The sequence below is a fragment of the Numida meleagris genome, chromosome 1, assembly GCF_002078875.1.
Source record: "Numida meleagris isolate 19003 breed g44 Domestic line chromosome 1, NumMel1.0, whole genome shotgun sequence".
Classification (NCBI taxonomy): domain Eukaryota; kingdom Metazoa; phylum Chordata; class Aves; order Galliformes; family Numididae; genus Numida; species Numida meleagris.
Window position 1 is genome coordinate 186,700,194 of NC_034409.1, and position 72,089 is coordinate 186,772,282.

The 72,089-nt window shown below is 43.0% G+C and overlaps 1 protein-coding gene and 1 long non-coding RNA gene across 2 annotated transcripts in view; one reads left to right on the plus strand and one right to left on the minus strand.

Moving 5' to 3' along the window:
- LOC110390822 lies at window positions 17,645-38,552 on the plus strand. Its single transcript, XR_002433898.1, has 2 exons — window positions 17,645-18,326; window positions 35,901-38,552. It is a non-coding gene; the product is annotated as an uncharacterized LOC110390822 (long non-coding RNA).
- PRSS23 (protease, serine 23) overlaps window positions 66,345-72,089 on the minus strand; it is a 6,544-nt gene continuing 799 nt past the window's right edge. The window contains exon 2 of the mRNA XM_021382342.1: window positions 66,345-69,521. Coding sequence (XP_021238017.1) covers window positions 68,390-69,508 — 1,119 coding nt within the window. The 5' untranslated portion in view covers window positions 69,509-69,521 and the 3' untranslated portion in view covers window positions 66,345-68,389. The remainder of the gene's footprint in view (window positions 69,522-72,089) is intronic.

The following is a 72,089-nucleotide window of genomic DNA, read 5'->3' on the forward strand; positions in this document are numbered from 1 at the left end:
AGTATTTGGGAAGGAATGGTCTTTACACGTGGACGGTGTTCATTCCTTTGATGACAACATAACTCAAACAGCAAAGCCATATGTCTTTAGAGACGAATCACAGAATTGAGAAAGGAGAAGATCCTAACACTAAGTAAACACAATGGAAAGAACAATGTGCAAGTAATATTCTCACTTTATGAAGGGTTGTACTGTGTTTGCAGACAGATCTCTCATTTTAGCATTATGGGTTTTGAACCCCTCTGATATTTGTAGCCTGAAAAATCCTTTACAGACTCCGTTATTCTGAAAATAATGTCTCCTATTTCTTTCCATAGAAACTACAACAGATAATAAAAAGCACATTAACACTATTAGATAGAGCAAATTCTCAGCTGCAAAACACTATTTGTCAGCACAGTCACCACCACTGGTGCATTTTCACCAGTGATGAACAAGAGCCTGCATGTCACACTCATATCTGCACTAGGAGAGGTGACCCACTGTCACTGTCACCGCTGCTGAAACGCAGCACCCATCAGCTCACTGTGCTCACATCCACTGCTTGGTCTCCATAAATGTTCAACAAGTGACAATGAATGTCAGTGGGTACAAATTTTCCTCATGGAGGAATTCAGTGATACACCTTTGCTTCGTACGCACTTCCATGTCTGACACCATTCTGTCAGTCTGCCCCTCTGCTGCCATCTGTCACACAGCAACAAAATGTAATGGAATATTGGTGGGAATGTTCAGCATCTACTGCCGTATCACCAACATCCACCTCTGATTTGGCAGGCCAACATAATAATGTAGGAGGCATTACTTTCGGAGCAGCCCTCATATCACCAAGGAAAAGCAGTACCACATGTTTGAAGGTGTGGGAACCCTCCAGTTCAGGTCAGGAAATCTAACTGGGTAACAGCCTGTACCCTTCCTGGAAATCAGGTGTATGTCTCTGCTGCTAAAATTTAGCTGGTTTAACAGACAGTTCAGAAAATTGGATACAGTTTCCCAATCTGAGGACAGAAGGTGAGAAAAATAAGTACTAATTTAGCCAGCAGCCAAGGACAGAACTCAAACAAGACAACAATTATTCAGTGGCTTTTTATCTGAGGACTGGATAGAGCTGCTTGTGTGAATATTTTTGTATGTGCACATGTGGGATCCAATCCAGAAATATTCTCAGGTTTTTTTAAATAAACTTCTCTAATTCAGCAGAGGACTACTGATCAAAATTGTGTGGGTTTTGATCCATAAGAGCACATGGATCAAACCATCAATTTGGGCTGTGAAGAGTATCTTGAAATTCCCAACCTTGCCCAAGTCAGAAAAAGAATTTGAATCTAAGTTGCTCCTTCCCCACTGAGGAAAGTGCCGTTGTACCGAGGCAATACATTGACTGTTCTGATGGTCTGTCTTACATCTTTCATTACAAACTCTGGAAGATGTCCATTTTAACCTTGATGCAGTACAAAACATTTTAGGTCATCAGAATTTGAGGTTAACTGAGGGGAACAGCAAAGTCCAGAGAATGTTGGTCAGTGGTGCAAAGTCCAGTTGACGATCAGTAAGTAGTGATGTACCCTGGGGGTCAGTACTGGGTCCAGTCCTGTATAAGATGTTTTGGAGTCTCCTCCTTGGAGATCTTCCAAAGCCGCCTGGACATGGCCCTGGGCACCCTGCTCTGGGCATCCCCGCTGGAGCAGGGGTTGGGCCAGATGGACCCAGAGGTCCCTGCCAACCTCAGCCATTCTGTGATTCTGTGATTCTCTATGAATTCATAAGATGGGACTGTAGTTGAGATTCTGTCTCTGAAATTTTAACTACTGAGTTCAAATTTTGGAATATTTGCTGCAAGATGAATTTGCTGGAAGTACACCCTGCAAAACACAACATCCATAGCGCTCATTCACTTCAGCAACCCACACAGAATACTGTTTCACATCCAAAGTGTACATCTGCCAATACCTGTTGGTTACATTTACACACTTCAATATGCAGAAGAAAAGACCATACCATTGGAATTAGATAGATAATACTGGAATTGCTACTGAGAAGAAAAGTTTCTAGGATGACTCTGAGGACTAACCCAATCCAGCACAGATAGTAATTAATTATGGCTGTAAAGTATGGGTCCAGAAGCATACGTTTCCTGTCCGTGGTCCTGTTGCATAATGCAGTGATTTAAGCACAGGAGATTAGCATAATATTTGTCTCAATCCAATTTCTACCCCACATTTTTACAGCAAATAACTAAAATTCATCTAGTTCCCATCCACTAGCGGTAAAAGCAAACATACCAGAGTGCCAAAATACCAGACACGCTAATTGTTGTAACTGACATCAATACACAATTTTACAAGCATAAACACAAAAGCGTAGCCCAAATAAATAATCTCTAGAAGGTATGAATAGCAAAACTGCCTGCAAAAAGTATTCCAAGAGCATTTTGTAAAGCTAAATCCATTTATTTTCGTGAGAGCCTCTTGACACAGGCATACAAACAGATGGAGATTCTGCTGCACAGCCTAATGTAACATGGATTGACCTCACTTGATGTGTGAGAGTTAGAATTAATATTTGAACACACTGAACATCTATTTCCTGTGAGCAAAAACCAGAAAGGCAGATATGCACAAGATGCTTTGTTAGAGCTGCTGAGATGGGACAAACCTTGCCAAGGGAAGAACAAGACCAGAAGGGATCTGCCCGAGGGTGCTGAGGGAGCTGGTGGAGGTGATAGCTAAGCCACTTTCCATCATCTATCAATGTTCCTTGTGTACCGGAGAGGTCCCAGAGGATTGGATGCTTGCCAGTGTGACTGGCTTGTATGATCTATGAAGTTCTTGGAGATTCTCAAGGGAGAATACCCATTTAATGATATATCTGAGGTCGGAGATGAAGGACAAAGTTGGATGAGAGAGAAAGAAAGCAGGAGCAGAGGTTTTAAATCCAACCCCAGTGCTACTAGGTAGTCTTCTCATTACCCAAAGGTCTCAGTTGCCCCATGACAATCATGACCACAGCTGAGGCTAGACAGAAGCTTTCAAACCAAGTTGTTCTGGTAGTGGTGCCAGACAGCTCAGCTGTAATAGAAATGGGGAACTGGAACCTGTGAGATTTTAATTATGTTTTTATTAGTTGAGTTGTATTTACAGCTTATCTGTGGGATTCCTCCCAGTGCTATGGAGAAAATCACACAGACATCACAAGGACCATCAAACTCACCTCCAGATGCGTTGTTCTCAGAGAAAGGCCCCATAATGTCAGCCCCTAGAAATTCATTGCAGAACAGAAGAAGATGCAGTGCTCTCTAAAGCAGGTGGGGGTTTTTTGTTTGTTTGTTTGTTGTTTTTTTTTTTAATCTTTCAACCTTTAAAATAAGCCAGTACTGTTGGAAGAAAGCTGTTAATGTGGAAAAGCATGGGACAAAATTTAAACTCTGATGTAATTTCAAGGGAGTTTCACCTGAGATTTATATGCCCATGGTTTTACTCTGGAAAGAGGAAAACGATTCAGAGAGAACATTTGTATCCAGAGGTCTATTCTTTGTTAAACCAACTGCAACTTCAACTGTGTTTGGAAGAAGATCTGTTTTTATATACAAATGTTTACACATAAATACATTTTTTTCACCATTTATTTTTTAAATAAAAAATTCCCACATACATGGTAACCAGCCTGGAGAGTTCAAGGCTTTCCATGGCAGTTGCTTTTATTTATTTCTGTTTCAGCTTTAGAGGTGTTGGTTTTATCTTGATGAGAAACAAGAATATTGGTGATGCTGTGGAGCTGGATAAACTGTTAGTTGGATAAATCTCTGTTTCACCAGATTTTAAATATAGGTCATGATCCATACACCTACTCATGTTGCCAGTAGCAACGTAAAGAAAGCTCATCTAGGGATGCTCTGAAGTGAGATTTAGATTCAAATTCTGATTTCCACAGAACATCTGCGCTACACCTTGTGGGCAGATACGAGGCCAGCTGTAAGCACAATGCAGTCATCAGTTTCCCCATCTGCTACCCATGTGGAGTGACTGACTGACATGTGTCTTCTTGATATATAACTCATCAGATAGGCTGAAGCATGCTACAGGTGCACAATACATGACTCTGAGGCAGCTTACAAAACTCTCTGGCAGCCTACAAATTGCTGCATAGACATGTAATTTTGGGTAAGTTTTTCAAAATCTGCACCTGTCTGTCACCTACAGAACCAAGACAAAAGAACTTGTTTTCTCCATTTTTGGTTTTTTGTGGCTTGGAGGATTTTTTGATTCAGAGTTCACCCCTAACTGTTGGGTGTATTTGAGGCCAGCCAGGAAACGTTTATCCTGCCCAGTGGAAATACTCTCAGTTCACAAATGTTTCCAATCTTCTATTCAGGCAAAAAAAAAAAAAAAAAAACACCTTTGGAAGCAGAGAGGAACATGGACTGCAACAACAGCCTCAAGGCTCTGCACTGCAGACACAAAACACAGACAAGATCTTCTTAATGGGAAAACTCTTTAGAAGCATTTGCTCTGCTCTTGGAGCATCTAGTAAAACTTGCACTGTTTACTAATGCTTCCTGCTACTCTGCTCCAGAAGAAAACAAACAAATAAATCAATAAAAGAACAACAACAAAGGACCTTCACATTATAAATACTCTGAGCTTTCACTGTTCATATGCCACTTCCCTTCAAACCTTGTAGAAAACTGGTTTCACAGAAAGACTCATGGCTTTTGCTCTATCGTGTTTCATAGGATCATACAATCATTAAGGTTGGAAAAGACCTCTAAGATCATCTAGTCTAGCCATTGACCATCACCACCGTGCCCACTAAACCAAGTCCCTAAATGCCCCATCCAAACATTTCTTGAACACCTCCAGGGATGGTGACTCCACCACCATACCTGGGCAGCCTGTGCCAATGTATTACCACTCCTTCTGAGAAGAAATTTTTCCTATTATCCAATATCAAGTACCTCAAGGGAGAGAGGGGGAAAGGAAGAAAGGGGGAAAGGAAAAAAACAGCAGGAGGTAGAAACAGAAACCACAAGCACAAAGAGCTCAATGCTGCAGCTCTCCTCCCTACGTGTATCTCACAAGAACTTGAGAGTATGATATTCCTTTCTCCTCTTGCCCGGAAGAAATCTCTACACATTAAAAACTAAAAAAGAAACAAGCTTTTTACAGGGCAAAATTCAAGCTAGTCAGCAGAAGAGCAACTACTGCTCCTAGTGATAGGGCTGTCTTGCTGTGTTAGATATTTTTCACTAAATCTCATTTGTAATGTGCTATAACATCTATACTATTTCCAGCTTCAACCTATGGAGCCTTGGCAGAAACAGTGCTTAGGGAAATATTGAAGAAGACAAGGGAGTATGGTATGCTTAACTTCTTTAATCAATTTCTCCATGCAGGATTTTTTGGCCTCTCCAGTACCTGGAATTTACCTGAAATCAAAAATCACATATAGGCATTCCTGATGTTTAGTGAAGCCAGATCCTAATCTGACTGTCAAGTTTTTATCAAATTTCAAAAGCAATGTTTCATCAATATTTAATAATCTTTATTTGACTCTGTCTTTCCTTTGTCCTTCTTCCATTTTGTAGGAATAGCATTCATGATGGAGTTGTGGTGTAATTCTTCTTTTCTGGGGAAAAAAGTATTACCTGCAGCCCAAGTTTCTCATCTGTATTCTATCTGAGCAAAAAGATAAAACTAAGATAGTCCATTTTCAGCCAAAATCAACAATCTTGAAAAATATAGTCGTGTCTTCCTGCTTAGTCATCCTGCACACTGCCCATTTGATTGGGTTTAGAGCAAAACAAAGAAAGAAAAAAATAGTGTGTGTTTCATTAGGATCTGTACCAATGTCAGTAAGAGGAGCCAAAGAAAAAATGACTCATACCGGGAAGAATTCCACCTGTTCCCATCCAAATTTCTTTTCCCCATGTGACTGTAAACAGCTGATGCACTGGTTCCCATGGGAATATTTTCATCTTGAACAATATGCACACTTAAATTCCTGAGTCTGTCTTATTTCCATTTGTTTGCATTAAGTGCTATCGTCCAACCAGAGCAAAGCCCTCCCTCTCCCCCCTGACTTCAGCTCTGCTCTGCTTTGTGAAGGAAATTAAGAATAACTCAGGTTAGAAAGGCATTCCTATCACCAGAGCTGGGAAAGCCATTTAAAAGCCCTTCTGTTAAAGATGCTTCAGTGGGAAGAAGAAACAAGTGGAAAGAAATTAATTTGCCAGAAGAGAAATTACTAAAACCCATGAAAATCAAAACAAAGCCATGCCACATAAAGAAAGGCTCACAAGATGACCATGATAATGGCCTAGAATGCATTACCTAGAGATATTTTACAAGTACTTGTTCCAGTAATTAAGAATCCATTATCAAAACACTAGTTGATAATGCATAAAATAACGCATTGGTAGTTAATAATCACACACCCTGGATCCCAGTGCTCACTACAATCGCCTCCTCTATGCTGCATGGCCACAAAAACAAACAAAAAAAGAACAAAAGACCAACACAGAGATACCAAGATAAGAACTGACCATGGATGGACAGGAAGATTTACAGGTCCTTTTGGAAGTGGCAGAGCTCTTCCTCCAGATGCCTGAGAATCACAGTTCTGAAGATGAGAATCAGCCTTGGACATATGGAGCAAACCAAAATTACGTCATTGCATTCCTTTGCCTTTGGTGTCTGAGGGATGGTGAGGAGTGACACCCATGACTTGTTCTGTGTCATGCTGCCTTGAGGCTGGGATTTATGGCTATGTCTACACAGACATAGAGAGGCAAGTTGTGAGCTTGCCTTTCTCTGTTCTCAGCTAGACAATTATCAACAACATGTATAGTTACGAGGCTACTGTAAGAGTTGCATGCTAATGTGATTTCACTGTACCAGGTCTATATCCATCTGTATGGACTTCCACAATTGTTTCCCAAGGTCTGGTTCTGATGCTGACATTGATTTGTTTGTGACTGCATCATCATTTCTGTATTTCAGGCTATCTTAAAAGATTTTTCAAGAGTGAAGGTGTGTGTGATCTTCTCTCAGCTGGACTCTGTTCTTTCGCAGATGTTTTCAGTTGAGAATTGGGTCCATTCCCAGCACAGCTAGTATTTCTTCTGTTTTCAAGCACGTCTTTTATTCTTCTCTTTGCAAAACAGGAATCAATATTTCATCACTCGCAGCAGAGTTTATAAAGGACATCTTTTAGATGAGATGCTTTTGTGAACTAGATTGCTGTTACAGTGATTGTGAGGAAAGTAAGTACCTACCACGTAAATGGAAAGACCTCCTGCTAGCTTCAGCTTCTATGCTGTTGGTGTTTTTGATGCTATTCCTCTATCATTGCTTATTCAAAACTTCAAGAAAATGAAGAAAATGAGACATGATGCAATGCAATGGGATAATAAAGACTATTTTTGCATTTTCAAATGATGCAGAATAGAGATATATTCTATTACTTTCCCATTTGCTGTTGATCAGCAGAAGGCATTTTACTACCTCAGTCCTAGCAGCTAGAATACCTCAGAATTTTCCTACGTGGTTGTTCTTCAAACAAAAGTTGTCATCCTTAGAAGTGAATCTGATGAACCTTTAGGTTAAGGTCATACAGCATGTTCATAGCATAGATTTGGGCCAGATGTTTTACATTTTTCTTGCTTGAGTCATGAGCTGAGTGTTTGGCTATTGACATATGTTTTGGAGTGAAAATGTCAAGAAATCCTTTGTGGTAACTGTAGTTTCCTGTCAGCTGGAAAAATGCTGGAAACCCGTTCTGATGAACTTCTGTTCCTGGCTGGCCATATTTCCTGTCCAAGAGCTTTCTAAGTGGATTGGCGTGGTGACAGGCTATTTTGTCTATCTAATATGCCATCACTGATTAGAGAAAAAGGCAATGTAAATGATAGCTTAGACAAACTATGGGGAATTTTTTCCTAACTCAATTTTTAAGACAAGAAAGCATGTGGCGAGATAATATAATAACTGTGATTTGTGTATCATTCAGACCAGTGCCCTAGAGTAGTTACCATTCAACATTCAGTACTTCGTTTGTACTTGGCAGCATTTCACATTTCATGTGTACTTCAGCAGATTGGTATTTGCAATGATAAACAAGAAAAAAAAAAAAACATTGTGAGAGCATGTAACAGCCTAGGAATTTGAATATTTATGACCTTAATTAAAATCTACAGAAAGAATGAAGCTAACTTCTATATGAGATGAATCCAGAGTATAAGTGCTGTGTTTAGCACTGTTTTCAATGATGAGGCAATAAAGGACAGAGAGGGGAATTCTGAAGCCAGCAGTTTGTGCTGTATGAAAACTCCTGCTGCATCACATTGGTTGATCATGCTTGGTAAAGAAGTAAATGATCCAATGTGACTTGCTGAGAGGGAATTCCTCTTAGCATATGATATAGTATGATATGATATGTTGAGCTCTTTGAGAAAGGGAGATCTGGAATGAGAAGTTATCCTTCTTTAGATGGGTATCCAAGAAACAACCAAGTCAGAGATCTGCTGGATAGTTGATCATATTTTTTTTTACTTATGTTTTGCGGGAAGGAAGATGGGATTAAAATTATCATTTCCAGGTCTACAGTTATATAGAGTGTTTGCACAGAGAGCTGCATGATGAACCTAGTCACAATACATTTATGATCCCAGATTTATTAACAAATGGATCTGGCTCACTAATGACTGCATTCCACTACATCAGACTCTTCCAACTGAACTATCTTCTTCTCTTTTCTTCTCTTCTCTTTTCTTTCCTTTTCTTTCCTTTTCTTTCCTTTTGTCTTCTTCTCTTATACATATTTTGTTTTCTTACTAGGGCTCTTATCCAAGTAAAATACAGAGTAGACATTAGAAAGACAATGCAGCTGCATACAAATCTTCATGAGTTCTTGACGGACAACATGGTGCTTCCTTTATTCTTAAAACATCCAGTCAGAATTAATAATCCACCCACTTAGAATGATCTTCTTTATCTTTTCCAACTCCCTAGCACTAGATTGATATTCCTTAAGCCTAGTGTCTTCAGAACAATATGATTAGACATATTCTTATAGGAACATACTGTTCGTAGTAATAAGGAACAGTAATGAAGAAATCCTCAGGCTTGATTTCCATATGGCCACCAAGTGGTCTGTAGTGGTGTAGTAATCTTTTGCTTTCTGAAATGTTCAAAAAGGAAAAACAGAGACCATTTTTAAGGGCACTTCTTTGTGCCTAGTCCCAGTGTTGCTGCAGCTTCTTTTCTTTCTGCGTTGCTCTTTGAGCTAGAGAAAATTGATCAGCCTGTTCAGCTGAATTTATTAGTTGCTGATGGAAGGGCAACTGTACAAATTGGACTGTGTATGAAAGATGAAGCATCTCCATGGAGAAAACTAGTAAACGTGAAATGACTGACGCTAGGTGCCAAAAGCCTGTGTGTGACCAGCACAGCAGTTGGCTTGTGCATCCATTCTGTGTCTGAAGGAACATGCAGTAAGAAGCCAGGTTCTTCTACCTCTGTTTTAACTGGAGATGACAAAGATTGAAGTACTGTAAATATGAGGGGATGTGACGTGAATTTTAGTGAGATTAAATTAATTCTTGCGTGACTTAAGAAAGCGAGACGCAAATAAAGTGAGACAAAATGATTAGATATGAAGTGAAGCATCAGGAAAAAAAAAAAGACACCAACAGAGATCATTGCCAATATCAAAATTATGCTGTCTGTGACAGAATAGGATTAAAAAAAAAGAAAAGAAAACCAGTACAGTCTCATGGGAATCTACCAGCACTAGATACAAGGTGCAAAGCAGGCTTGAAAAATTCCAGCCTGTACTCCATATTCCCGTGCATCAATGCAGCTCGTTTACAACTTCTGCAAATGCAAATGATAATGATGTTATTTGTGATAATTTGCCATTGTGATAATTCAGATTGAACTCTCAGACCACATCTGCTTCCTAGTTAACCCAGGCTCCCCACCTTTTGCTATAATTACCTGCCATCCCTCAAACATACAGCACGAAAGCTTAAGGCATAGATATTATGCAGTGTATATTACACGGTGGTGGTTAAAGAGGCACTCAAGGAGCTAATACAAGGAATGAGAAAATGTACCTTCAATTGGCAAGTAGTAAATCAGCCGCCACTTTGGGGCAAAGCTGCTTTTCTTTCGACAAGTAGAAGACATTGTAAAGCATCTTGAACTGGGACAAGTTAGTGGCCAGTCCCTAACTGCTTCTGAATTCACAACCAGGCTGCAAATAATTGGGACAACAAACAGAATATTTTAGTCAGGTATTCTGCTACATTTAGCACAATATCTTACAATTACTTAGGAACAAGAACAGTATTAAAAAAATGAGTATAATGTTGCAAGGAATAAATACATACTCCAGGCACAAAGCAGTAGAAAGTAATTTCTGAGACCCATTTTCTAATCCTTTCATTAGAATAGTAAAAATAGATGGGCAGGGGAAAGATTGAATAGAATAAGGCATAGCTTGCATCATCAAGCAAAAGCAGGCTTACCAAACTGAAAGCACAGGGGATTAATAATTAATTCTGTATTATAGGCCCTTTTCTTAAAAATCTACTAATGAAATGTCTTCCATCATTTTATGTAAAAATAATTCAATGCCTAAATATTCTACAGAGATCTTTTCCTTTGTGAAAAGCTTTTCCCTTCCCTCACCTGAAATTACATTTTTTTTCCACTTTTTAATACAGAGAAACCTTTCTGTAGTGATTGTCTGAGGAAAAGTACTTTCAACTAATATAACCCTGAAATGTAAGCTCGCTTCTTCAGTAAAAGCCTCAGCCCTTGCACTCAGAAGGTAGTATAAGACACAAGATGTCCCCATACTGTTATGTACAATGTGCATTCCTAGAATTTTGTAGATAACAAAGCTGCTTGTCACTTGGAAAATCTTTTCACTTCCATTAGTGGCACATTATTCTGTATAAACAGACTCTCCCTGGGCACGAACAGCTTTCTAGTCAAGTCTCTGTCTAGTCTACTCACTGTCCAGATGTAATGAGAAGCTTTTTCCACAATATGTCTATCCTCTCTCCATCCACTACATCCCAGATTGTTTCTATAACTTTACAGGCATGAATTTCATTATCATACAGAATGCAAGCTCATGTAACAACACTGGCTGTCATTTTGGTAACATTAGCAGATTTGGTTCAGATTTTTTCCAAGCTCCAGAACAAACCAAAGAATACCAAATGGTTTTGTAGGTATAAAGACAAGACATGATGATCAGTGTGAAGAGTTCATGTTAGAAAAGAAAACAAAAGGCTCTGTGATGGCTGGAGCTTGGCCAGCCCTTCACTGGTGCGGAGCCAAAGCTCAGACCCTCCAGCTATTCATTGCCCTGTTGTTTGATTATCACATCTTTTCTAACATTTGTCACCAAAGCAAAAAAAAAAAAAAAAAAATCTGGTAGTAATATGCTTTTCAATGCAAGGAGTATAATTGTGAAGTGAGGATACGGTAGAAATGCGTTAACTGTACATGAAGGAGCAGAGCTGGCAGCAGAGGACATCTAGTGGTGTTAGGCTGTAAACTGTAAGAATTAACAGGAGTATCGGTGCAGTATTCCTTCAGCAATCCTGACTCTTAAAATAATTTTGATGTGTTCAAGTGTTGCAGGAACAGCTGGGTGCCTTCAGAAAGTGCCTGAGTTCCTGCCCTTTGTAACTCAGTAATATATATCTGCACAAAAATGAGATATTCATATCTACATGACAAGATACACAGTCTAGGAGAGCAGTTATAATTTATATGCATATATATATAAATAGAGGAGGAAATTAAATACAAGCTTGTATTTAATGCAGCTATGAGCTAAGCTTATTCAGGTGTGTGAACATAGTCACTTATAGTCTTTATTTGCAACAATACAGTGTTGGGGCATATCAGAGAAAAACAAATATTTTATTATTTTTAAAAAATGCAGATGAAAAAGGAGGCAATGAAAGCCATTCAAAAGTCTGCCTTTTTTGTTTAGCTACGTAGCAACCATACCTTTGTATATCTTTGGTACTGATAGTCTCTGTCTCTGATCCAGCAAAACAGTGAAGTTTGAGGCTGAGGTTAAACACATACATGTTTTGCTAGAGTAGAACCAGAATGATGAGTACTTTGCACAGCCAGATCTCAGGACCATCTGTACAGCAAATAAAATTAACACCAAACAATCTCCAGAAGTTCCAACTGTGTTCTGAGAATTTATTTATTTCTATACTCCTGGAAAATCAACTTGATTGCCTAGCAGAAACCAATAAATAGGATGAAATTAGTGCACAAGGCAGGCTGTTTGGTGTAGTTAGTAGTGTGAGAGGGTGTCTGTAGCTTTACACTGTTGCAGAAAAGACAGGCAATTTGACATTACATGATTGCCCAAATTGACAAAACTCATATCAAAATATTTTTCTTGTAGCCGTTTGTTTTTCATTTCTTTGTTACTTCTGAAAAAAAAAGAAAGGAAAGAAGAGAAAGCCTCTAATCCAAGTTGCATGTGTCACCACTACATATTGAATGTTACAAGCAACACTTTGGTCTGAAATCACAGCATCGAAGAAACATAGACTATCCCAAGTTGAAAGGGACCCACAAGAACCATCAAGTCCTACTCTTGGCTCCAGACAGCACCATCCAAAATTCAAATCCTATGTCTGAGAGCACTGTCCACACACTTCTTGAACTCTTGGTGCCATGACCACATCCCAACAAGAACAAGTGCCAGATTCTGCACCTGGGATGGGGCAACCTTGTCTAAATGTGCAGACTGGAGGATGAGAGGCTGGAGAGCAGCCCCAGGGAATCAGATCCGGGGATTCTGGTTGACAAGAAATCTGGAGACAGATATGTGCTCTGGAGCCAAAAGGGCCCTGGGGTACACCAGGCCCAGCACTGCCACTGGACAAGGGGAGAGGTTATCCCCTCTGCTCTGTGCTGTGCAGTCTCACTACAAACTATTTGAGAGCATTCAAAGGAGGGCTACAAAGATGGGAGAGGGTCTGGAGAGCAAGAGCCTGACAGCGCAGCTAATTTTTATACCATGCATAGTAATCCACCTAGTCTGACCTCAATAGGCCAGCTTGAAAACAAGGATGCTCTAGCAAATTGTGCCTAAAGCCTTGCTAAGGTCAAGGTAGACAGTATCTACCTCTCCTCCTTCATCCACATCCACAGTGTCATTCTAGTAGTTAAAAATGGTTTACCCTTGGCAAATCCACACTGGCTAGAAAATATATATGACCCTACTCTGCTATCTTATTCCAAGTAAACGTTACATCACTTGGAACAACCAAGTACTATTACAACATATTAAGTTAATCTTCTTCTTGTTATGGACATGGTACACAAGGGAAGAACTGAGACAACGTCAGACTTCGGTGTGAGTGAGGCACTCTATATCACTTAGAAGTCCTCCCTGGAGACTTTTAAGCATGGATAGAGTCTCTTCAGCTGAACATTTTTGTCTCATCAGAGCTGCTACACCTGATACTGTGTGATATGAGACAGTAAACCACAATTACCTTTCTTTTCTAGTTATTGAAAATAAAGAAGACAAATGGATTCATTGGGGGGAAACAGAAATCAATTTTTACAAAATGGGGCAATGATCTTTATGTTTTTCAAAAGAGAGTATTACATTTTTGTTGGTGGTGGTTGTTTTCTAATATCTGCATAGTAAGATGGAATTTAGACATAGAAAGCCACACTGCTTTTTGAAACATCTCCCTGCCAGTCACACACTCTCCCTAGAGAATAACTCACCATGACATAGATAAGAGTAGTTAGTTTTACTTTGCTAGCATCCATGACCAACTTGGAAAAGCAAACAACAACAACAACAAACCCACAACAAAACAAACACAACTTCATTACCATCACATCCCATACACCAAACACTTACTATTCCTGTCTGCCTGTCCTATACACCATGGGAAGTTTTTGCTGCTTCATTTGGAGCACAGGCTTACAAGCTATAAATCTGTAATAAATGAGTTGAAACTTCTGTCCTAGGGCAAGGTGGGTATGAGCAATAGAGGACTGGGACAGGAGTTGTTAAATATGGATATACTTCTGACTGGAAAAGAGATTTCCTCAAGACACGAGCTACACTCGGATTTCTTTCATCCCACCTTTTCAGTCTGACATCCTCAACAGAGTTAGATACTCATTAAGAGAAAGGATGGATGACTGGACTGGCTGCGCTCTGAGTTGACAAACAAAAACAACAACAAAAAAAAGACAAAACATATTGAAATGGAAAACATAGGAATATATAGAGAAAAATAATAATGATTAAAAAAAAAAAAAGTAAAGGTGAACTACTTCATGTTTGTGAATAAGGGGTGAGTTGGATCAGGGCTTCAGCACCCTGGCCAGCACCCGCGCCCTGCGGACGGGCGTGAGGCAGTGCCACACGTGGGTTTGGGGCTCCTGCCGAGAATGGGGCTTCCAGGGGCCACACACATGTCTTCTCCGCAGGCCTCGTGGGAGAGAGCAAGGGTGCGTGCCCCTCAGCACAAGGCAAACACTTCTTCAGTCTCTTCCACAAAATCCACAAAGGCCTTGGTCTTCAGATAAGACTAGGAAGGGGATTTAGACACGTCTATTCATGGGCCTGGGGTATGCTTTTTGTTGTGGGGTGGAAATGTTCTTCATCTTTTTCGGCATTAATACTTGACCCAGCTATAAAGAGAGCTGTTTATGAGGCTCTAGCCTCAGTGATTTCTTGGCCTTTGTTAAAAGTGCCTGAAAAATTCTTAGGAAATGTCAGGTAATCTTAAGAAATGTCAGGCTACTTTGCTGTGATATTTCTTTTTCCTTCACTTCAGTTGACAGCGGCTTATTATTGCTTGAAATGCAATTTCAAGTGGAAAAAAATATCCACAAGCAAAACAGTGGTGAACATCTTACCACGTGGTTATAAATGCATGTCAGGGATTAATGATCACCCACCACATTGCATGCAATTAAATGGGAGAGAATGAAAGAAGATAAATGTCTGCAACATGAGAGACATCACAGAACCACAGAATGGTGGGGGTTGGAAAAGACCTCTAGATCCATCAGATCCTGTTCAAGCAGGAACACTCAGATCAGAGTGCTCAGGAAAGGTTGAGACCATGTTAAGATCCTGAAAATTTAGGTCAATAAACATGACAGTCAGCCTCACCTCCGTCTCTGGAAAGGTGATGGAACGGCTTGTTCTGGATGCCATCCCCAGGCAATTGGAAGAGAAGGTTATCAGGAGTAGTCAGAATGGGTTCACCAGGGGGAGGTCCTGCTCGACCAACATGGTAGCCTTCTATGATGTCATAACTGGCTGGGTGGATGGGGGGGAGAGCAGTGGGTGTAGTCTACCTCGATTTCAGCAAGGCATTTGACACTGTCTCCCACAACATCCTTATACCAAAGCTGAGGAAGTGTGGAATAGATGAGTGGATAGTGAGGTGGGTTGAGAACTGGTTGACTGGCAGAGTTCAGAGGGTTGTGACTGGCAGTGCAAAGTTCACCTGGAGGCCTGTATCCAACGGTGTTCCTCAGGGGTCGGTGCTGGGTCCAGTCTTGTTCAACATCTTCATCAATGACCTTGATGAGGGGATAGTGTCCACCCTCAGCAAGTTTGCTGGTGATACAAAGCTAGGAGGAATGTCTGACACTCCAGAAGTCCGTGCTGCCATTCAGCAAGACCTGACAGGTTGGCCATGAGCCAGCAGTCTGCCCTGGTGGCCAAGAAGGCCAGTGGCATCCTGGGGTGCATTAAAAAGAGTGTAGCCAGCAGGTCTAGGGAGGTGATCCTCCCCCTCTACTCTGCCCTGGTCAGGGCTCACCTGGAGTATTGTGTCCAGTTCTGGGCTCCCTGGTACAAAAAAAGACAGGGATCTCCTGGAAAGGGTCCAGTGGAGGGCCAAAAAGATGATAAAGGCGTGGAGCACCTCTCTTAGGAGGAAAGGTTGAGAGACCTGGATCTGTTCAGCCTTAAGAAGAGAAGACTCAGAGAGGATCTGATTAATATTTATAAATGTCTAAGGTGCAGGAGGCAAAAGGACATGGCCAAACTCTTTTCAGCAGTCTGTGGGGACAGGACAAGGGGAAATGGCCACAAACTGAAGCATAGGAAGTTCCGCACAAATGTGTGTAATAACTTCTTCACAGTGAGGGTGACGGAGCACTGGAACAGGCTGCCCAGAGAGGTCGTGGAGTCTCCTTCTCTGGGGACATTCAAGACCCGCCTGGATGCCTACCTGTGCAACCTGGTCTAGGGAGCCTGCTTTGGCAGGGGGGCTGGACTCAATGATCTCTAGAGGTCCCTTCTAACCCCTGCAATTCTGTGATTCTGTGATTCTGCGACTCTATGAAGTATACAGTTGTCTCTGATTGTTTCGCATCTGGTGGAGGCCGTTAGGTCTCAGATACATATGCCCATTGGCTCCTTCAGTCCCTTCAAATGCTTCTTTCTTTCATTCATTTTCTAAATTCTTTGTCTTTATGCTACACTGAGAGTAGGTCAATTCTAGCCCCAACACCTGCATGCACACCTTGGTGTCCTGCTGTCCTCCTTAAACAGTCTGAAAACCAACAGTTGTTTGTGCCATGGGCTGACACATCCACCTGTCTCCCTGCCGTGGGATGCTGTCCTTCCCCAGTTGATCCTTCCTGGACTTCCCACAGGCTGCATCTCTCCAAGCACTGCTCCAACTTGGCTCCATCTCGCAGGGCCCACCCTTCAGGAACTGCTCCAGCACAGCCCCATGTGCGGCAGCTCCCCAGTTCCTCCTGCCCCACTGTGGGCTCCTCTCCACAGGCTGCAGCGCCGGCCCAGGGCTGTTCCTGTGGGGGTATCCATGGGCTTCACCTCCTCCAGGCCTCATCCACTGCTGCTCTGTGGGCTCCTCCATGGCTGCATGTGGAGATCTGCTCCACATGACACCCATGGACTGCAGTGGGACAGCCTGGTCCACTGTAGGCCTCTCCTGAGCTGCAGCGAACTGCTGCTACATACCTGGAGCACCTCCTGCCCTACTCTTGCACTGATTCTGGGGGCTGCAGGGCTGCTTCTCTCTCATTTCTCAAGGATGGCAACAAAGCTGTGAAGGGTCTGGAACACAGTCATAATATCACTGAATCATAGAACCATTACATTTGGGAAAAACCTCTAAGATCATCTAGTCCAGCCATTTACCTACCACCAATATTGCCCACTAAACCATGCCCCTGAGTACTACATCTACCCTTTCCTTAAACACAAATTATTGTGAGCAGCTGAAAGAATGGGAATTGTTCAGTCTGGAGAAGAAGAGGCTCAGGGAGAGACCTTATTGCTCTCTACAACTCCCTGAAAGGAGGTTATAGCAAGGTGAGTGTTGGCCTCTTCTCCCAGGTAACAGCAATAGGATGAGAGGGAATGGCTTTAAGTTGCACCCAGAAGGTTCAGGTTGAATATTAGGAAAAAATTTATTCTCCAAAAGAGTGGTGACTCATTGGCACAGGCTGCCCAGGAAGGGCGTGGTGGAGTCACTGTCCCTGGAGGTGTTCAAGAACCGTGGAGATGTGGCACTGACGGACATGGTTAGTGGGCATGGTGGGGTTGGGTTGATAGTTGGACTAGATGAGCTTAGAGGTCCTTTCCCACCTTAAAGATTCTGCAGTTCTATGATTTCTCACCCCCCCCTCTCCCAGCTGCGGTTGCACAGCACTGTTTCTCTCCCTTCAATCCTTTCTCCCAGAGGCACACCCAGCATCACTCATGGCTCACCTCTGCCCAACAGCTGGTCCCTGTGGGAGCAGCTGGAGCAGCTCTGCTCTGACACGGGGCAGTGCTCACAGTGGGCACCCTCCACCTCCTGCTACAAAAGCTTTGCCGTGTAAATCCAATAAATAGGAAAACATCACCTGCTCCTCTCTGGGGACAGGACGGAGGTGAGGACGTCCAGCAGTGTGGCACGGAGCTGGTGAGCGCAACCAACCCATCGTGCTCTGCATGCGGGGTAGGGGTGGGGACACCCCTCCTGCACCGCCCGTGGGCCAGCAGCGCCGCGTACACCCCACATCTGTACCCGCGGTGGGCACGTCCCCCTCCCTCGCTACCAGGGAGGGGACACAACACCCCAGGGGGAGCACGCAGCTCCCGCCTACCCCGAGGGGACGCGGCAGCGCTCCCCGCAGCTCCTCCGCCGCCGCCGGTCCCGGTCCCGCTGCTGCCACCGGGCGCCCACCCCATGGCTGCAGGACGGGCCGGGGCCGTGCCCCCACCCCCTCTGCTGCTGCTGCTGCTGGCGCTGCCCGGCCCGGGGCCGGCGGGTGAGTGCGGGGGGATGCGGGTGGGGATGGCGGTGGGGGGAGTCCCGGGGTGGCGGGAGGAGAGCGGGGAACAGCCCCGGGTGGAGCCCGAGCCCCCGTCCCGGTGCGGGGCTGAGCTGAATGCCCCTGCGGGGGAGTGGATGTTCAAGGGGGTGGTTGGAATAGGGTGAAAAATAGTCATCGGTAGAATAACTGATGATTCTTTTTCTTTTTTCTTTTTTTTAGAAATTATTATTAGTAGTAGTAAAAAAACAAAGCCTTTTCTTCTGCAGTAGTGTGAGAGAGGAACTTGGATGGGAACGAACTGGGTTTTATTTGCTTGTTTTGTTTGGAAACAGGAGTGTGTCTTTTGGCAAGAGCTAGGTGCCATGAATTGATTTCTCTTTTTGCTCTTTGAGCTTTTTCATGCTTATATTGACATAAATGCTGCATTACTGCAAGGGAGTAAGAGCAGTCACTCTCAGGTGGCCTTTGCTGTCCTTGACCCCATGCATTCATGGAATCATAGGGTCATCCAGCTTGGAAAAGACCTTTATGAGCATCAAGTCCAACCACCAACCTGGTCTTTTGGGCAATATTTGCGGTAGGTGGATGGTTGGACTAGATGATCTTGGAGATCTTTTCCAACCTTATTGATTCCATGATTCTATGACCCTCTGAGTCCCACCATTAAACCAATACCATGTCCCTTAGTGCCATGTCCATGCATCTCTTATACCTCCAGGAATTAGGACTTCACTACTGTCCTGGGGAGACCGTTCCAGTGCCTGACTACCCCCTCCATAAAGAAATTCTTCCTAAAGTTACCACATGATGAGTATGGGCAGCTGCTCAAAGCTGATGAGAAAATTACCAGAGTGGGTAAACCTGCTCTGCTCCCCTGAAGAGACTTACGAGGAAATTCTTTACTCAGTGGCCCTGGCACAGGCTGCCCAGAGAAGCTGTGAATTCCACATCCTTGGAGGTGCTCAAGGCCAGGTTGGCTGGGCCCCTGGGCAGCCTGGTCTAGTTGACAACCCTGGCATATGGCAGTGGTGTTGGAACTAGACGTTCTTTAAGGTCCCTTCCAACCCAAGCCATTCTGTGATTCTATGAACATGCCCCAAACACCCTGTAAAGCAGCTTTGAGACTCTCTGATCACCATCACCATCCTCCTCCTCGGCTGTTTAATTACAACACTGCAGCTGTAGTTTTATCTAGAGAGATGCATCTGGGGGCTCTGATATTTTTCTCCCTCATTCATCATTAACTTCTTTGTTCTCATCTCCTCTTCTGTCCTGTGAGCCATTTACAAAATATGGAAACACTGCTATAACCATGTATGTTCTGCTTCAAGGGCAGGGGAGCAATGTCATGGATCTTCATAGTCCCCATTCCTTCTCCTTCTGATGTCCCACAGCTGCAGGTACATACCTCAAACAAACAAGATCTCTCAGACAGGCATTTATGTTAGTTTAGAGTTAGATCTCTCTCTCCTATGAGTTTGTTTTTCTTCCTCTGTAGAAGCAGAAAATCTTATGTGATCCTTGGTGAAATGTGTGGTTCTCATACATAGTGCCTAGAAAGAGCCATGAATAAAACAGCATAATTGTAAAATATAGCTGTGGTGGTTGGAAACATTCTTACTCATAATCTAGGAAACATATAGAAAGATAAGACCCATATATTTACTTCCAGGACTAATATTTCTGTAGGCTGAAAGTGAAATGTCTTCCTAGTGCATTTAGTTGTGGGCTCTGGGGTCAAGTCATTACAGCTTCTATTCCAACTGGAAAAGAGTCCAAAATAAATACAACAGCACTGTTAAAAAGGAATGATCAGACTTACACTGAAGCCTAACAAAAAGTTTAATGTTGATGGAAAGAAGAGAACTAATTGGAAAGAAATAATAATTTTTTGTCCATTCTGATATCTGATAAGCTATAGCTTTGGTTTAAAAGTTCTTCTGAATGACATAGCTGGGGTAACACCATGAGAAACCAGAACGATGGAAGCACTGGCACAGGTTGCCCAGAGAGGTGGTGGATGCCCCATCCCCAAAGACTCTCAAGGTCAGGCTGGACGGGGCTGTGAGAACCTGATGGAGCTGTAGGTGTCCCTGTTTATTGCAGGGGAGTTGGACTAGATGGACTTAAAGCGTCCCTTCCAACTCAAATGATTCTATGATTCTATGACATACTAGAATATAGCAAAAAACAACCAACAAAACAAAATAACAATAATGACAGAAAACCAGCAAAAAGAGTAATTACATTCCCATGAAACACATTGCCATGGAGATCTCTCATGCTTTAAAATAACAATTCAATTTTGAGTATGCTTGTAGACTTACTTCCTGTTGATCGTATCTCAAATTAATGTTCCTCTGCCAACAACTTGAATGAGATAAATGCTCCATTAGCAGCTGTTCTAAGTATTGTGAACACATTAGTAGTATCTGTTTTATACAGTTATCAGCCTGTCAAGTTGTATTGTAACCAATCATAGATCCTCTGGACAATAACAATTCACCTAATAAACTGAGTGTAACAGAATGTCAGTTGAGCTCTTTCCTGTTCTCTCTGCTGCCTGCTGTAAAAAGTATTTTGCATTTTTTCTCTCAACAGGCCAGTCAGAGCATTGTGATTTGGGCAGGAAGAAGTCATCTGTCATGTAAAAGGATTTTGAATGTTTTTTAGAGACTGGTTGGTTTCTAAAAAGAGCAGGAAGATAATGCTTTATATGCTGCAAAATTAGTGAATGTTGTTCATTCACATCATGACTGTTTACTGATATCTTAAAAACCATCTCCATGACATCTAGTAGTTATCTGTTAGAATCACGGAATTGTTAAGGTTGGAAAAGATCATCTAGTCCAACCCCAACCTACCACCATGCAAACTGACCACGTCCCTCTGTGCCACATCTCCACAGCTCTTGAACACCTCCAGAGATGTGACTCCACCCGCTCCCTGGCAGCCTGTGCCAATGCCTCACCACTCTGTCTGAGAAGGAACTTTTCCTAAAATCCAACCTGAACCTCTCCAGAAAGGGAATGTCCTCTGCTGAAGGACATCTGTGAGACAAGAATCTTTCAATCTTTCATTACTTTTTAACCCAATTTTGAGGTCTCCAGGATTTTTTTTAAACTTGTTGTACCTCGAGTCAATCTTTAGTTGCTCTGGCTCACGCAAATCATTGGAGATAATCTGTGCTCTCTCTTACATGTGCAAGCTAAGACTGTAGTCAACTTTTGCTCCAATGCACAGCCCATCTCAGTTCTCAAAATGCTCTGTGGAGGAAGACTTTCATTCCTATTTAAGAGTAGGAGTCTTGGTACCTCAGTTTTCCCCATGATTTGTCCAGGCTCATGTTAGAAATCTGTGGCATGTGAGTGCTCACCAGCACTCCTAAATAAAAGAGAACCAAGAACTGGGCTCAAGCTTTGGTTTTTGGTCACCCACCCTGCTCAGCTGGCAGTTCGGGCCTTGGCTCTGCTTCAGGCAGCTCCAAGTAGGGCTCTTCCAGGCATCTTTGGGATAGGGGCAGCCAGTCCTAATCACCCTGCATAGGAGCCAAAATTTTGGTCTGGTCCTACAGCCATGGCTCTGTCTCTGGCACTTCATTCTTTGCCTTTGTCATGGTTCAGCCTGACTCAAAGTTTGATCTCCCAAGCATTAAGATAGTGACTAAGCCATAATCTCTCTTTATTTACATGGATTTATTTTTAGAACTTTCCAAGTATGAAATAATTTATCTTCTGAACAGTGCTCCAGAATTACCACTTACGTGCATTGTGACCCTGCGTACTAGGAAAACGCCAGTGCACTGGGATATGGTGTCATATCTTCATTTTTATTATTAAAAACACATATTAACATTATAGCTGCTTATAAGTGTGTGTCTAGATGATCATTTCACAGTGTCTCATTTCTAATGATACTTAACACAGAAGCCTATGTTTCTGGGTTTTGTGATGCCCTTGCACCATCGCTCATACAAGACAATACATTCGAGGCACCACATTATATTTCCTTGTACCTAATAAACTTCTGCATCTGATCCATTTGCTTAATATGTGGAGGACTAGTTAAATGTTCCCCCAAAACCCCTTCTTTGCCTTTCAAGTATGTCTCCTATCCTGCTGATTATTATGAAAAAGAGTCAGGAGGATGGCTTGATTTTACCACAGAGACATTGTTGATGTTACTTGGAGAACTGCTGTAGATTCAGAAGTAAATTCAGTATTTTTAAAACTGATGAAAATATAGCTGATGGTTTCATTATATCCTGAGGATTGATTGCATGGAGTTATCCGTTAAGTTCCAAGAATCTTGTAAGAAAGAAAATTACTCAGACTCAGCCAGAGGCACATGCCCTTCTTGAGTTTGTTTACAGGGGAGTTGGGAAAAATCTGATTTTGGATGAAGCTATTAAATAAACTAAATACTGGGCAAGGCTAAAAAAAATAAACAAAAATCTAAGTAAATTTAAAAAGCCCACAAGTACTAGCAGATGATTTACTTGGCTGGGAAGAAACCTAATGAGTGACACAGCACTAGAGATCTCCGTGGAACAAAACAAATTACAGTCCAACTTTACACAAACTAACTTCAGATAGCTGCAAAGTCTCTGAGCATCCTCAGCTTGCTTTACTGTCAGTTCATTATTTACAGTTTCCAAGAAGTAGCTACTGGGTACCTCTGCTGGTCCATCACAGTCAACTGATGAACCAGTCATCTCCGCATCTGAGAATCTTGCAGGTTCCACACTGCTCTTTTATGAATACCAGTTCTCCATGATGTGAGACCCAAGGATCAGCTTGTCTCCTATTACAGCCAGCTTGGGGACATAGAATCATGGAATAGTTGGGATTGGAAGGGACCTCTGGGTCCACCTGGCCCAACCCCTGCTCCAGCAGGGACGCCCAGAGCAGGGTGCCCAGCACCATGTCCAGGTGGCTTTGTCATAGGACTCTGGATGTGGCCTCTGCAGTATTGAGCAGAGGGGAAGGATCACCTCTCTTGACCTGCTGGTGATACTTTTCTTCATGCATCCCAGGATATCAATAGCCTTCTAAGCAGTAAGGGCATGTTGCCTTCTCCTGTTCAATTTGGTGTCCACCAGGACTCACGCCCATTTCTGCAGAGCTGCTTTCCAGCTGGCTGCCCCCAGCACATGCTGGTGCCTGGGGTTGTTACCCCCAGGGGCAGGACTCCGTGCTTCTCTTTGATGATCCATGGGCCATTCAAGAACAAGGAGAAGAAGGAATCTGGCTGCACTCAGCCTGATCAAAGGAGGCAATTTCCCTGCACTGGAGCAGACTGAAATCTAGGTCTTAATCTGAAGTTACAAGTGCAGACATGCCCCATGTTATATGAGCAGGGTCAAGGGATCAGATGCACCAAAGAACCCCTGTGCTGTGCTCCATGGTGGTTCCATCTCTTCCCATTTCCTTTCCCAGTGCAGCTAATGTTGGATACACCCCTGTGCAATCTGTGAAATCAGGATGGAGGATTCCAGCTTCATCTTTTCCCACGTCTACTTTGAAATGCCAAATAATACCTTTTGAGATATCTCGATGTTTCTTGCCTTATCTGGAAAGTAGACATAAATAAGTAGTTTCACAAGCAGCAGAAGTGATGGAGCCTGCTTTCCTGTGACCTTTTTTTCCTGTTTGGATTATTCTGCATCCATGAATGTAAGCGTTGTTCCAAGCTATTTCTCCTGCCATAGATGAACCATTCAGATGCAAAGAGGTGAGACAAATAGACTAGTATGAGCTCCAGCAAATGGAGAATCACACTCACAGTTATCATGAAATGAGCAACAAAGCAGCTGGTGTTCATAGAAGTGCAACCTGTGATAAGAAAACTGTTCAGATATTTTGCTTCAATGGATTCCATGCAGGAGAAAAGGAAAATTTGCTTCATCTAGGCCGTGGCACAGGCTGCCCAGAGAAGCTGTGGTGCCCCATCCCTGGAGGTGCTCAAGGCCAGGTTGGATGGGGCCCTGGGCAGCCTGAGCTGGTGGGTGGCAACCAGCCCATGGCAGGGGGTTGGAACTCAGTGGGCTTAAAGGTCCCTTCCAACCCAAACCATTTTGTGATTCTATGATTTTTATTTCCTTCATTGGTATGGATGCCTCTGGAATTACACTGGACATGCCACAACTTTAATCCCGTTTGGCTAATTTAACTTTTCTACCTGGTGCTGGACCTGGAAAGAATTGTTTAGAAGAAGTATGTTGAAGGAAATATTTAGAAACAGAGATTACTGGAAAAAGTGTGTCTTTGTTTAGGATTTAGTAAATATGGGTGACAGATGTTAAGAATGACATATTAAAGCAGATGTTTTCTGTATGTAAGGAATATGAAGCATCAGGGTTACAGCACAGTGAATGTATTTGTTAACCTTTCTGGCAGGTGCTGAAAGGAGGGCATATACATGAAGATGTAATTTCCATAAATACTGGAGTATATGAGGAAGATTAATCACCCTGCATCTTGGGTCAGATCCTCAGCTGACGTGAGCTGATGTAATTCCACTGGACTCAGTGCAATTATGCTGATTTATACCAGCTAAGGACATCATACCCATCCCTGTACTTACTATGATTTTCTAATTAAAATTGAGACCAGAACATTAGTTGCGTTCAGCACTCCTTCAGGAGTTATTCCCTCATTTTAATTAAAGAAAGAATAAAATACCATAACCCTCATATCTTAAAATGAAGGTTACAGTATGTAGCTGTACACAGAACGCAAAGGGAGGAAGAATTATTCCTGAGAGTCTCAGTTTGCAAGTTTTACTCACCGTAATTTGGGAATTAAAATCAATTATTGACATCTCGATGGATTCCCAGTCAATATAAGCCAAGAAACAGTTTGAAGTAGGGTTCATAGGATCACTGTAATAAGAACCTCCTGCAGGTTTTGGAAAAATTAAAAGTTAGAAATAACTTATAATCAGGTGTAAGTCTCTAAACAAAATCCACTCCCTTTAAATTTCTACAATGTACCTTAGTGATCTCGTAAACTTGCAAATAATTTTAAGAGCGGTTTCATGGGCATTTGACACTTTCAAATCTGCACATGAAATACACAGAGAAGAAGAAAACATTTCAAAGCACTCCAGTGACTTCATCTTCCAAATTACATCCTCAAAATTGCTCCCATGCATCCACTCTTCACTGGAAAGTGTCTTTTTTATCATTCCCTCTGGCAGTATCTCCATTTGATAACTGGCCACTTCGTAGTCTTGCATACCTGAGAAGATAAACTGGAAAGCATTCTTCTCACTTGGAAACGCTGTGTTTACTCTCCTGGATGATAGCAATGATTATTCCTACCCGAAATTACTGGAAACTGCAAAGTTAGGTTTGAAGCATAGCGTTTTCTTCATCTGTTCTCTAATGGTTTGCTTGCCCCAAGATAATTTTGCTCGCTGCAAGTCTGATTTAATGATACTCTCATCTACTCTTTATCTTTGCAGTAAGGATTACACCCCAAAGATACGTGGGAACTGAAAAGACATATAGAAAATAAAATCTTTATTCTAAGCTGCATTTAAAAGTCCTACAAGCAACTCCGTGCTTCTTTTGGCATCCAGCTACCTTAGAAGGTCTGCTCTCAGCCTGTATGTCCATACTGGCTCATGGAAAGCTGGGTTGATTAAAATGTGCTCTTAGATATCTACTGTAATCCACAGAGGAAGCTGAGGGACTGGTCTCAAATATCTGCTGGCTAGAATATCTGAGAGATTGTTTTCAGGTGACAAATACATTGGGATTTTCCTACTTCCTTTGGGAATCCATGAGTCTGAACTACCTCAGTGAAACTAATTATTTTTTTTCCTGTAATTCATCCTAATTTTTCCTTTGCATAACTTCATCCTATTACTCATAGTCTTACCTCATGGCTTATCGTCCCTCTGAAATTTAAACTTACATATGCCTGTATGGTAGCTACATTGTACGTCCCCTAACTCTGTCATTAAATTATGATATACTTGGCTAGATTTTGAAAATATTTATTTTATTGAACATAATTTTTGTTGTGTTACTAATATGTAATTAATTGCTGATTTATTCCAAATCTCTGCCAGTCCCTTAACATCTTTCCATTGCTTTGTTGCCACCCACCTGAACAATGTATTAACATTGACTGCTACATCAATGTTGCAACAAAGCTGCGTTATAAATCTCTTCAAATCTAATTAAACAAACATACAGGTAGTGTTATAAAGTGTTTAGAAGGGGCAAATCAACTCATTCCTCTTCCTAGACTCTATTTGCTTCAGTGCTCTAGCATGATCTCTCTGTCTTCTCTTTTACATGGCATTTCTTTGTGACTGTACCAAATGTGAAATAGAAGCGGAGTTTTCATTGAAAGAGAGTAAATAACCTCTGTAGATTTTTACACTTAATGAAATGGTAGAAAACATCTGTCTTTAAAAGTCTTTACGCTTGATATTGAGAGGTTCTCTAACACAGAGAGAACAGAATATCTTTTTCAGTTACAAGGGCAGAGGAGATAATACACAGGAAAAAAGGTACCCTGAGTCATTCTGCAGATGGGACAGGTAGGCAAGCAGGAAAGCTAATTTTGTCTTGGTTATTTTTCATGTGGCTGACACTCTTGATAAAACACATCAGGAATGATTCACCCACCTCTGGAGCTCTAATTAAGCCACTAATGTCCTGAAGCAAAAGCACTGCATTTCCTTCCCTCTGCCCTCCACCTGAAGCATCTTGCCCAGCGGGTGACACTTCTGTAATGGCAGGATACGGAAGCCACTGCTGCATCTCTTCCTTCAGTAGGCTTCAGGGCTCTGCAGGGATCACAGTAAACATGAGACAGCTTGTGTCACTAGCTCAGTGGGACTGTGGTGTGGCACAAAGGAACGTGCTGGGAGAGGAGCTGCTGTAGCTGTGTTTTCCTGCAAGAAAAAGCTACCCAACACCATTAGGGGTGGCTTATCCTGAATTGAAACCATTGCATTTTTCTATTTGCCTGCTGTTTTTTGCACCTTTGTTACCTCTCAGTTTGTATTTCCAAGCCTTTTTTCAGAGCCAGGATCATTTACAACCTGGGCAGTGGCAATTACCATGTTCCAAAATTACCAGCAGCAGCATGCAGAGAGCAGCCCTAGAGCCTGGCTCAGCACAGCAGCCAGGAAACATGCTCTGCGGGTTGTGGTGGCATCAATCTCAGGACTATCAACTTTGTTAAGAACCAAAGCTGGTGTTTACCGACTAAGCCACTTATTTTCTTAAATATGCAATAATAGGAGCAAGCGATTCTGTTTCTTGGTCTCTGGAGGCTCTTGGCTCCTGGGACATTTGTGGTGGCTGTCCAAGAAAGTACAAGTAGAGATGTGTCTTGGGGCTCTTGGCATTTTGACTGCTGCTAAGTGTTATAAATAAATCCTCCAACTATTGCTTTGTATTTTAATCCAGGATGAACTCTTCACCAGCGACTTGGAAGGAGTATTGCAACTTGTTTTACAAAAAGAGATAGCAATGGAGATGTTAAATCAGGTGGAATTATTGTATTTATTGGAATTATTAGAAGTTCCGTTACATTATATTTTTTATCAACATATTTTCAGATCAACATATTTTCATATCAACATACATCATATTTTTTATCAACCACTTTATATTCCAGTGGATTACAGAATTTGTTAACCATGAAAAATAAGCAGAGTAAACTTACAGAGATCTGTAAACACATGGGACATCCCCAGGATCAAAGATGCTGCTTTAAAATATGTTTTCTTATTGGCGTTCTTGAATAACTGGGGTGACTACATCTCAAAGAAATGTGAAGAGCTGGACTGCATTTAGAAGTTCGTAGTCCAGTCAATAAAATCCATTCACATAGTGGAGGCTTCATAGAATAAATTTCCTGAGGGATGTCATCATTTTCAACTGCACTCATTTTGTAAAATTAGACAACCTACAATAATTCCTACAGTTCTGTGGGGCAAATAAACCAGACCCAAAGCACAGTCTTCTGTCCATTTTGTGTCTGACCCAGATCCAAAGCTCTGGGGGTCTGAAACCTTACTTACAACAAGATTTCACTCTGGATCCAAACTCCGTAACATGGGCAAGATAAAGCCAGGTGCAAGTCTCATCAGTATTCATCAGTAATATTATGTTGAATTATAGGGTTTCAACTAAACACTGAGGAAGGAACAAATAAAAATGTTACTAGAGAGCTTATCTATTTTTTACTTCAGGATTTAAGCAGGCTGTTTAAACAACCTGTTTTCATAAAATGCAAACACATCAATACTTTCTGCTCAGATGGCAACCATGAGAAATAAGACTCTCCAGGCACTTACTGTTTGCTTTGCAGCAAAACAAAAATGTAAGGCAAGAGTCAGGGAAGGATGGCAGTGAGATTTGCTGTTGTGTCTCAGATTTGCTCAAGTGTCTTGCAAAACACAGAGCCTTTCTGAAACATCAAGTGTTGGAGCAATCGGTCTTCATGACAGCCTGAGTTGGAAGGGACCTTTAAATGCCATCTAGTCCAATTCCCCTGCAGTGAACACCTACAGCTATATCAGGTTCCTCAGAGCCCTATCCAGCCTGACCTTGAGTGTCTCCAGAGATGGGGCTTCCGCCACATCTCTGGGCAACCTGTGCCAGTGCCTCATCACCCCTATCGTAAACAACTTTTCCTCATATCCAGTCTAAATCTTCTCTCATGGAGGGCTTCTATTTTTCCCGTTATTTCTTTAATAGCTGTGGAGTTTCATTCTTATATAATATCACTCATAAAGCAACATGTTATCCAGCTCCACCATAAAATGCTTCATACGTTTTCTAGCACAATAGAAGCACTAAGAAAAATAAGAAATTAAGAGAAGATGTTCAATATTTTTCACAAAAGCTTTGGATTCCACTCTCCTGAGTAAAAGGCAAAAGATTTGTAGACAGGATGGGGTGAGGGGGCTCTGCAGACTGTGTTTCAGTGCTAATTGTAGTTATGAACCCGTGTTCTACCTCTACAGAAGCATGCTTAGATACCAATCACTACTTACAGCATAGTATAGCAAAATCTTTTTGTCTTTTCTTACTATTAGCACCAATAGCACAATGGCACATGGATCGAAAGCTTATATGTCTTCTAAAAAATATCCTTGATAGTCTATCTCATGTATCTAGGGAATTTTCTACCCCTTTTTTATTTCCACTCGATCATATCTCCTGTCTTCTGACCTATTGTGTTAATTCTCCCACATCCAGCTGATTTACATATAGGACAGGAACATTTGTTTTTTTGTCCTTATGTCTGCAAAACATGTCACGCTTAATAGTGCTGTCCAGAGAGCCTCCTGCTAGCTGGATGCCCTGAGTTTTGGGCATTCTAATACCTGAAGTCATTGTACTTTTCTCACCTCGTACATTCTTACACATCACAGGCTTTATGAAATGATTGCTGTGAATTGGAGGTGGCAGATAGCAAGTGACTTGCTGAGGATAGTTATCTCCATAAGACAAGAAGTAGCTTCATACTGTTATGCAGCATTTGATGAACCGTTGGCTGAGTTTGGCTCTGATGAGTCACAGGGTGAATTACAGGTTTGGAGAGGGAAAATGGCAGATGGAGACCTTTGTGAACAGCTGGAGACTTTACTGCTAATCTCATCTCTGTTGAGATGTTCTTGGCATAGAACTTTGTGACAGAAGGAATTACAGTGTCTGGTGACTGGCTAGAAAATCTGAGCATCAACTCTATCTTGTGCAAGGAGATGGGAGAACTGCAGACCCTCTGTGTAGAAAAGAGTTTAGTGTGAATACAGAATTGTTTTGCAAAGAGCCACATGATCTCAGTGAGCACTCTCCAGGGTCTTGTGGACATTCAAGAGGGAAGTAATCCCTGGTCTTCCCATCAACACATCTAAGTAAAAGACATGCTGTAGCCTGTGTGTTTCTTCTTAGTACCTGAGGAATTTTGAGAGGATTTTGTGTATCCTTAGAAGTCTCCTGAAGGTAGTATATGTGAATGTAAGTCTTCACTTGACATCTCATTCCATGGGGCATGCAAACCCTGCACTACAAGTCCACTACTGCACTATAGCAAGATCTTGCACACATTTACCATCTCCCAGGGTGTCCTTTCTTCTCTTCCTCCTAGTCCCAGGAAGAGCAGAGAACTCCAAAACCCACCTCTTCAGTCAGGAGGAAACACTGGAGCGTTGGTCACTGCTTATGGAATTGCTCATGAAGGTGCTGCTCCAAGTCTGAAAACATCTGCCCATCATCAAAATTGACCCCTGAGTCTAACACAGTATGCAGTTGGGTCCTTAGCACTCATGCCACTCCAGAGCTCTAGTCTGTGCCAGCACCATAAGAATATCAGCATCTGGAAGGGGTTACGCATGAGAAAGACTTGCTTTTTGGGATTTGCTTTGTAGTCTTGCAAGCTCAGTGGATCAAGAAAGCAGAGTGGAAGGGAGCAGCAATGAACATGGTCATGATGTGCAGCTGGAAGCCAGACTTCTCTTGGGCTAAGTAATAGGTTTTTTTTAAATGAATTCTATTAATTATCTCCAATTTGAACAATTGCCAGTAAATTGTCTTTATTTCTGCTTCTACAATGCAGAAGGACTTTGTGTATATTTTCGGCATGTAGAAAGATTTCCAGACAAGGAAATGTTCAACTCATATGGAAAACAATCAAGAAAATCTACAGCCCTGGGCTAAGCATGTAGATCAAAATATATCCAAATATCTTTACAAATACATTCAGTTCATCAGTTATTTGAGTTGCCATTCTTCTCAAGTTATCTCAGTCATGTGAAATGATTCCTGTCTGAAAGGAATTAGTCCGGTGTGCTTTCCAGATCTGTGCTTTCACAGTCTTAAGTCCCATTCCTCCTTGTCTTAACTCTTCCTCTTTTAATGAGTTAAATAACTATGAGAACTGTTGAATCAGTTAAATTCTAAACTAGTGGAAATCACTGAATTTCATTACAAACTCCTACAGAAATTTGCTAATTTATTGTCTACATTTCTTTTGATCTAATAAATAAGGACCATTTGGCATTTCTGTCGTGTAGGATTGGTATTGTATTTTACACTTCAGCATTAATTTGCACAATCTTTTCCTGGAGTCTATCTCCTTTACCCACTGTCTGCTGTGAACAGAAAGAGAAATTAGCTGGGCTGATGAATTTTGGACCATGTCAAAATTTTATATTTTACTCTTCATCATTACTGATTGCTGTTTCATGAGTCACACCAATATTAACTGGATCCCAGAGAAAACATACGTTAGTAGAGTCACTAACTCAGAACTGAAGTACAGATTCACCACTGGTTTATCTCCAAGATAACATCCCAGAGACTTTCCCCAGTGCTGGTTTCAAGCTCTGTGTTGGTTACCACATGGCTATTTCATTGAAGTGCCAATGTTAAGACCCAGCATCAGTTCTCCCAAAGCCAACATGCAGGCTTTGCCTTCAGGAGAGGTTTGCATTCAGGAAGATCTAAATATCAGGTGTAACTGGTACTGTAATCCACGAGAGAGGAGAAATATCCATAGAAGCCCAGATCTATACATGCTACCTTTGCTCCACCAACATGTCTCTGTGCAGTGATGGCAGCGCAGGTCATTCCCATTTTGCCACAAGCTAAGTACAGAACTTCGGGTTATTCAAGAAAATTTGTTCTGACAAAAAAGATATTCTTTAAGAGGACAATCACTTAACCTCAGCCTGAGTTCAACTCTACTTCTCTCAGACATCTTGATCCCAATCATTGCACACAGTGCACACAGTGAAGGAAGGAGTTATAAAAAATGACTTCAAATGCTCATCCCAAATTCTTTCCAAATCACTTAACATGCTCATAGGGAATGTCAGTTTTAGTGCATTGATTTACATCAAAGAAAGAAAGAATGACAAAAATCGCATATGCAGTTCTGCAAATGTGCCTTTCTATGACCAAGGGCTTTATCTACAATTCAGTAACACATTAAATATACTAAGGCAGTTTTGTCCTGCAAATTTTTAGTGTGAGAAGGCAAACAGCAGAATTTGAGTAGGTGAGAAGACAGACAAAGCACACACAGTTCTACTTATGTGAACAGCCTGGTTTTATGGCCTCTTCAATTTTAAATGCTATAAGTAGAGCAGAACTGCACTCCACCCAGCATGTGCTGGCTGATTTCAAAAGGAGAAAGGATTAGGTCTTCAAGAGGTATTTCATAGGCTGTAACCTTAACGTTGAGCTCAGAGTTGCAAAGTGTAAATAGGAACATGGGAATATATAAACAAATATTAAAAAATAAGCTGTGTTCCCCAGGGTTCGGTGTAAGCCCAGTTGTGTTATTTATCTACAATATTGATAAAGGGATTGAGTGCACCCTCAGTAAGTCTGCAGATGATGCAAGTTGGGCAGGAATGCTGAACTGCTTGAGAGTGGGGAGGCTCTGCAGAGGGATCTGGATAAGCCAGATCAATAGGCTGCATCCATCTGTATGGCATTCAACACGGCTGAATGCCAGGTGCTGCACATGGCTGCAGCAAGCCCTTGTAGCGGTAAAGGCTTGGGGAAGGTAGGCTGATGGTTGGACTTGATGATCTTCAGGGTCTTTTCCAACCAAAATGATTCTATGATTCTACGAAGATGAGATAAAATTACTGGGAACAACTTGATAAAGACAAAAGCTGGTCAGCGGAGATGTGTAAGTCCTTGGGTGTGAGGGCATATAACCTGGGGACGGTGCAACAAAGAAGTAAAACCTGAGGTCAGCCTCTTCTCTCCCATGCAGTCTTTTCCCCCATCCTTGTCTGTAAGGATGGCACTTGCTGTTTTCCCTTCCTCAGTGGAACTTCTTCTTGACAAAGAACAGCAAAGTCTGCACCGTGGGTAGCTAAGCTGGCAATCAATCTGTTATTAAATCAAGGGGCAGAGAAACTTAATAGGAAAAGTCAACAGTGGAGAGAAAGAACAAGCCTGAACAGCCCTCTGTGCTCTCCCTGGGCAGGATGAATGGCTCTGCCACTTCTTGCATCTATGCAGGGAGGCTGAGCATGCAATTAGCATATCATTTATTCACTGAAAGAGAGGGCTTGTATGCCAACAGCAGCTTCAATAAGCATGATCCCAGGCAGTTGCATTCCCTCTTTCTGTGGTGTTGCCATGCATACATTTCTACAGTCACTGAGATGCAGAAGTAAACGAGTTAGGTGAAAAACGAACCTGGACTTGGAGCAGCTGAGAACAGTACAAAGTAAAATGAAGGGCTGTTTTGTCATTTACAGATGACAGGCCTCCTTGTGTCACTATCCAAATTCTTTAGCAGTGCTTCACATTTTGCACCAACTTTGCTTTCTCCATTGGTTCAACGCAAGGGCTGCTCTCGTTGTGTGCTTCTGTTCCAGGAGCAAGAAGTCACCCCACGCTCACAGATCCACCTTCCCCTTTTGGAAGCACTGGGAATCCATTTAATGAGCCCTTGAATAACATGGCTTGAAGTTTGTATGTGGGGTAACACAAAGAGCAGGAAAAAGAAAACGAGTGAAAAGGAGAAAGTAACAGTGACATCCCAATAAATTTAGCCAGTTACGACCATACTGGATGTAGGCAGAATCAAGCCACAGACCCACATCCTGGCTCTGCTGGGGAGTGTTTTGTCTGGCGTCAAAACAGAGATGAGTGTTTAATTAGTGTGATCCTGAGATCCGTGGGATGTCGGCACAGTAGGAGCAGTGGCTGCACTTCAGGGCCTCCCATTTAAAGTAGCTGGAGAGCTGGAGAAAGAAGTCGTAGATGAGAAATACCAATATAAGCCACCAAATATTCCAGACTTCAATCTAATCAGAATCCCTGTTCTGCTCACAAGATGAGGCACGGAAAAATCTGGCCCCTATTAAAGAAAAGCTCTTGATTAAAATGGTGATTTTAGCAAAGCTTCCAAAGGAAAATCCTATTTAAAGCTCCTGTTTCCTCATTTTGATAGATTCCCCTGGGAAACGTACATAAGGATAACTCCTTTAGAAAACACAGCATGATGTCCTTTGAACTTAGATGAAATTGCACATGGAAAATCTAACAGCTTGGTCTTCTTTCTGCTAACAGCATAGAGGTATGGGAATGCAGAATGCACAGCATATATATAGAAAAATAAATCATCTGGGCCAAAGGAAAGAAAATAAGCTCAGGGTTAAAGTAGAAGACCAAAAAATGGAGTGAGTTTTGTTTCTGCTCTTGAATTTGAGAACAGGATTCTGCATGGTCAGATCCTGCAAAAATCATTCTACCTTTGCTAAGGAAGTATGAGTCTCTGTGCAGAAATTAGACTTACAGCTGGCTGTGCAGAGGGGTAAGAGTGATGCCTTGAGAATCTGCTCTCTTTGTGACAGTGATCAAATAGCTTCAAAAATAATACCAGCGTGACATGTTCTCTATGACCTATAGACAGGAATGTCTATGCCATAAAGTACAGAATTATACAGGAATGTTGATAAGCCAAGAACTGGAAAGGAAAACAAAAAGTAGGCTTAGACACAGATTTTAGAACAGTGTGATCACATTCTTAACCCAAGCACAGGATTTAGAGTAAGCACATATGTGCTTTACACCAAGGATCATACAGAAACATTATTGCAGAGCTCTGAATTGATACCTAGCATTGGTTTGGACATAGAATAGCAACTCAATGGACAAGAAGGATGTGGTCTGAACTGCAGGACAATTGGTTTGTTTGTTTATTATTATTATTATTATTTGGTTTGGGTTTTGTTTGGGGGTTTTTCAATTTTTTTTAGCAGTATTTTGGAGAAAAGGTGGTAGGTATATTGTTGGTTAAAAAAAATAGCCAAAAATATTACTGCATGTCAGCAGTGTATTGTCCAAGTGTGTCAGATCCTGGGTGTCCATAGTTCCAGAGGTTAACAGAGGTCTCACATGCCTGTAACCCCAGGGTAAGGGCCAGTGTCCAGGATAGTCCAAATGAACTGATGAAGCTAAATCAAGGTCAAAGCATGTCAAACATCTTACCTTTCAATAACAGGAAATACTCCAGCAATATTTCCAGGTACAACAGCAGCCTATCCTCATACTCACCACATTGATTTTGTTTTCAATTCCCATGCCACCCATAAGGATATCTCCCCAGAGCCAGGTTTAATAATGGTTTCATATTTTCTTATCCCAAGAATGAAAAGCATCATGTGTGGGATTCGTTTGACCAAATATAGCCATCTGTTTCCAGGCTGGTCAGCCTCCAGCTTCCTTTAGAATCTCCACAGAGAAAAAGCACTCTGAGGGAGAGATTTGTCTCATGATAAAGACAGCTACAGTTAGGCATATTGACTGTGCCCTCAAAGAGCCTGTTTCTTGCTTTTCATTACAAGGAAGCTGAGAGAAACCAGCTCAGATGTTTATGTGAGAACTTCTGAACTTGACTGAGTGAGCTGAATGCCAGTGTTCCCACTTCATGGGCCTTTTAAAATTTTTCTAAGTATTTTCATGAAGTAGTAACTTTGCTTCAGTAACCTTTGTGGAAGGCTAAAGGCTTTTGTTCACTTCCTGATGCAGTTTCTGATTTGTCACTACTCTGTAATTACCAGGTGAGAACACGGAGTTGCCACCCTTCTCTGCAACAGGAGGACAGCACTCCGTCCCAGAGGATACGGTGTCACCAGTTCTCAGCGCTACAGTCATAATCATTGTCACCGTTGTCATATCTGGGAGTGCTTACCTGTGTTTCCTGAAATACATCTGTTCTGGATGCTGCAAAGCTACCCAGGTGGTACCTACCAGAAGGCTCGATCCTAGCAGGTCTGAAGAACAAGTCTAGCCTCACCATGGCATCTTATCAGGTGATTATTGAGCTGTGGGAAGGCACTGCTGTAACTATGAAATATCAGCAAGCAAAGGAGACTGTTATTCAATGAGTAACAACCAACACGCCCCTATGCTTTCATTGAGTGTGTTATTATTTGGCTGGAATAACTTTTTAATAGTTACTCTTGAAATTTGCTATTTTTAAGTTAGTTGTCTGATTCTGTTTTTAAAAGAGAGGTAGGAGGGAATAAAGTAGTACTTAGTTCTGCTGTGCTGAATGTAGTGACAAGACTGCATTTTCCTAGGATGACACAGTACTCAACCTAGAATACATAAGATGAAATGTTCAGAATTCCTTGTGGATGATGGCAGCACTGAGGGATGTGGTCTAGTGGGCACAGTGGTGATGGGATGATGGTTGGACTTCATCATCTTAGAGGTCTTTTCCAACCTTAATGATCCTATGCTTGGCTTATTCTGTTCTGTGTTTGTTCTACTTAATATGAGGGATTTGCCATGTTATTTCCTTTGTACATGTAACTGGTTCTTCTTAGGTATAAGAAATCTTCAGAAGTTTTCTGGTGAATTGCTAATATAGGTCACATTTTCCACTACTATTTAGCACTCTTTGAAAATGTCTTCCATTCTCTTATAATATCTGGTTTAATGCATTTTTCTTGATACTCCTCTGCTTTCGTATTTGATAATGAACAGAGTTCCAGAGATCTGCCATTGCTACCAAACATTCTCTATAGGTGTGATAAGAGAGAAAGAGAACAGGGCTGGATACCTTGAGAATGCTTGAATTTGACAATACAAGCTTGGACAAACTTTTGGAGCTCCAAAGCCCAGAGTTCGGTCTCCATATATAGGTATCTGAACAACACACGACAGCTTGCATTACGTCAGAGGGCAAAATAGATGATCTAGTGATCCTCTGACTTTAAATATGTGCCAGCAAGTACCCACGTTTCTGGCAGCAATAGATCTTTAAAAATCCACATGTTGCTTTTTCCATGCTGTTGAAACATTTCTTATTGCCTTGTAACCAAGCTGCTCTTGGGCATTCATCAGCACCTTAACTATATTGAACACTTCATAAAGTTCTCAGCTGATAACATTATGGCCACACAAGTGCTATTCCTCCAATTACATGTCGTATCCAGTAAGTGAAACATGCTTGAAATACATTAGCTGGAGTGGGGGTGGAAGGATGAAATAAAAAATGAACCTGAAGTTTTCTGACAGCAAACATGTTGACTCTTTCCTGGGATCAGATGAGAAAATGGTGTTTAGAAAAACAGAACTGCGGAATGGCTCTTCTTGAGGTGTGTCAGCTACAGTTGAGCAGGGAAGCACTGAAAACCTTTTTTGGAAGAAAAAGAAAATGGTGGGGTTTGCCATGCAGCTCCAAAAGGGAAAGAACTACAGATATATAAAAGTGAACATTTGGAGATAGCCTGTTTGTGAACCACTGGCATCAAGTCATTGAAATGTGTGCTGTTTACCATTAGCACAATCTCTTCCCAATTAAAACAAAAGCTAAACACACTTGCGGCCTTTGTTTTTACAGTAAGAAGCTAAAAAAAATAAGGGATATTTGAAATACCCATGAGGAAAATCTGAAAGAGAAACTAGCTCTCAGTTTTACAAATCTGCATGTGTGGGATGAGCCATTTCATAGTTTTTGAAGAGCTGGATTGCCAACAATAGATGCCAGGCAGGTTTTGGACCTAATCTACATCCTATGGGCATCCAGCACTCCTAATTCCAACTGTGAAGATGAAATACAAGAGCCAGAACCAATGTTTTTGTGGGAGAGAGCCAACAAAAAACAATGCAGGCCTGCATTCAGATGTGGATATCATTGCATGGATAAAAATTGTTATTTTTATTCAGATTTTACCTACTATTTATCAGCAGTATTTACATTCAAATAAATGGTCGTTTATTGTGCCAAGTCAACACTGCATATTGTGGTTTGCCTCTGAAATCTCCACGTATCTCCATAGCTCCGTGTAGCTGTCACTAATAGTAAGAGCTGTTTTGTACCAGATGAAGACTGACCTTGAGAAATCTACTTCACAGCTGTGCATATTGGTGAAGAAAACAAAATAAATCTTCATTTCTCTTTCTTTGTGTAAAATGACCGTTGTGTTTTTGTCTGTAAGAATTTCCATGGCTCTTTACTTCCTTCCAGATGGCTATTGGTGAATATCATCCAGCAAGCCTCAGTGGTCCAAGAAAAGACCATGAGTTCTGCTGGCAGCTATGAATGTATGCTGGTGGTGGACAATCTTTTGACAGCTATATTGACAACACAGTATTTAGTCTTTTGATTGGACTGTTTTCATTAAAACCTTGTCACACATCCTGAACATTTCTGACTGATACCCCTAAATAAAGACATCACATGCATAACTGATTCTGCTTGACTATTGGCATGTTTGGGTTTTTTTTATTCCACGTCCCTGTTCTGCTTGCACATAAAGTGTTTACACTGCCCCGGTTCGTTTTGACAAGTGATCATCCTGCTGCTGATGCACTTCTGGAGTGGAACAATGATGTCCTCCTTTGTTGGGTGGGCTTGAGAAGCCTGGAATTCTTGCTTTTCCACTGATCTTCTAGGTGAATATTTTAGAGTAGGTCAGGTTGCCCAGAGAAATTGTGGAGTCTTCTTCTCTGGAGATATTCAAGACCCAGCTGGACACTTTCCTGTGTGACCTACTATAGGGAAACTGCTTTGGCAGAGGTGTTGGACTTGATGATTTCCAGAGGACCCTTCCAACCCCTACAGTTCTGTGGTTCTGTGACCCCTGCCAACATTTCCCATCACCCCACCACCCAGCTAAAGATGCAGCTGCAATTTCCTTCTCCTCCTCCACTGGGACCTGCTCCACTCAGCAAGTAACTTAATTTGAGTTAACCAGAGAAGAAAGAGAAGTAGCTCAGAGGCTGGGGAGTGCCCCAGGAGGCATGGGCATGGCTCCCATTCCCTGGGATTTGCTTCTAGATTTGCTATCCATCTGTAGACAAGAACACACAACCAGTGCTTGAGCAGACCAATGCTCTCCCAGCTCAGCTGCCAGGTTGAGCCAGAAAAATAGGGTCCTGGTTCACTGTTAGACCACTGACACCAGTAGTAAGTCAGTACCAGTAGTAGTACTACTGACCAGTAGTCAGGAGTACCAAGCAACAAAAAGTCTGGAAGGAGTCTGCAAGAAGTCAGCAAAAGCGGATCTGGGGATTAGATCTGAGGAGCTAAGGAAATCTTGCCCCTTACTCCTCATTTTTAAGCCCATTTTGCAGAACTCTTCTTCACTCACAAGTCTTTACAAAACAAGTCCAGGTGTGGAATCTTAGTACTGGAGAGACACGGACCTGATGGAGCACATCCAGAGGAGGGCCACAGAAATGATCCAAGGGATGGAACACCTCTCCTACCAGGACAGGCTGAGAGAGCTGGGGCTGTTCAGCCTGGAGAAGAGAAGGCTGCAAGGAGATCTGAGAGCGGCCTGTCAGTATCTAAAGGGGAGCTGTGAGAAAGAAGGGGACAGACTCTTTAGCAGGGTCTGTTGTGATAGGACAAGGGGAAATGGTTTCAAACCAAAAGAGGGGAGATTTAGATTGGATACAAGGAAGAAGTTTTTTACCGTAATTGAGGTGAGGCAGTGGCACAGGTTGCCCAGAGATGTGATGGATGCCCCATCCCTGGAGACACTCAAGGTCAGACTGGACGGGGCTCAGCACACCTGATGGAGCTACAGGTTCGTTGCAGGGGGGTTGGAGTAGATGACCTCTGAAGACCCCTTCCAACTCAGACGACCCTGGGATTCCTCTCTATGAAAATCCAGCCCAGCGCGGGGCTCCGACCCCAGGACGATGTGGAGGCGGCCGCCAGGGGGAGGTGCACGAACGCGACAAGCTGGAGGTGACACAGGGGCAGGCAGGAGGGGCAGCGGAGGAAGCTCCGAGAGCAAACCTGGCTCAGGCTGCGGACTGCTGCCCTCCTAAAGAGAAAAACGATGAAATGATGGAGTGACACCTCCCTGCCCGAGGGGTAGGAGACACCTCTCGTTCAACATGAAGTCTACCTCTGACGTTCATCCATCTTTAAGCCTAAGCACCCTTTTTGTCCAGTTCACGTTCATACTATTTTCAGCGGAGAGGAATGCTGCGTCTCATTCCTTTTCTATAAATCAGCCAACCCTTCCTGCCCCCCTCGTCCCCACAATGAAGGCAAAGGATCACAGTGCTAGCAAGCCATCAAGGAAATATCCCAGATTCAAAATACTGTATTAGAGCTTTTATATTTTTAATCCGTCTCCTGGGTCTTGAACAATCTTAAAAAATAGTAATAATAATAAAAAGAAAACACAGAAATGTTCTTACTCCACCCTGCTGCCCATCTCAGTCCAAATTCTGCTTTCTATTAGAATAGAGAAGCACAAGGGGTTAGTCCCATTTATGTGCTTTCCCATAACTCCTGTCTCGAGGCTAGCAGAGGCTGGGATAAGACGTTAAATGACAGTGATATTCCTGCCTTGATGCGACTATTTTCTAATTAGAAAAGGAGCAGGCTGGTTTTTTTTCTGTGTCTGCAGGAACTGTCAGAGGAACAGGAGATGCTTGCAGAGCTTGGACATTCCTGAGCCCCAGTTCCAGCCCCGAAAGCAATGGCCCCAAGCCCCCGAGCACAGCTCTTTGTCCCCTCCCCTCGCCTGCGAACCCAGCCTCTCCACTCCCCCACTTCTCTCAGGAATGCTAACTAAAATGCCTTGAAGATGAAGTGCCTGTGTGGCTGTCACGCTGCCAGTTCCCCTGCCCTGTGAGGATTCATAACAGCAGCCAAGGTCAAGGAAGCATTAGTCAGCCTGGATTTGGCAAACAGGGGTGCCGGTGTCTGATGTCCCTCCTGGCAGATTAGACTGGTGTGAAATGCCCTGGCCTGGGTCACCCCTGACATCCCTTCAGCTGCTGCAGGAGACCGCTGCGAGTTGCACCAGTGAGCTGGAAGCAGGGCAACTACCTCCAGTTTGCCTTTGCTTTGCCTTCGTGACTTAGTGTTGGTTGAAACCAATGTGATTTAAATATAAGCATCCCCAGTCTCTTTCATGGAGTGTAGCCTGTTCACATTTAAACTGATATCTCTTTCCTCCCTTTTCTCTTTCCATATTTTTTCAACCATATCTGAAAGATATGCTGATAGGCCATTTTCAGCAAGGTTTCCCTTTCAGGCTGTAGGTTTTGATACAACTAAGTACTGCAGAGAGACCATAATGTTAAGTTTCACTGAGCCCATACTAGCTCAGCAAGCAGCACATCCACATTATCACAATTTCTTACCTAACAAGCCCTGCCATAGACAATGCTGATGGAACGGTGGGCAACGCCCAGTGCCTGTTGCTCCCAGTTTTGGAGGCTGCCAGCTGTGTCCCAGCCATCACACTCCAAGGGAATGCAGTGGGTCCTGCCTTATCTGCTGCGTTGGGAGAACATTGGGATGGCAGCAGGCAACTCGAGTCTCGTGACAAGAGACAAGCAGGTCAGGTCTCTGAGGCTTGTTTTGATCATACTAAGAATGTCCTTTGCAAATCTAACATTTATTTTTAACATATTTCCATGATAGAAAGTCAAATATGAAGGGTGAAAAAGAGAATGCCAAGTGGATTCTCAGTGCTGTTTGCCAGGCACCTTTAGTTTGCTGTCACTTGTCTAGGGGAAAGGCGAGTCCTTTGAAGCACCACTAATATTATTAGAAATCTAAATATTTGCACTGCCTCTCCGTATCTCCGTGAGTCTCTCACAAGACACTAACGTCTCTGTTAGCAGCTGGGCAGGGTAAAGTCCCAGCACCAGCTGTGCTGTGCTCACCAAGAGGTGGGGAGGCAATATGCATCCTCTGCTTTTGTGCCACTTTACAAAAAGTATTGCATTGAAATGGATACTCAAGCTGCAGTGGTGAAAGTAGGGCCTGTTCTGGCAGTGGCTCCACTCCCTGTGAGGAGCTGCAGCCGCCATGAGGCCCCCCCTCAGCCTGCTCTGCTCTGGGCAGAACAAACCCAGGGACCTTGAACTTCCCCTCACACCCCTTGCCCTCCAGGCCCCTCCCCATCTTGGTAGCCCTCCTTTGGACACTCTTTAGTAGTTTTATGTCCTTCTTATATCATGGCACCCAAACCTGCACGCAGTGCTCAAGGTGAGGCCGCACAGCGCAGAGCAGAGGGGACAATCCTTCTACCTATGTGGGAGTCAAAGCTCCTCCCAGTTTAGTGTCATGGGACACTATATATCCTTATGGGAGTTCCTACTACTCTCATAGAGTAACAGAATCATAGAATCAGGAAGGTTGGACAGACCAATAACATCATCCAGTCCAAACATCAGCCCATGCCTGTGACTGCTCTAGACCATGTCCCTCAGTGCCACATCTCCACAGTTCTTGAACACCTCCAGGGACAATGACTCCAACACCTCCCTGGGCAGCCTGCACCAATGCATCATCACTCTTTCTGAGAAGAATTTTTTCCCAATATCCAACCTGACATTCTCAAAAGAGTGTGAAACAATCATTCCAGAGAGGAGATACCTCCCAGCCCCACAGTCATTCTTCTGGAGGTTCGTTGTGCTCTCTACAGGCAAATCAGCTTCCAAAAAGCAACGTATTTCTGGAGGAAAAATACTAACAAAATCAAAGCGTGTGCGAGAACAATCCAAGCTGAGGCCAGGAAAGCATTCAGCTGTCGATAAACACTCCCCTCCCTTTATTCCCTTCTGCTCCCTCATCCCCATTTCTCTGGCACAGGGAAAATGTGATGGAGACAAAAAAGGGACAAAGGACATTTAATTATTGCAGTGAAACCAACGTGAAATGGCACTGATAAAGCCACATAAACTGGAGATAAGTTGGAGCAGTTTATGTAGAAGCGTCCCAGGACAGCCATGATGCTGCTGAAGTCTGCAATGGAAGCAGGGCCAGGAGTCACACGGAGATGAGTCCTTGCAAAGAGTCAGTCCTAATACAATCAAAGTCCAAACACAGTCCAAAATGAGACTGCTGTAAAAAAATGGAAATTTTATTAGTTCCAGATGGCTTCATAACAGTAAGCTTTAGAGAAATCAAAGCCAATATCTTGAAGAAAATAAACACCCCTTTTGGCCCACTTAAGAGATTGAGATATTGGCATAAAACAGATTCTCTGAATATGGAGATGGTTATTTACAAAATAATAATCATAAATAAAACAAGAGAAGGGTCTTCCTTCCTCTATTCTTCACGTTTCTTTTACACTTTGGTCTCTAGACACCTCACCAGTTGAGACTATGGGAATCCTTTATTTTCTTCATAATGAGTTTTGGTTATTTCAGACCTGAGTAAACCATAAATTTCAGCCTGAAAAGTCAGCTGTGCTGTGCACTGCTATTAGCAGGAAGTAGAAATCAGGGTTATCTGTGCCTTTGTTATCTGTGATGCATGAGGACGAAGTTAATGAGAAAATCAAAGGTGGCTCCAGTGAACCAAACAGTATGCACTCAGTCAGCTACGGTGGGTTCAGCATTTCACCCCAGACATTCCTCCTGCAGTGTCTGAACTGCACCTCAATCCAAATCTGAAGTCAACTTTGGCTGTTTATTACTTTTCCATCACCAATAATCTGTTTGGAATGGTGTAAACGATAGTGTTTATAATCCATAAACCATAAACCCATTTTAATGCTGTGAACTGTGTTGTCTGTGCAGAGCTCACAAGGAGAAGCAGCAGTACAAGTTTATTTTAGCCAACCAAGTCCATTGGTAAGGTCCTGTGTGTATGCAGGAATTCCGCCTGCTGCAGAAGCCAAGGCCAGACATGTTTACATGTTTCCATAGTCACTTCATAGCCACCATGTACAAAATCCCCTATTTCTGCATGCTTTCCGATGGACGAAATCCCACCTGGATCTTAGACTTCATCCTGTTCCTGTTAAGCCTTCCCTAGGTTTAGCTGATATTTTGAGGTTCAACCAAATGGTTATTTATACTTCATCTACCCAAATACGCAATGCTAAATTTGTGCTCAGTTCTGGCTGCTTGTCTGGCTGGCTCAGTTTCCATCTGTACCTCAAATTCTCATAAAAGTTTTAAGATAGCCTGTCCACATTTCAAAAGTGACGGGTTCCCCTTTGCCCTTCCTCTGCCTATGTGCGGCAAATTCCCATTTACAAGCCACCACGGGGCTTTTTCTTTTCTCTCCATAGCTGGGACCACAGTGTCTCTTCCAGGACAACAACAACAACAAAAAACCCTTAAAACATCTTTACCAGTAGATACAGTTTCTATTTTTTAAAAAATTTCTTTGCTGTGTGAGGATGTCGTCAACTTCTCAAAGAATGATGGTAGCAAAACTAACTGAGAACAAGTAATACTTCACCAGGAAAAAAAAAAAAAAGGACTGCTCTAATGCCATGACAAATGCTTTTTTTTTTTTTTTTTATGGCTGTGTCCTCTGCTGAGACTTGCATGCCCTTTCTCCAGGGCTCAGCTTGAAAAGCACCTTATTTCATCTCCAGCAAGATAAGAGATCTCTTTTCCTCATAGAGGAGGCCTTAGTGACCCATGTCTTCATCACCTCTCATTTGAAATGCTGTGTCAAATGATCCCCAATTTGAAGACAACAGAACTGATACTGCTTTCTCCATGCTTTGGGTCTCCATGAGCACAGGGCTCTCCACCAGCTACCAGGCAGCTTCTGGTACCAGCAGAATTGTACCAGCTTCTGGTACCAGCCCATTGTACCTCAGGAACCATGGTGCTACCTCAGGAATAAGGAAAAGCTAGGATTGAGCTCACGATGAAACAAAGAGGCATTTTAATTAATTTTTTCTCACTGGAGTCTAGCTATCAGAGGAAATCAAACAAATTTAGCTCCTGAGCACCTTTAGGAAATTAGGTAAACCCTTCCTGCCTGGATCAGCTCTGCCAAAATGTGACTCAGTCTCTGTCAGTGCAAGCAATTGTTGTTGCTGTCTCACCTACAAGGTCATTTCCGCATGAAAACATTTGCTTTTGAGCAATATTCACCATTTGAAGGCAAGTGATGAAGGCATTCAATCTTCCTCTGAAGCTCTTCATCTTTTACACAGGTCTAACCAGCCCTCCCTCCTTCCTTTACTTATGTAAAGCTGAATTTCCTAAATAAAACACACTACCAGGAACAAAATGAATTTTCCTAAACACTAAGAAGTGAGGGAAATACCATTACAAGGACATTATTTTTTCCAAAGTTTTGTATTATAATTGTCAGTCTTAGAACAACACCTACATAAAGCAATAAAGATAAGAACACCTTTGAGATAAGCATTGTGCAAAGTACTTACAGTAAGAGGCAATTCTCATAATTGCAAGGAAATTAATGTTAAAGAGACTAAAGTATTTCATAGCTGAATGTCCTGTCAGGGAAGCTGAATAATAAGCCTTCTTTTCACACGCCATTTGCCTTTATTGAAGAAGGATATATGAACCTGCATAGTGCAGCACATTAATGACTTCCAGCATTCAGGTGAGGTCACTCTGGATAGATCTGCTTGGGAAACCAACTTTGCTTCCCAGTGCTCAGGGCAGGTGGAATTGAAGTGAGTTCTGATCTACCGCTGCATGACCGCATTCGCATGGTGCCGAGGCAGTGTTCTTCCTCCTTGCTGGTGCAGCTGAAGGACAGAGCAAAGAGCAGGGAGAAAGGATAACCCTATTGATACCAATAGTTGAAGAAGAAGACCCGATCACGAGTGGTGTTCCCCAGGGGTCGGTGATGGGGCCTGTCCTTTTCAATATCTTTATTGATGACCTGGATGAGGGCATTGAGAGCACCCTCAGTAAGTTTGCAGACGACACCAAGCTGGCGGGGTAGAGAGGGCCTACAGAGAGATCTGGACAGGCTGGATCTCTGGGCTGAAGCCAATGGGATGAGGTTCAACAAGACCAAGTGCCGGGTCCTGCACTTTGGCCACAACAACCCCAGGCAATGCTACAGGCTCAGGGCAGAGTGGCTGGAAGAACGTGCAAAGGAAATGGACCTGGGGGTGTTGGTCGATGCTGGGCTGAGCATGAGCCAGCAGTGTGCCCAGGTGGCCAAGAAGGCCAATGGCATCCTGGCTTGTATCACAAATAGTGTTGCCAGTAGGAGTAGGGAAGTCTCATTGCAACCTTCCAGTACTTGAAGGGAGCTTATAAGCAGGAAGGGGAACAACTTTTTACAATCTGATAGTGATAGGACAAGGGGGAATGGTTTTGAACTAAAAGAGGGGAAATTTAAGTTAGATGTTAGGAGAAAATTCTTTATTCAGAGGGCAGTGAGGGCCTGACACAGGCTGCCCAGAGAAGCTGTGGGTGCCCCATCCCTGGAGGTGCTCAAGGCCAGGCTGGATGGGGCCCTGGGCAGCCTGAGCTGGTGGGGGGCAACCAGCCCATGGCAGGGGGTTGGAACTGGATGGGCTTTAAGTCCCTTCCAACCCAAACCATTCTATGATTCTATGAAGCAAGTGTGCAAATGGTTTGCCTATGTTCACACAGATCTTGTGAGGCCACGGTTGGGACTACAACAGGGCACACTCATGAAGAGCAGAAAGAAGACCCCGCATGTTCCAACCAGGATTTGGAAAATGCATGATGTGCTCAAGGCATTCATCTTTTCTTCCTTACTGTACTGGCTGCAGCTTTACCAAGCTCATATTTTTTATCATAAATTTCTTTACGATTTTCCCTATTTCTCTGCAGGAGCCTGGCGTGAAGTGTTGGATAGCAGCGGGGATGTTGAGTGCACGTAGGAGGAATGCAAGTGCTGGAGGGAGTTGGGCAGCCAGACAGCATCTGCGTCTGCTGCTGAAGGCTACGTTGGTGCTGACACACTGGGTTATTTCTGCTGTGATATTACCCGGGTGTCTAATTAAAGATAAGTTTAAAGACACAGCCTGAGATTTAATGTTGTGAATTCTTAAGAGAGATTTCACATTTCACTTTAGTGTTTAAAAGGTCAGAAGCTTTATAGCTCCTTATAATGACCACTGAGATGCATCCCAAACAGTCTCTCAGGAGCACAAGCCAAGTTTTAGTACATAGGGGCAGCAAGGAAGTATTCCCCTGCCGTGGCTAATGAGAAAATATTTCACTAATGGGAAAGTTACTTAGATTTGTTTGACTTAAAAATGGCTGGTAAAAGCCTTTTCCTTAAAGTAGGGTATTAAACCATTTTGTTATTGTAACAAAGTTAGTGTATTTTTAATGCACAATGTGCAGAGATAAATAATATTTTTCCATTAGGCTTTATTTGGAAATAAAATTACAAAACTGTATTTTAAATCTAGTTACTCATCCATGCCAAAGAGCATGAGTCACACATGATGGTATTCATGGAGAAGCCAGCAGAGCTTGGAGAAATATCTTGGTATTAGGTTTCTGTTCCACATCCAGAACCAGACAAACTGAGCTGTCTAGAGGGTGAAATCCAAGAATAACAACAGTGGCCAAGATTTTGAAACTCAGGTGCCCAAGAGATATATCCATGTTGGTGGACTTTGATGAAAGATAATGTTATTGCTTGAAATTTTGACTTCTATAAAATATCTGAACAGGCACCAAAGGTGTGCACCGCAAGAAAAACTGGTGTGGGACTCAGGTACATATTTGTAGGTGTCTGCATGTGAACTAAGAACTAAACTTTCATTGTAAGGATGGAGTCTCCACTAATGTAGTCAATGGAGTATGGAAATGAGTTGGTTGAGTACAGGGCGACTCCTTCAGGGTGAACCAAATTCTGTGGTCTGTGTTGGCTGGATCTCCACGGACTATAATGGGAGCATAGACAATCAGTCCTCGTGTACTTCGTTGTTTATTGTTTAACTGAATCCCACACCAGATGACAAAATATGAGCCATTTGTGTAATTGTAGTCAACGCGTCTCGAGTTACGTCTAGCCAGTGGTATGTCCCAAGTGCATCCACTCCATACAGAGATTGCTCCATGGTGCACACCACTCTTTTCCTTCTGCACATGTTTCCTCACAGCAAGAAAACAGGTTCTCAAAGTACCCTTGAGTTAAACCCCAGAGATGAATACCATGGCTCAAAGCAAAGTGCCAGGATAGTTTCTAAACATTGTCCACATGGAAAATACCACCTAGTCTCAAACCACAAGAAATGCCTCACCGTGCCCTGCATCTACAGGTAACAGGGTTTCCTCACTTAAAACCCGAGCCTGAAGTTTGGATTCTGATCATGAGGAAATGGAGCCAGCACAAGCAGGGACTGCCTGGGCTATCTACCTCGGACTGTGCTATAAAAAAAGATATTGAGATTTCGGACCAAAATCACTTTCTGTCATGATGTTTCCATGAAAAGTCAGTCTTAGAAACCAAATATACACAAACACTGTCCTACCAGCCCTTGCAATCTCCCTTTACACATCTGAGAAGTGGCTCGAGCTTCCAAGTATTTTTAAGAACTATTCAGAGGGTTTGCTTTCTTTTTTTTTTTTTTGGCTTTTTTTTAATCCTTTATTTCCATGGGCAAATTATAGCTGAAGCCTGACTGTTGGCTCCCGCTGCATGGACGTACAAATTTCTGCAGGCTGACACTGGAAATCAAGGGTTTCATAAAGTTCCCCTTCAATATCTAATCTATACAACAAAGGCCAGGAAGGGATGGGAAAATCAGCCCCAAGGTCCTTAGAGTTAAAGGCCCAAGAGGATGAGGAATGCTGCACAGGGTGAGCACGCAGCCCAGCCAGATCCGATGCTGCAAGCACTGGAGCAAGGCTGATAATCAGAAACACCCAAAGCACTCAGCTTCGCCTTTGCTGTGAATGACATCATAGAGCTCAGAAGTGTAAAAAATGATGATCACTCAGCTTTTTGCTCAGCTGCTGCTGGGGTTCAGCCTCCTAAAGAATCACTGAGCACCAAGTGGTGCTTGCCCCTTTGCGCAGCCCCATGGACCCCATGTGATCCCACAGGGCTGATAGGAGAACGCACAGATGAAAGTCTGGAAATGTTTCCTTGAAAAGGGCTGGGCCTCACCAAATATCCTTTATATTTTTATAACCCTGCTCTTCAAACCAAGATTAAGAAAACAACAAACAAGCCGATTGCAAAGGGTCACAATGCCAAGTAAGGCAGTTGAAGCCAATGATATAAATACACTTTGAACAAGACATCTTTATCGAGAGAGGAAGTATTAAGGGCTACAGTGGCCAGGCAACACGGGAGAAGGGAGGATAAAGAGGGGCTGAGATAAGGCTAATGAAGAATGACAAATACAGACAAGGGTTTTTTTCCTGTTAAAAAAAAACAGCCCCCTGCCCTCAACCAGCTCAAGGGCAGAGAGGGGACTTTCCTCAGCCAAGGCTCTGCACAGAGTGAGCCCCAGTAGCCAAGGGACTGGGACAGTGCTGCTCTTACCCTCCCTGGAGCCAGGAAAAGACAAACGCAACCAGGCACAGGTTCAGCCCTATGAAAACATGATGCCACAGGCCACATTTGTCATTTTGTCATTCCTGAAAAGTTCCAAGAGGGATAATTTGACTAAATTGACTGAAATCAGAGCAGTGCCTTCTGGCTACCAGATGCTATTGCACTTGCAATAAAAAACTGTTTGCGTCTCTCCATGGTGTGGTTTTAATTTCTAATAACTGAGCTCCCTACAGTCATTAGTGACCAGACAGCTCTAGCTGACACCCAGCCTAGACCTCTCTCCTTGATGATGCCGTCCTCGTGGATAGAAAATGCAGCACACTTGGCAGCAGAGCTGGGAGACAGGGAAGAGCCCATCTCAGGAGCTGGCTAGCTCAGAAAAGACTGAAGCCAGTGGTAAGAATCTAAATTAATTGCAAGGGTTCTGGCTCTAGGCTTTTGAGATGTGAGGCCAACATAACAAGGCTAGATGGCACAGCAGCAGAGCAGGTAAAGGCCAGACAGAGATTTATTTGATCACACCCATTGCCTGTTGCAGAGTCCTGCAGTGCAGGGCCCACCTGCCATCACACTGCCTTGCTCGTGAGTGATCTTTGGCAAACCAGTGTCAGGACCCTGAGGACAACCACAAGCCTTGATTATTGCACAGATTACCCTGCACCCATGCTGTAAGCAAATTTGTCTCCAGTCTTGCCTCTGTCCCCATGTCCACCTGCTCCTCGTCCCCAGGCCTGGCCTAGTCTAATGGTTGGCAGATGGTCAACACAGGTGGTCCCTGCTCTTGGCCCACCTGTGTCAGTGCCCTGTCCATGCCAAGGTCACTCTCCACTCCCAGCTTGGACTCATGGAGCAGCCTCACTTCTGCTGCTCCTGGATATACCCAGTGCACATGTGGGGACCCCATGAGTAATGGTGGCTGTTGCAGGCATCTCAAAGTTTGTTTCATATACTACATCAAGCTTTCTAGCTTGTGCCTTCCTGCTAGCAATGCAGCTAGGCACAGGTCTCCCCGCTGCAAATTGAATTGAGACAGCTGACTTTCAGGAGCTCCTTGAAGATGTCTGCATGTTCTCCAGATAAGAGGGATTCTGTTTCCAGGTCAGCCAACTCAATTCTGCATCTAATTTTAGCTTCTGGAGGAAAGGGTTAAGTGAAAGCTCATGTTTGAATGCAGATATAATCAGGTTAAAGATACAGAGCTACGTCATGGTAAGTTGTATGTCATATCCAAAGTAACAAAAAACCTGAATAGCTTCATACATCTATGCACTTTCATGGCTGCTTCTAGCTCAGCTCAGACAAAAAGACCTGGACATTCTTAACAGTCTTTCTCCAAATCAGATTTGGGAGTCATAGAATCATAGAATCACAGAATCACGGAATGGTTTGGGTTGGAAGGGACCTCAAAGACCATATAGCTCCAGGCCCTTGCTGCAGGCAGGATTGCCAGCCTTTGGCTATGCCATTTATAGCCTAATATACCTAGCAGTAGGGTGAGGATGAAATGGCCCTTATCATTTCACAGAACTGCTCTCAGTCTTAACACATTACTGTTTTCAAAGGATGTGTTCAGCAGAGATAGATGCTCTCTTCAAATGACATGCAGGTAGGTATGGAAAGAATAAATGAATTATTAATTATTTAATTAATCAATTAAAAATTATTCCAATAACTCTTTCACTATTCTTGTTTAATTTTGTCCTTCAATAAAAAAGTTGGATGTAGGCTTCAAGAGAACAACTCCTGCATGAAGCACCCTCTGAACTCCACAAAATCATGTTCTAATAGCATTCTCTTGCATATCACCTTAAAAGATTCTCAGAGGTACAGATGTTATCTGGCTACCACCATTTTTCTGGCAGCTGTTTCACAGACCTTTTCTGCACAAATAAGCTATCATCAAAAAATGACAACACAAGAAAAATGGGCAAAAATTTGGTAAAAGTACCATCCGCACATTTAAAAGCAACTAGAGTTTAATAACCCATGGTAACTCTTGTTTTTCAATAAATTTACTGTCCTAAAATATTTGCAGAACAAAGGTCTCAGAAGTCCCAGGAGAGAGGAAAGAGCCATGCTTCAAGAGAAAAGGCAGAACTGAACAGCTCACTGACAAGCTCAGCTCAGTAATGCCATTTGCTCAATTGTGGCAAGCACAGTTGCTGTTTAGAGCTGCCCCACTGCTCAGCAAACCTCCTCCTTCGTCCTTTTCATCTTTCTCAGTGAGAAGAAGAGGAATTAGCTCAAAATCCATGTAAAAAAAAATAATTGAAAATACCAACTTGTCTCACATCGTGCTGTGCAAGCATTTCACTGCAGAGAGCACAGGGACCAGACAGATCTGAACATGTGGAAGTGCTTCTCTATTGACCTGAAGGTTTTATGGAAGCTAAACAAGGATTATTACTGAATTTCTTTTTGTATGCTGTAAATTACTAAAGAGAGGTCCCAGATTTCAAAATCTGGCCTGGATTTCAACCTCCCAGAGTGCTGGGTTGATTGATTCCATGGTTATAGTTCAACTGCTGTCAGGCAGCCAGTTGCAAAACTGGCATGTGATTCCAGCCTCAGATTTTGATTATATTTGGACTAAGTGTAGTGTGCATCTGGAGCTGGGATTTTATATTATGTCTCTATTAAGTAACATTTTGCAAACGATCAGACCAGAAGGAGAGAGTACATTCCAAGGGGCACAAACTGTTTTAAGAGAAAATTGTTTTTTAAGCCTTGAGTTCCCATCCTCTGCACCAGAGCAGTACTCATAGCCACCTGAAGCACACATATTGACAAAGAAAGTTATAGCCCTGAAGGCCAAATCCAGCTCTAAGCACATGTAATTTGCCAGTTCCTAGTACAGCAAGGGCTCCATAACAATATATTGGAGCTCCAGGCACGCCTGCTTGAGCATAGCCCTTGGTGGAGCAGTCATAGACCCCATTCAAATCCCCTTCCAACCTGCAAACTGGATCGATCACCACCAAAGTAAGCATGGGTCTCCCAAGGATTATAGTCATAGAATAGCTTGAGTTGGATCCAGTTCTACGTGCAGATAGAGGGCATTGAGAGCACCCTCAGTAAGTTTGCAGACAACACCAAGCTGGCGGGAAGTGTCGATCTGCCTGGGGGTAGGGTAGCAAGGTCCTACAGAGAGATCTGGACAGGCTGGATCTCTGGGCTGAAGCCAATGGGATGAGGTTCAACAAGACCAAGTGCCGGGTCCTGCACTTTGGCCACAACAACCCCAGGCAATGCTACAGGCTCAGGGCAGAGTGGCTGGAAGAACATGCAAAGGAAATGGACCTGGGGGTGTTGGTCGATGCTGGGCTGAGCATGAGCCAGCAGTGTGCCCAGGTGGCCAAGAAGGCCAATGGCATCCTGCCTAATGTCAGAAATAATGCAGCCAGCAGGAGCAGGGGGGTGATCATCCCTCTGTACTCAGCTCTGGTGAGGCTGCACCTCGTGTATTGTGTTCAGTTCTGGGCTCCTCACTGCAAGAGAGACACTGAGGCCCTAGAGTGTGTCCAGAGAAGGGCAGCGAAGCTGTGAGGCGTCTGGAGCACAAAGCTTATGAGGAGCAGCTGAGGGAGCTGGGATTGTTCAGTCTGGAGAAGAGGAGGCTCAGGGGTGACCTTGTTGCTCTCTATAACTGCCTGAAAGGAGGTTGTGGTAAGGTGAGTGTTGGGAATCAGCCTCTTCTCTCACTTAACTAGTGATAGGACTAGAAGGAATGGCCTCAAGTTGCTCCAGGGGAGATTCAGATTGGATATTAGGAAATATTTATTTTCTGAAAATGTGGTCAGGCACTGGAACAGGCTGCCCAGGGAGATGGCTGAGTCTCCAACCCTGGAGGTGTTCAAGAGACTTTTAGATGTTGTACTGAGGGAATTGGTTTAGTGGGGAAATATTGGTGGTAGGTGGGTGGTTGGACTGGATGACCTTGGAGGTCTTTTCCATCCAATCTTGGTGATTCTGTGATAAAACCCTCTGTGCAAAGCTAAATCTGCAGCAAAGGGTGCTGGGGGCAAGTGATGGAAAGAAGGAAAGTGAGAAATCTGGTGATCTTCCAGGTTTGGTGCATTTTTGACTGAATTGCATGCAATTGTTAAGTGAGAGGAATAACAGACCTTCGGGTTTAAATTAAACAATAAGGAAACTATTCTTTGATCAAAGCAATGGGAAAGGCTCCATGTGGTATTTATTTATCTCTAGATTAATCCATTTTTAGGATGTGAAAAATATGTTGCATCTGCAGTAATTTTTACCATTTCTAGCTGTGTGAGTTTTGTCACTACTGATGTCCAAAACTCTGGAAAACACATTCAGAAGCCATGAGCTAATACTCACACCAGCCCAGTCATGAGTGTGGGTGAGAATCCTATAAAACATTTCCTGAGCTCTTTGAGAGTAGGTGATACCTGGACAGAGCTCTGAGGAATACGATCTAGCTGTAGGTGTCCCTGATCATTGCAAAGGAGTCAGACTAGATGGCCTTTAAACTTCCATTCCAACTCAAACAATACTATGATTCTGTGATATCACAGGACAGAGTGAGTGGAAGGGACCCATAAGGATCACTGAGTCCAAATCAAGCCTGACCTGAAAGAACTGTGATGCATTTCTTACCAAAACTGACCATTAGAGTTCAGCACCCTATTGAAAATGCAGTTCCTTGAAATACCGGTACATAAAATGCTACTCAGTAAAGATCGTTCTTCTAAAATAACTACCTGTATTAATTACAGCATAATTTCCTTATCTTCCCCTCCTGGCTTCTCTAAAGTGCTAACAGAGCTATAAGAAAGGGAGGTGATTTTTAATTCTGGATTGCAAACCATCAACACAGCTGCAAATTCATTTCCAGAGGAGGATTCTTTCTGGTTAATGAAGTTAAAGCCAGAAGAAATCCAGTTTGGCTTTGATGTTCTAAACAGTTTATGGGCCTGACTGTTGGAAGGGGGGAAAAAATAACCTTTTATTTGTACTTTGGGCAAATTAATTTTTGAAATGGCTGAAAGGCAGACAGTGAGCCTTGCGCTATCATGCTTGCAGGGCTGCTTTTGAGATTGAAGCTAAGCATTAAAACTTCTTGGATGGAAGCCTGAAGTACTCCCCGGGGAATAACTGCGCAACAGCAGAGGGATGAACTAGATAATGAAATAAATCTTTTTTGCCATTACTGTCTGTGATGCTAAACTTATTAGAGTGCTACTGAGGGCATAACAGTAGAAGAGACTTTAAAGACTCTTGTCAGACTTGCAAGAAAAAAAAGCAGAAAAAAACCAGCAGCTGTAAAAGCTGAAGGAACTGCCAGGCCTGCTGGTACCCTGTGCAGGCAGAATTGTAGTGAATTTTTAGAATTCCCCAAAACTGCTGGAAAAGAAAAAGACAGAAAACTGACAGTCTGCAAAATGTTGAAGAACCTGAAGCAATGGAGATAGTGGAAAGCCAATCACCTGCCTCCAGTACAAAACCACCCAACGCGCTTGTGTTCATGCTCTATTGAATTTGCATCCAAAAGCCCTTTTGGTGGGCTTGTTACAGGAAAACATGTTCGGACAGCTCTGAAGCCCTTTGTTCTAGCCCTGTCTGCTTTCAGATCCCTATTCAGCCTGTCCCAGAGCATCTTGTGTCATCTTCCTTCCTTGTAGGCAAGGAGGCCAACAAGATGGGAGATGTCTTAGTGTTTCAGAGGTGAGAAGAGGTGAATTATAGGCAGTAGTATAAAAAGGAGAAGGAAGTTTGCAGGGAAGAAAGTTACAGCAAAGGGAGATTTTGCTTAAGTCAAAAAAGAGCTACTGAGAGAGCACGTGGAGTTATGCTCAGAGCTGGAGAGGAGAAAACCCGTATAAATCAGTGAAAAACAGCTAAGTGAATTCCAAGAGTCTTGCATGGGAAGGTGGTTCATGTGAAAGTGAATAGGTTACTATTGCCCATATTTCTGGGATGTCACCCAGACCTCAAAGGTTTGATTTTCTACACATGAAAACCCTCAAGCCTGTTAAGAGCTGCAAAAAAAATTGCTCAATATTTTTCCAAAATAGTCTTGCCACCCTATGAAGAACACCATGACCAATCTTTCATACGATTTGGCTTTTTTGAAGTTTGGGGGTTACATTTCTCCACCACAAGGCTTGGTGGTCCAGCACATCCCTGCACCAGGTCTTCAATGTGGGTATTTCACAGCACATTAAAACAGCTCATGGCATCAGCTCTGGAGAACAACAGCATATGTATGAACTTTGTAAGGAGAAGGTAAGAAGATGAGAAGCAGTCGTGGTTGGAAATGGTGCTGGGAGCTGCCTGGAAAAAGCAGAACATACAGTTGCTTGGAGATTCATGCTATCATATCTTGCATGGCTTAGGAAAGCTCACACTTGAAGGAAAAAAGGGGTTAGCAGCTAAATGCTGCAGAAAGCGGCTGGGAGGAAACAAGGCAGGATGTGATGGAGCCTTTCTTGTAAAATCCCAGGGATTTGGGATAGAGGCAAGCACCTAAAAATGGTGTCACAAAAACAGGAAAACGTCTCTGAAGGTCAAAGCAATTTTCCTGTTCCTGAACCAATACAGAAAGGATTTGGTGGAAGGAGGCATGCCTTTTGGTGAATGTGGTTGTTTCAGCTTGCGTTTGATGTGGACAGAGGATAAGAACAACACCAAATGTGGAATTAGATAGGAAACACCATTTTCCTGACTTCAAGGTGGTTTCCAGAGCGGGCGCTGTGACACAGGGCCACGCACGCAGTGCCACAGCCACATGAAACGAGTGTGCCTTGCAGAGAGTGGGAAGGAAAGTGCACTTACAGAGTTCAATGGAATGATGCAAATTATGTAAACTATGCAGAGCTAAGAACTAAGCCGGTCAGGGACAATTTCCTTTTTTTTTTTTTTCTTTACTGTTTTTTTGTCATAGTTTCCTTAATTTGGGGACCTGTAACACAGTCCTGTGGCAAAAGAAAGGAGAGACTGTGCTGGGACCCATCCCAGGCCTGCCTGGTGATGAGGGAGTGCTACAGCTTGCATTTCCCTCTGACTTCCCATCTTCCCTCATATTGATTACTTTCACTGCATCCCAGAAAATAGGAACAAAGGTGGGCAGAACCCCTAAATTAGGGTACACATCTGGCTCAAAGTCCTCTGCAATTTAAGAGGAAAAGAATGTTGCAGTCTGACTCATTAAATCTATCTATAGTACATTGATGTTGGTAGACCAGTGTCTGAGTATCTTCCAAATTTAAGTTTTAGCTGTCGGCTACCTTTCCAAAACAGGAAAGTTTTGCTCTCCTGTAACTGAGCTGGGAGCCCTCGGCTCCTTTGAGTGACAATAGAGAGAAAAAATTTTATGCAGTGACTCATCTGATCCATTTTAAATGTCAACTTCAAGGAAACTTGGATCCTGACCTACAAGATGGCTTCTTCTCTCCATTGACTGCAAAGGAGTGTTTATCACATCGTAGACATCTGTATTTACTCCATTCAAATTGCATCCAGAGAAACTAAAGCCCAGTTCTAATTTTCTTTATTTCACTGGAGACTGACATTTAAACATCTTCCAAATCTGTGAATGGTTACACAGATGGGAAAAATAAATCCAGGTCTGAATTCCAGGTTAACCTCTGATCACTGGATTATTCTTACATTCTTGTATTAAGTCAGAAACAGTTTGTTTTCAGCCTCTCTTTCAGTTACAACTAAATTTTCCAGACAGGCCACAATGGTTTGAGTTCTTCTGTTCAACAGAGCATAAACATCTCCAGAAGGCCAAATCTTAGTATTTCTTCCATGTTAGAACTCTTACTTAGCATTAAATTACTTGTCTGATCATAGAAAACCTCAACTCTAATTTGTCTCAATTTTGAACCAGACCAACTCTGTTTAAAATGACATCTACCCAGATCCCAGATTACTTCGCTTCGAAGAATTTATGTTTGAATCCTGTCAAAAATCCCTAAGGATGTTTGAGTTGTCATTCTCTGCTGTCAGTTAGATGAAGTTGTACAATAGGGTGATAATAGTTTACAGGATTTCTTTGTGATTGTATCACCCAGTTAATTAATTTTGTGGTAAATTTATCTCTTTTTTAATATTAACAATAAATTTCCCAAAGATTGAGTTATTTTGCCTTTCTCTTCCTTTTACTGATGTTTCTATGACTGTACGTCATTTTTTTCTTCTTCTGGTAGAGCAGCTCTTCCCCTTCATTCAGGGAATGGAAGGGGTTTTTATCTGCTTCTAATTAGCTGGAAGGTAGTGATGTTCTGCTGTTTAACTTTTTGCAGACATATTCTTAGATACATCACCCATTCCTGGATCAAAATAAGGGTTTGAAAGGGATTGTTGCAAAGGCTAAAAACACTAGTTACATCTTGGATAAAAAAGGCTGCTCTACTGCTGCTGGATTTAGAAGAGAAGCTTATGTTTAGCAGACCAGGGATTTGCAGTTGTATTTCTCTTCTTGTTTTTTATGTCTGCCCAAAAGCTAACTAATTTCTAGGCTTTCAGAAAAGAAAATAATATATATATATATATATATACATGTACATATATGCTTTACAGACATTTCTTCTTTACAAATAACCACAGTCTTTGAAGAGTTCATCCCTACTGTGCATGCATTGTATTGACTGTTCTCTAAGGAACTTGTAGCTTTGACTAATTGTTTTACATAGACAGGGGAGGAATATTTCCCACTGATATACTGCAGGGATGGAGAAGGGTTCAGGGTAGCTCATTCAAAGCAAACTTGTGTACCATGACCTCAAGATTTTTATCTGTAACGCTGTCCATTTTTTGACGGGACAGGTTTTTAAATGGTTTATAGATCACTTGCTCACTGTGAAAGCCAAGCTGCCTCCTGGCAGAGGCCCACTCTTCCCAACCTCCTGATTCAGCACTTTCATAGACATCTTGTAACTTTGACCTTTCTGGAAAGATCTCTCGGTGTTAGCACATGTAGCAGTGAAAGGAAAGGGCTTTGAAATCACCTTGTGATTGGATGTAGTCTTGCAGTTGGACCCCACTAGACATAAAATCCATTCACATTAGGCATAAAACCCATAAAATTTTGGAGATAAAGGTCTTGTTTTCAGCGTGCTGGTACCCAGACCTCACAGCATCTGGTGAATATTTCCATTATTTGGTATAAAGATAGTCCTTAGACTTGACACAAGGATGAAAAACTATGATTTTGTTTCTTGCCTTCCTGAGAACGTATTACATCCACACATGTCCTCATCGTCCTTGCCTTCCAAGGCTGGGCTCATTCATGCCCACTGGCCTTTGAGAAGTTGTTCAACATTCCAGAGAAAAAGGAGCCAGCTTTCTTTCCAAGCTCCTACTATTCATCTTATTTATCTCTTAGCTAAAAGTTTTCATGGATCTGTTTTGTTAGACCATTTGAGGTTGGAGGGCATGAAGAACTTCAGAGGTGTTTAATAGCAGCTTTATCAGTGATTCTGTGAAAAGACCGTATTGTTGGATTAAAAATAAAATCCATTCACAACACTGCATGGAACTTTGCTGATTTATTATTACTGCATCACAAATAAAGCTGAGAAGAGGGGAAAATCCCACTGACCAAACAGGATGTGTGGGAAGGATGGAGCATGACTCCATCCTGTATTACCCAGGTACTCATTAACTCTCTGATAACCAGTTAGACAACACAAAGTGGAACAATTCCAGCACCAGATGGTAATGATGAAGAAGAAAGAGGAGTGGAACAGACAAGATAAAACTTGGCAGGATAATATGGAGAGGAATTTCTGTTCATTAAGGCAGAGATTGGAATCTGAGGGTCCTAAGTTTAACCATTCCTTTGTTGTCAGGAAGTGTTCCTAATTCAAGGTTGATTTTCATTGATAAAACCCCTTAACTACACAGTACCGTGCATATCATAGGCTTTCTTCAGCGTGTCCCAGAGCATTACAATGTAGCCTCATCCTTTGCACCAAAGAGCATTTTTTAATAATTTATTTTAATAAACAAGGAGCAAAGCTAGGCAGTAGTAGTATGAAAGGTTTATTCTTTAGAAATGATCAGTAGTTACCTTCAATAACTCTGGACACATGAAAGTGAGCCATGGCAATGAGGAAAGCAGTCTTCCAAATTAATGAGACTTCTGTGTGGAAAGAAGAATTTTATTGACAAGGATCCTATACAGACCGTGCAGATAGACAGATATTTCTGGAATGCATCTCCTGATGAGATATCAGGGCTGTTATTGATCCCGTCTGTCATTTTTATTGAAAGCCAAACAAATTGCATAAAGTGCATGAAAAGCAAACATAAACCTTCAGTGGCAAGTAGCGGGAGAAGGCCTAAGATCAAAGCAAGCTGTGCTTTCTCTTTTACATGCTCTTAATATAACATGTTCTGCCTTGGTAAGAACACTTAGCACATACTTATCATGCACAAACCAGGCTTGCAAAAAAATGTATGGAGAACTCAGATGCTGCAGACCTTGGTTTCCAGGTTTATTAAAGAATGTAGTAGCAGGGCTACTTGGTCACCTGTCGCAAGACCTACAGCCTCCACATGTACTAAATTCAGGGAGATCATGTCTAATTGTTCATTAAATCCTGCAGCCTCTTAACCATTTCAACTTCAGCCTACAGACCTTTTACAAAAGCAATTCTGCATTTTGGGCATGTCGTTCCCTTACTTCATATGGATGGTCCCTCCAGAGTCAGCAACAGGGTTTTGGAAAAATAATACACATGACAGCAAGCCACCACCGTGATGGGGCCAGCGTTTGGGACTGGTACAGCCAAAAGTCTTGCTGCACATCAGTCCAGAGATCGCAGTTTTCCCAGTACCACAAGACGTCATTATGGACAGCTGGGAGCAGCTAACAGAGATAAGCAAACCAAAAGCCAAATAACTTAGCAAGGAACTATGGAAGTACCTTAGTCAGTTGGAGTGAACAGGATTTGTTCTGGTCAGGTGGGTACATGACTTTGGCTGTGGTACTGCGATGGTGCTGAAAAGGACAGTGTCCAGCTCGGTGCCACACAGCCAGCAGTGCCCAGGATGCTCCTGCTGCCCCATGGAGGGACAGAGCAGGGTCCTGGCAGCCCCCAGCTCATGTCAGGCCCAACATACAATAGAAGTAAGGTGAGGAGGGGGGAAGGGTGCCCCTCGCACAAACAGCAGCACTGAGATAAAGGGATTGTGCGACTTCATGCCAATGACATTCAGAACTGTGACTCCTGATTTAACTCTTGCATCCAAATATGTAAAATATTTCCTATCCCAAACAGAGGATTTCTACTAAAGCCTTCCATAAACTGACTTCACAGACTGGTTTTGTAGTCTTTCCAGATTGCAAGAGCCAAAAACGGGAGGAATAAGATGGCAACATTATTTTTCATGGGGCAAAAGAAAAGATTACTTTCCAGATGTCTCACAGCCTTTTCAAGTGTAGAGGAAGATATTGTGACAGCAGATTCTATGACTCTTGGCTTCAGAATTACATCAAAATTGTGTTTTATCCAACATCAAAAGAATGAGCTGTTTTATCATCATGACAATGTTAAAGATCTTTCATCTGCTTGGATTAGTAACAGCGCAGATAAGGCAGCTATGGAGAATTTTAAAAAAAACATTAATGCAAAGTTGTGTCCTTAGGCTTTATCTGTGGTTTCTCAGCTTCTAAACAATCAGCTATAGGAAGAAAGAGAACCAGTGCAGTTCGTATGTTCCGGATTATTGCTGAACAAAATTGAATGTATGCAACTTTTGGCTAAGCTTGCACTCTGGATAATTTTGAGGTTTTGTCTCATGAGGCACCGAATTATTTTGATAATAGTAAACCAAAAGCTATGCCCCAACACTGCAGTCTTAGCTGAAGTATTTCTTTCTGTTGAGCATTAAAAAAAAGACTAAAGAAAATGTGATGAAATACGTTGTTTTGCACATAATTTATTGCAGATTCTTAGCATTGCTCAAGCAATGATTTAATTTTTATAATTGTTTTTGGTGGACCTAATCTAACTGGGTTTCAGCAAAGCAATTGAAATGGTGCCATAGAGTGAATTGTTAGTAAAAGAGAGTCTGGCTGGAGCAAAAACAAGAAGTGCTGAAAGGGGAACTGTTGGGGCAGAGGGAGGTTGCAGGCAGCTTCTCAAGCATCACTCTTAGCCAGTCTTAACTAAATATATTTACCAGTCTCATTTGTGCATGAGGGGACACACTGATGAAATTCAGTGATGACTAAAGGCTGGGGGGAAGCAGCAGAATAAATATCTCACAGGAAGAACTGAGGGATCCAATTACTGAAAGATACTCTAATATTCAATTACACAAACCCTATGACTGTGCACTGAAAAGGGGACCATGCTGCCACAATGAGCTCTGGTCCAAACAAGGACACAGGAAGCCTAGTTCTATGATGAAGACTGGGAATTGTGACTTTCTGATGCAAGTAACTGCAGAGACACTCCACAGGAATGGAACGGAGTTAATGGAGGGTCAGGAGGGTTAGGGAAAGGTTCTGCACCAGAGGGCAGCAGGCATGGCCCTGAGCTACTGGAGCTCAAGGAGTGCTTGGACACCACACTCAAGACATTGGGTTTGGATTTTGGGTGGTCCTGTGTGGAGCCTGGGGTTGGACACAACGATTCTTGTGGATCCCTTCCAACTCGGGATATTCTTCTATTCTGTGATTCATAGAATCAAAGAATCATTTGAGTTGGAAGGGACACTTAAAAGCTATCTAGTCCAGCCCCCTGCAATGAACAGGGACACCTACAGCTCCATCAGGGTGCTCAGAGCTTGGTCCAGCCTGACCTTGAGTGTCTCCAGGGATGGGGCATCCACCATTTCTCTGGGCAACCTGTGCCAGTGCTGCACCACCCTTACTGTAAAAAACTTCTTCCTTATATCCAAAATCTTCTCTCTTTTAGTTGGAAACCATTTCCCCTTGTCCTATAACAACAGACCCTGCTAAAGAGCCTGTCCCCTTCTTTCTCAGAGCTCCCCTTTAGACACTGACAGGCTGCTCTCAGATCTCCCTGGAGCCTTCTCTTCTCCAGGCCGAACAGCCTCAGCTCTCTCAGCCTGTCCTCATAGGTGTTCCATCCCTTGGATCATTTTGTGGCCCTCCTCTGGATGCACTCCAACAGCTCCACGTCTCTCCTGTACTGAGGACTCCACATCTGGATGCTATACTCCAGGAAAGGCCTCAGCACAGAGCAGAGGGGCAGGATCACCTCCCTTGCCCTGCTGGCCACGCTTCTTTTGATGCAGCCCAGGATATGGTTGGCTTTCTGGGCTGCAAGGATCTATTAAAGAATGACTTCCCATTGGATGGAGGTACCGCAGAGTTCATCAAGAAAGGCCAGAGAGTGGCCAAACCCCCACTCAGCTGTAGTTAAAAACATCTGAGTTCACTCACTGAACAAAGCTGCAGCCCTCCACCTGCAAAGCTCTCCCAGTCTGACTCTGTAGCTCAGGAAAGTGTTTCAGAGATACCCACACATCTGGAATGCCCCAACGAGCACAAAGGGTTGCCTCTCGCCACCCACACGGTCTGGGAAAGCCTTCCCTGCCCTTTCATTGCCCACAAAGACCCCTCAGAGGGCTGGCTGCAGAGCCATGCTCCCACACTGGTGACATTTCGGTGGGTCTCTTTGCACACGAATCCGCTCCCACCGAACACAATAGCATGCTTTGGAGGGTGCAGCATTGAGCCCAGTGTGACATTTTCTTCCACCCCACGCTTCTTTGGTGACTGAAACTTTTGTGAGACCACGGGGAAAGAAAGCCCCAGCAGTCCCACCTGTTTCTGCAGTCCCTGCTCCCCCACCCAGCTTGCTCTGTGTTGGTGCCTGCTGCATCATCCCCCTGCCAACACTGAAAACAAGCCCCCAGGTGCCCCATTCAGAGTGAACAACACTGCAGGAAGTCAGTACAGTGCAAATTGTGGACAAGAGAAATGTGATGGCTATTGTTGAGAAGCCATGGCATCATCTTTTTCACATCTCATTTTTAAGGATCACCATTCTTTTCCATCAAGGAAAGTTTGCTTTTCAAGGAACAGAAGGAGAAAGATGGAGGCAGTGAGACTAAAGGAACTGCTGCCCAGCTAGCTCAGCCTTAAAACCAACTAAATAACCCCATTTAAACCTGTCCCCTTCTGTCCAATGGCAAAGATAACTCAAATTCATCTCAGAAGTGGGACTTTACGTTATACAAGCCTTTATGAACTTCTGCAGAGATGAATATTTTTGTCCTCTTCTGAGCTGCCCATAGTAGTAAATACACCTGCTTTGCTAATAGCAGATGCAAAAAAAATCCAAGTCATCACTGAAGCAAGTTCTTTTTCTACACAGCCCATGGAAAATCACCAAATCTAGGATAACACAGCATAACGCATGAATGGGAGATTCTTTAGGATAAGATGGTCAATTGTATTGTACCTTATCATTGCTGTAACTGCAATTAACAGCTGACAACCCGCACACACCTATCACACGTCGATGTTACAGTGACACTTTTTGTATAGGAGATGACCAGCTTTGTCAGCAAAACACTCTCTCCTCACCACGTGGGCATGAATGGCTATTTCCAAAACTGGAGAAAGTGCAAATGAGCAACTACCAGCTAACAGGCATCAGATATTTCATTGTATGTGCTAATACACTATTTTGCTTTGGGAATAATCAGTGCTGATAACACCGGTTAGGGCATGCCAAGATGTTTCTCTTCCAGTGCTGTTAAGCCATTTACCTGTAAGAGCCCAGAGCAGCTCTAAGAGCAGACACAAACCACACGCTACCCAACTGTCACGACGTCAGAAAAGAAAAAACATCCGGTGGGTGGAAAAGATGGAACTGCTTACTCTCTCGTCACTGACATTTATGCTTTTCCTGTGTACTTACAGACGGGTCACAGTCTACATTTTTCACATGAGTGTCACACACTGGCCTCAGATTTGGCATTTACACACTCATTTTAAGAGGCTTAACATAATTCAGCTCGGACGTTTTTATTCTACGCCTAGCGGAACAGGGAATGGAAATGAACACTGTTATACATAAAACCAGTACCCATGCACAGCCCTGTATGTGGACACATGCACAGCAACTGATTCACTACAAGGCTTCCGTGCTTCCTTTTCACCCCGAGAAAGCAGAGCGGTTTTTACCCACCCGTCATACTTGATCTGCTCTTTGAAAGCTTCTCCTCTAAAGGGCTGCGCACATCGGGCTGGCGCTCTACCAAACCCGGCTAACAAATAGCAGATTAAGTGGAAACACGGAAAAGAATTTCAAGCATGTATTATACTTGCTTGGAGTTCAGCGTGCATCTTTAAGACGGGGGCTGCCCTCTAAACAGGCAGGCCTGGGAATTCGGTTGCAAAACAATTACAGATGCAAGGAAAATACCTTTCCTCTGAGAAAGAAACGTGATGACATTCTGCAGCCTCCAGTGAACCAAGCTCACTGCTGTGCTCCAGAGGAGCTCAGCGTGTTCTGTGCGTTCTCGAGCCTTTAGCTGCCATCTCCAGCACAGCTCTCTGAGGGGGTTATCTTGTATTAACTAGAATGTATCTTGTGTCAGTCTCTTCAAGATGCAGGAAGATCATAATCCTTCCCATTCACACCCAAAACAGCCTCTCTATACCCATCTGCTGCTCTGCCTTAAAGTACAACAATGAGGCACTTGATTCAGTTCTGCAGATTAGTGACAGTGATGATAAGCTGGACAATGACATTTCTAGTGCCATGCCTGTACATGATTTAGTTCCTTGTGTTTCCTTGATGAACTACTTTGGCTACATGACTATCTTCCTCACCGTTTTACCATCTGGTCTTAGACCCCATTACAGCATCAAGGCAAACAGAACGCAGTTTCCAAAACTGCTTAGCAGTGACCCAACCTAGTTCTGAACGAATCTGCAGCTAAATTACCACCAGCCCAGATAGGCACAAGTGCAACAGTCCTGAGCTTTAGCCAAAATTCCGCTCGCATTATCCAAAATTTTATTTTCTTTCCAGTAACAATCTGGAATATTTGTATAGGACGTACAATACAGAGACTCGACTCCTCGATTGCTCTACACTTGCCTCATGACTTTATAAAAAGACCAAAACCCTGACTTGCTCCTATTGTGCTAGCTTATTGGCCTTCAGCACAACTCCACTCTGCCAGACACTTCAAAAGAATTAAAGATCCCAGCCTAGAGTCTAAGGAAGCATTTGGGAATATAGGCCCAGCAGATGGGAAATATGTAAAATAAACCAGGAGTAAAGCACTCAAGCCCACAACCAGAGCTAAGGAAATGGTATGGGTAGCAATTCCCAAATCACAAATTTCTGCACTCTGGTGTTCCTCTAAAAACAGTGACTCCCACTTGGCTTCAAAGGATTTTTTTTTCTTACCGCATCAACTGAAAGAAAAAGATAGACCTGATTTACGTCTTTATATTGACTGGTTCAAATTCCTCCAATGTTTATGGGCACTGAAGTTAATAAAAACACTGTGACTCTTTAGACTAATACATTATTTTCAGCTTTAACTAATCCGAGGTCATGACTGGCCTTGGAACCACAACAATCATACAAAAGCTAAGATTGATTATTATTGCCCCAACACATACATCAGTAATTAAGCTCACTGAAAACAAAAATATTTAAGTAACAGGTGGAGAGAAAAGAAAACTAAAAGAAAATAAACATCACTGAGGATGTTAATACAACCTCTCCGTGCTTGAATGCCTTTACAAATAAGTAATTGTGAAATGGGATTGAGAGGGTAACCCAAGTAGCACAAATACAAGAATATCTGCATTGAAATTCCATAACTTCTCTTTATTCACTGTGATACATTCAAACAAAAGTGCTCCAGATAACAGCCATAGAGTAAAGAAATTAAAATAAAAAGGCAGAGAAAAAGACATCAGATACATGTGGCGATTATTCATATTTCAAAGCATTAGTAACTGCTGGTATCTGAGTGCACCAAACTCCACGAGGATCCATGTTTTTGTATGCTGCACCTATAAAAGTAATAATCATAGGCAGCTCTAGTAAGAAATGGCTTTCAGAACTAGAGCTAAAGCCATCACAAACAGAAAGCACCATCAGGCATATGTTTACGAATGCCTTAGTAATTAGTAGAGTGAAAGAAAGGCTTAGCTGAATTAACATTTTCTGTGTACAGCACAGGGAAGCTCTGCTAAGAGTCACTCCTTCCCTGCTCTGCCATCTCACACCAAGGACGTGCCTTTGCCCCATAACACCAGGTGCCAGGGACAACTCGGTGAGCATTAGGAGACAGAGGGAGATGGATGGGATTGAGACTGGAGCTGGAGCCAGTGTCTATCCTCCTACTGAAGAAAATAATATTGTCATGGCAGCATGTGTCAACCGTGTGGCAAAAGCCACCTGAGAAACACCAGCTGTATGGACCACACTGATTTCCCAGTGCCGTTTGCTAAGCCACAAGTGTTTGTCTGGACTGATTTTACCTATGCAAGGCACTTTTTGTTTTAAACTAAAATTCCGCTGTAGCAAAAAATAAAAGTTGCTGACATCTTTAAAAGACAGTAGAGCATCGCTTCATAACTAGCCCATATTACATCCTGTAATTTGGCTCTACTTCAGCTGTAGAATCATTGAACAGTGCACTTGCCAAGAATTATTTCTAACTCAAAAATCTGATGGGGAGGGGAGTCCCTGACCCAAACAAAACAAGAAACAGAAGTCAATGTGCTCTACAAAGTACACTATGAAAGGGATGTGAAAGAGAGACACAATTCTAGGGTCCCTCTACCACGCTTATTTTTAGCTAGAACATCATAGATCTCCAACAACAAGGGTGGAAAATTCAGGACAACCCACGTCCTGCTCTATCCTTTGTCTGCTTTACAGTCAGCAGTTCAGATCGCCATCAAGAGCAAAGACAGGCTTTCCCTCCAAGTGTTGAGTTGCTGACATGAGATTTTCCTTAAAAAAAAAAAAAAAAACAATCTAAGACATAACTGAAAACATGTATCAGTCCCCATACGCTTTCACAGGGATTCCACTAGGTGTAAGGCTGTGCCCCAGCTGCTATAAAGATTTAAGCCCAGGTACGATTTCCGTTCCTAAAAGCAGGATGCAATGGCACTGCTCCTACCACCATCATCATCCTCACAGTTAAGACCTTGCAACATCAGGGTCTGTCTGCTCAAAAAAAAAAAAACATTTTTCTTAACTATGTTACTAATAAAGTCTTGAATCACTCAGGCTGAAAGAAGGTTACAAGTGTTATGCAGTTATTTACCCTTCATGCTATTTGTGTGGCATTCATCTCCCACAGCGCATGCTTTGCCCTTTTCACACTCCCTTTCTCATGCAGGAACACAAAGCTGTAATGTTTGGGTTGCAAACACCATTAAATGCCCCTCTTCAGCCCCCAACAGCATAGAAATATTTTCTTTTAAAAGTTCAGATCAAAGCACTTCTACTAATCCTAGGATTTATTAAAACAAACATTGTAGGCATGAGATAGTCAACAGCGTCCCTTTTATAGGATTCTTTGGAGACGGTTCTGAGTTTGTACTGTTTACTGATCCGCCCCTAATTAATCTTCAGTCGCCCAGCTGCAAATCCAGCAAGTCCACCTGCTCCTTCCCCCACCCAGAAGATGCCCCTTTACTCCCCAGTTTCTAGCTGGAATGATAGCACCGCACAGCCTCTGTCCTGACAACAAGGTGGCTTGCTTGAAAAGCTATGTATCACATCCTGATGTTACAAAACCCTATCACACACATTTGCAGCGAAAGTCTAGCCTTTCCTCAGATAATTAAAACCAGTCATTAAGTGCTTTCAAGGAGTTTCAATATCTTTATCCTTCCCTGCAGTCAAGGTAGTTGCCTTTGATCCAGTAACAGATCTGTGCGTATTTGAGGGGTGTGATGCGAACAGCGACATTGAAATCCTGCGGGGTGCCATTCATGTCCACCCACTGATGGCCTGAAAATATGCCAATAATTTTACGTTCCCATTTGTGATTCTGCCTCTTCCACATTCTCACGTATACCCCAGATCCACTGGCACCTGGCTGGGCATCGCACTGCTGGTACAACAGGTCGTACGTTTCATCTTTGACATCACAGAAACGGTACACCAGGTTTCCTGGTCGATCGTTGTCGTAGCCAGAAAAGTGAATTCTCCCTCCAGGCAAGTGTCTCGCTGGCGGGCTCACACCTATCTTCATAAACTTTCTTTTATGAGGTTTCTTGAGCTCCAGCAGGGCATAGTCATAATCCATGCCAATGTCATTGGCATTACCTTTGATCCATCCTTTGGGGACATGTGTCCGTTTCACCCGGATCCACTGGAATTTCATTTTCTCAGGCATAACCGAGTTGGTGTTGTTGGCCCCTTTGCTGCCATTTTTCACCTTAGGCTTCAGGAAGCCCACCCGCAGTTTCTGAGCTCCTTTGACATAACTCTTGCCATCGTGGATACAATGAGCAGCAGTAAGCACGTGCTTTTCAGCCACTAGTGTCCCCGTGCAACCTGTAGATAGCTTCACTGACGTGGAGAATGGATAATTCAACAAGAAGTCCTTCCCAAAAATGCTAAACCTGCTGTCATAGCCATAGATCTGCCTCTTAGTTCGAGATTTGCCTCGAGACTCATCATCACCTCTGCTCAGAATATAGATGCCCACTTCGGTTTCAGTGAGGCTACCATTAGCGTACAAGGTTTCATAGGACAGGTAGTTCTTCACTTCTTCGTAAGTTGGCAGTGGAGAACTTTTGTGGCACTCTAGGCCACAGGGAGATGCCACTTCCAGTCTGGCTTCAGCATCAAACTGTGGCTTGTCCAAGTTAAAGGTAGACTGCGGCAGGATAACTGGAACTCTGTAAGAGGGCCAAGTTGGCTTCCAGTGAGGACCGGAGGGCATCACATCTTTAGCAGCACACAAAAGGAGGATCAGAGTGGACAAGCCGGCCATTCTGAACACCACTCTGTGGAAAGCAAAAGAAAGTCTGGTTACTCACCCTGCACTGTTCCAAGACTCATTTACCTTGTTAAGCAATGGTTTGCTAACCACTGTTACATAATAAGGGTCAAACAATTTGAATACAGCAAAAATGCCGAGAAGTTCTTCAAGCTTCTCAGCATTGAAGTAATGCTTTGACTTGTATCTTGAAATGAGAGTCCTAGGTTAGCACATGAAACACGGGACATTTAACCCTTGGGCACGCTGAGCCACCTAACTTCTGTGACAAGCCCTGGTATTTGCCTTTATGCAGCATAAAGAAAATTCAGACTATGCATAAATCCCCGCATCCACATACTGTAACTCCTGCAAAGAACACACGTCCTTACTGTCGCTAGATCACAGCACTCTCCGAAATTCTCAAAAAGCCCCCACCTACTCTCTGACTCCACCGAGAGGCTCTTCAGCCACCTCACACAGTTTGCTGTTCCAGCCAGAGACGTCACGCTGACAGCAGGAACGGGCAGGTAGAGCAAGAAGATAACTGGAACTGAGGGGGGCTGCAGAATGCTGCACGCTTCCCCTCGCAGCTCACACCAGAGGAAGGTTTCTGCTCTGCGTAGCATTGGCTCTCCCCTCAGCTTACATGTGAAAGGACGGTACGGTTACACCAGGGCAGCTAATGAAGCAAGTTTACAATTCCTGAGGGAATTTTCAGTTAACATACTGACTTATTCCTTCATAAACTTAATTAATTAGAGATGCAAACCAACCTCCCTCTGAGCACAGGGAGGCAAATGGGACTGTAAATGTGTTTATGAACCCCAGGTAGAGTGCCTTGGGCTGCAGAGGACAGCGTGCACGAGTATTGTGTCAAGAAAACGTGTAACTTCAGTTTACTTGAAAATTAGCCATACAGCTGAATCGCTGCAGGAGGCAGCGTGCCCTGGGCAAGAAGGCAGCCAGGATCTCCTTCACACAAAGATTATTCAAACAAAACTTCACCATTATGTTGAGCTTACACATATTTAAACCCTGCTGGGGTTACGCTGATCACAACTGTGGGATCATTCCTGAAATACTTCAAGCAAGCAAACCAAAGCAAATCAGGCAGGAGAGAACACAGCTATCTAAGAACAAAAAAGAGAAAGCCTTTCCTCCAGTGCTGTTCAGAGGAATACTCTGTCCCTAAAGGTTCACCGCAAAAGACTTCAGACACAGCACATCGCTAAAGTCCAAAGGTCTCCAGCTCAAATACTGGGCCTGGGTTCTTTCATTGTTGGGAATATTGGCACAGGCTGCTCAGGGAGGTGGGGGAGTCACTGTCCCTGGAGGTGTTCAAGAATCATGGAGATGTGGCACTGAGGGACGTGGATAGTGGGCATGGTGGGGGTGGGTTGGGGTTGGACTAGATGATCTCAGTGGTCTTTTGCAACCTTAATGATTCTGCGAAGGCTATCATTAAAGCACAAGGTATCAAATTCAAACAAAAAAAAAGGCACAGATGAAAAGAGCTGATGCTACTGATGCCCACAGAGGCAGATATTGACTCTTCAGAAGAGACTAGACACTGTGTTGATTTTTTTTTTTTAATAGGGTATGTTTAAAGGAATGCTTTGTTTTTTTTTTCTGGAACAACTAAGCTCTATAGAACAAATTATTTTATACCTACCAGGCAAGTCATGCTGGAACATACAAGCTACTTTAAGCATGAATCAGAATTACAAAATCTTGGATGTCACAAAGTTGGAAAATACTTGCTTGTTTATTAAAGGAAAAGCAGCAGCTTCTCCGGCTCTTTTTATGGCAAAGATTAATACTGGATGCTGGCTGCATCTTGCAAGCTATCAAATTAGACAGTCTCCAGGTGATATAACAAGAAACACTTGCCGTATATCAAATGTATTTGCTGTGTAACAGTGATTAGGAAAATACAAAAAAAAAAAATGGTAACAGTGATACATGTCACTGCTCCGTCCCCACAAAGATCATATACACTAGCATTAGTTAACTGCTAGCTGCCCTGATCTGTGACAATGAGGAGCTTTTACTGTTTTCCCTGTCAGCTGCCCAGAGCAGACTAAGTCACACTGACACCGTGCATCAGGTAGGAGATCTCGCTATTAAGGACATACATTTGTATGCAGTCTGCCGTCACCTGCTTCACACCAAAGTAACTCCCTGAAATGACGTTTGAAGCTTTTTCAGCCGATGTAATCTCGGTTTGAATGGCACTTCTCGGATCTAAAAATCATCGGGTTGATTTAGCCGGCAGGGGAAAGCTGGAAGCATCCTGGCGGGTCCTGCCACAAGCACAGAGATTCCCCGTGCCCCAGCAGCTTCCTCCGACAGCACGAGCCGAGCAGTTACCTGCAGCCGGCCCTGCTCACCTCCCTGCCGTCCCACGCAGGATTCCGGCGCTGGGAAGGCAGTTTCAGACAGCAGAGGGCAGCCGCCCAATGGAGAGAACAAGGCAGCAGCTGCAGCACAAGCCTGTCCCCCACGGAAAGGCTTCAGAAAGACCGTACCTGAGCTTACGCTGAGCCGCGTTACAGCGGAACTCAGTGCACTTCACGGCTCTGAGCCTTCCCAG